This window comes from Zea mays, chromosome 3, assembly GCF_902167145.1.
Source record: "Zea mays cultivar B73 chromosome 3, Zm-B73-REFERENCE-NAM-5.0, whole genome shotgun sequence".
In the NCBI taxonomy this organism is placed as follows: Eukaryota; Viridiplantae; Streptophyta; class Magnoliopsida; order Poales; family Poaceae; genus Zea; species Zea mays.
Window position 1 is genome coordinate 201,995,901 of NC_050098.1, and position 72,089 is coordinate 202,067,989.

The following is a 72,089-nucleotide window of genomic DNA, read 5'->3' on the forward strand; positions in this document are numbered from 1 at the left end:
TAGAACTTCAACCACAAATCTGCTTAAGGGGAACCGAAGCCCAGCCTTGAAGAAGCTTCGGTAGATTACGACTTCATTCTCTTCAGGAACGGGAACAGTCCTGTCTCCGTTGTCAGCCCTCACAGTAGATATGTCTCGAAAATACCTTCCTCTCATGTTATCAAGATGACTCTATCTGATAGTCGATTTCCCGAAGACTACGTGACTTGGTCGCCAGGGTCGATCTTCGGAGTCTTCGCCCCCGCTTTCCGCATCATAACTATCACTGTCATCGGTATCTTCAGATAAGCCTTCTAGAATTTCTTTTGTAATCTTTTCTGTATTGGTCTTTGCAATTGACTCGATGAATCCAGTAGTCTTTTCCTCAAGAAGCTTCTCCTCTTCGGTTAGCTTCGTTTCAGCAACTGTCTTCTTATCTTGAGACATCTTATCTTCGGAACTGACGAAAATATGTCCTTAAATCTGAAGCTTAGAAAATTTAAGAAACTAAGCAACTGTTGGAAAGCAAGAGCTAAGAAATCAAGCAAAGCAAAGCAGGCATACCAAATGTGCTCGGGGTGAGTTCTTATTTATACGCCCAGCGCGCTCCAAGTTGAAGGGCCCCGTCTGTCATTGATTGTTGCTATTCTAGCAAAGGGAAGGTGTTTTTTACCTTCGGCTTAGGGCCTTCGTCCATATCGCAATCTGAATTCGTTATTCTAACAAATTAACCTTGCGAGGGGCTACTGTTGGGGGTCTTCGTCTTCCGAAGGTCCTCAAAAACATGATTTAACAATGTTCTTGGAGTATAATACATGAACAGTTACCTTAGGACTCGGATCAGAACCACAATATGAAGAAGTACAAAGAATGCGAAGGTTGGCGCAGAGCCGAAGCTAAGCGCAGGGGACCTTCAGCATGATTGCAGATAGGGGAACCGACTTAAAAGGGAAAAAGCTATTTAGACCTCGATGGATTACTATAGAATCATTAGCAATTGTAAAGGGCATGAATGTAATTTTACATGGGTTATGTCCCGTGCCTATAAATAGATGAACAGTGCTCCCATAATGGACACGCTGACTTGGCATTCGCTTTTGCGTCACGCTTGTACTTTTGCCTTCTTTCAAGCCGAAGGTACATTTGTAACTTGATATCATTTCTATTTTTCCATGATAATAAAATAGAAATGAGCTGATAATGATACATAAATGTTCATGTTATCTTTCACGTTTCATGTGATTCTCTTTTTCACTATCATGTGCTGTAATGCTGAAGGTATGTCCTTCATGACCTTCGTCCGAAGATCATTATATCCCAAGGGAAATAATGCTTCGAAGGACGAGGACATTAATCATTCAACTTCTTTTTGTGTTGCCTTGTTCTTAATACATAGCATTTGAGAACAAGTCTCCAACAATTACTATCTTCAAACCTGAATAAGAGAAGGGGGTTGTTGGGGACTTGTTCTCAAATGCTATGAATCAGGAACAAGGCAACATAAAATGTTAAATATCAAAGCCCTTCATCCTTCAAATCATTATTTCCCTTCGGATATAATGAATTTAGGACGAAGGTCATGAAGGACATACCCTCATGATTATGATAAAATATGGAGAACATTCAAACAGAGTACAGAAAGTAACATAATTTCTGTAAACATTATTATTAATGTATTTCCCTTCATATTACTTGTGTAAACAATGATAAATTACAAATGTACCTTCGGCTTGAAGGAAAAAGAATACAGGCGTGGCGCAAAAGTGAATGCCAAGTCAGCGTGAACAGTACGGGAATACTGTTCACCTATTTATAGGCACGGGTCGCAGCCCATGCAAGATTACATTAATGCCCTTTACATTTATCAATAATTCTATAGTAATTCTTCGAGGTCTAATCTGGCTTTTCATCTTTAAGTCGGTTTCCCTTTCCGCCGTTATGCCGAAGCTCTTCTGCGCATAGCTTCGTGATCGTCTTATCCTTCGTCGCGATTGTTGTCCCAGTTAAGCTTCGTCTTAACCATGCTTTTATATACTCGCAACTTGACTTCGAAGGTACCTGTTCACATATTTCTTTTGGAGAACATAGTCAAATTACATTTTTGAGGACCTTCGGAAGCCGAAGGCCCCCAACAGGGGTGTCTGTTATACAAATATGAAAAAGAAGTTGACTCTGGAAGCCCATCAGATGTTGAGATATTAGAAAACCCAATAGATTCTAAGAAGAGGAAACTACTCCATGTGCTTGATGATAGCGAAGTAGTGTTTGAAGATGAGGAAGGCCCTATTACTCAAGCAGACTTGCAAAAGTGGTTTGTTGATGATTGGGATAAAAGACCTCATGTAAAAGTCTCTACCGACGGGTGCACCAATGACTTTTTAATGGTTGGTCTTTCCACAAAGGACATGCCAGTGACCAAATCCGATTCAATAGATGTTTTATGTGATTATATCATGTCAATAGAAGACGATACGACACTAGAGTAAGTGCTCATTGATTTATCTATTTTATGTATACCAACTAATTAGATTTTTGATATAGACTTTCGTCATGCTACATTACAGGATGACATGGGTGCGAAGTTTCAATCCTTTTAAGATAGAAATATCTATCAAAGACCTACAAAACATATTAACGATACATCAAGATATGACTCTAAGATGTTTTGACATGGCTGTTCGGCTGCTTGCCAATAAAGAGTCACGTAGGCCGAAAGGAGAAATCATAAATAATAGAAAGCATTATATGGACATGTGTTTTTGGGTAAGTTTGTTTCCAATCATTAATGTATTAATATATAGTATCTCTACATCTAATCCTCATGTGAACATGTATATATACTGTCCAGAGAATGATTGGTTTTGGTAAACTTCCAAAGTACCATCAGGATCCTACAACAGAAGAGTTAGCCAAAACACTCGATTGTTGGCCATCAATGAATTATTATATCACGGGTTGTAGATATGTAAGTATGTGTTCATTTCGAATGTATTTATAAAGGACAGTTCTTTGCAATCCTAATGACTGATATTTTGCAGGTTCTTATGCCATGGAAATTCAACGGATGTCACGCCCTTTTCGTAATAGATCATGTTAAAAAGCATGTGACTTTTATCGACTTTACACCGACTCAAGATTTGTGTAAACACATGCCATACAAGAGGTTTGAGGAAGCGATTATCATGGCCTCAAAGAAATATAAGATTGCTTACAACAAGAAATGTTCTGGATGGGCGGAGGATATCTTTAAGTGGGAACATACAATTCAGACTGGTGTTCCAATTTACTCAAGAGGGTATTTTCTTCGTACCACCTTCTCAGCAGTTTAAATTTTTTTATGATAATCATTGTATAAAACATAGTTGACCAAACATTATTCTATAGGTTTAATACCAGCTACCTCGTTCTACAAGCTATGACCATGTGGGGGAATGACAGACGAATGGAATTTGTTGGGGTGAGTGTAGTATGTTTGTTTTATGTTCAAAGCATACATTCCAGCTATCTTGACTACAAGATAATATGTTTTGTTCTCTTATGTCTTTGTCTGTAGGATGCAAAGATTGTTCGAAGGAACTTTGTGATTGATCTGTTAAGTTATGAGGACAATTCGTGCCGATATGCCATCCCTGCAAACATACAACGGAGACTTATCGATATCGCTAAAAAGGATTAGCTGATTAGTGTACAGTTGTCGACACATTTGTCTGTAATTAAAAATTCTAAATTAACTTTTTAGAAATAATTTGTGTGATATTGATAATGTTTTCCACACGGATTTTGCATATTATAGTGATGTTTGTCGTTCCGTATTAATGTTTCATACAAATCTTTTACTTTCGTCGCAACGCACGGGCACATATCTATAACAATATAACACACATATGTACATATAAGTCACCATGTTATTATTCGGTTCCGTTGCAACGCATGGACACTCGCCTAGTTTGGCACATAAGAACTTAATTAAATGTGTTGGGCACTTAATCACCAAAACATTCTAGAAATTGACCAAGGGCACATTTCCCTTTCACCAGTGTGGGCTTAGCCGTCCAGAGATGATGATGTCATCACAAGAGGTAACTAACTTCTTTTAGGCGATAACTCTAATTATAAATCTTGGTCTGGCTCTATTTATAATGCTTTCATGTATGTTGACCCTGATTTGAGATAGATTTTTAGTAGAAGTATTTATTACTCTGATATTAGCAAAAAAAACCTTCTAAGGAAGACTAAGATGTTTATCTCTCAATCACCATGCTTGCAACATCTTGGTTGACTCCTATCTAGAAATGCTTATTTTGCCATCATGACAAGTGACAGTGAGTTATTTGTTGATGCTCATGATCTGTGGACTAGAATTAAGTTAAAATATTTTAAGTCCATATGCATTGCTTCTACTCCCTATATTGCTTGTGGTACTAACTTGTCCAAGGGAGAAAAACAAGAATGGTGGCAACCAAACGATGAATTCACCTCACCGACAGGTTCGTCTCCCACTAGTTATAAATGTCTTGTTACTAACGACGATAGTAGAGACGAAAGCGACGATGAGGAGGGACATGATGATAGCAAGGATGAATCTACATCGTCACAAGGTACATTTTACCGTATTGCTTCCGGTAATCATGACGACATAGAAAATGAGACTGAGGATGTGGAGAAGAGGAGATTCGCCAATTCTATACCCATCTTAACAAAGAAGACAAGGTGCCCTTAATTAAACCGTCGAGAAGGAACAAGGAACAAGGCGAGACGCTTCTCAGGCTGGAGGAGACTCGACAGCCTAGAGAAGATGGCTAAAGAACTTAAGGAGCTAAGGTGTTGTCATGAAGATTTGGTCCAACGATATGATTCAATTTTAATTCAGCAAAGAAATAATGATGATGCTTTATCTTGTGTTGCTCAACTTAAAATTGAAAATGTCATGCTTGAGAGGCAAGTAGGATTGCTAAATCTTGAGAAACTTGCTCTTAGTGAAAAATATGATATGTTGTCTTATTCCCATGATAATATTTTGGATAGTCATATCATGCTTGATGTTGCTCATGAGGTTGTTGCGAGTTTGAATTCATGTGAACCTCATTCTTGCACATGTGCGCATTTAGACAATATATCACCATGTGCCAACCACTGTTGCTCAAAAGAAAGGCAATCTTTGATTGAGCATCAAGCTGCATGATCAAAAGAAAAGTTATTCATAAATAAAGACAGGAACAAGAAAGCAAAAGCAACTAAGGAGAAGACACATTGCTCAACATTCTTAAGACATCCACGAAAGTGTGGTGAAGAAGCTTGAGAAGGGAGAAACCGCAACAAGTGTCAAATGCCACTAGAAGGAAGTTCCTAAAGCAATAAATGAAGCAATCAACATGAACAAGGAAAAGGTAAAGATTCAATTAGTCCTGTTGTTTGCACTGGTCATCTCTCTATATGTCCTCCGAGAGCAAAGATGGAAGAGGAAAAGGGCGATGCTTCAAGTGCAAGGAATCATGCCATTTCATTGTGTCTTGTCCACACGAAGACAAGGACAAAAGGATGAGCAGATGCTTTGGATGCAACAATAAGGACCATGTGATCACTTTATTCCCGCTCATGAGGAATCAGAGACGTGCACTCCCACGATGACCCTCACAAAAAACAAGATAGAACAACAAGCGTCATACCAAGTTGAGCGATGCTTCTGCTACAAGTGTGGTGAGCAAGGTCATCTACGACAGGTATGTAAGAATGGTAAGGTTCCTAAGCAAATAAATTCATCTCATTCTTATTCGCTTAGGAGACCCAAATCATACACTTGTGCTGGACCCATGTTGAGATCACCTAGAACTAGCACATATGCTATTTAGGTACCCAAGGCTCTTTTAGATGATCATTATGGACCCATCCAGAGATGGGTACCAAACTGTACCACCTAGACCATACAGGTGCCCCGAGATGGACTGGAGACTTTGTGAGAGCTTAAGATGGTTAATTCAAAACATATGCTTAAGCTATCAATTTTATTGTCTATTCATTGACCCAAGGTTGAATTATTGTGCAACACTAATCCCATTTTCATCTTGAATTAAATAAGTTGTAGAGGTCCTTAATCATTACTGGTGAATCAAGCAAAGAACTTTGATGTGAATTTGCAACTTGCTCTCCAAAGGATGGTAACCTTGTATCTTATGTGCATTATTTTCAATTGGTATTGCTCTTAAGTTGGCTTGTCTTGCTTGACCTATCCTTGGAGTAATCATGTCTTTAAGATTGCTTGTGTTGTATGTCTTCCAGTTAGTGTTCTTGCCATCCATGTATTTCTAATATGAGAATCATACTTTATCAATTATGGATGTGTGTTTTATAACTTACTCCTCTTAGATCTTTCAATGGGTAGCTTTTCATTAGATATATTCATCTGCCATGATTAGCTCTCTTGGTGTATATGACTAAACCTGTATCTTTTTGTGTAAATCATGTTGTATTGTTTTTTATGATTATGCATCAAATGATATTAACCTATGTGCAAGCATGATAGTTTTGTCCAGTCCATGTTCACATGATGTGTTTGTCTTGGTACTCTGTGTATACCAAAACAAGAAATCCATGTTGTGTCTCTAATGCACCCCTTTGAGCTATGTCAAGGTAATTTTAAGGAAGGAGGTGCATGAGCAAAAGGAGCCCTCAATTGGTGATAATAGGTGCTCTCACTCAACACTACCTAAAAAAGTGGATCTCATGGTATTTAGGTAAAAAGCAAAGGTATGGAGTAGGGAACTATGTAATGCATTGAAAATCTTGAAGTTCCATTGATTGTGATCATAGTTGTTTTCTTGCCTTTCAATTGGTAGTATCTTGGCTTAGGTGCTTTATGCTTTAATATGTTTCTTCCTTTCATTTGGTGTACCTAAGAAAATTTATTCTTAATCATGGTGTTGGGGCGAAGGCGTAACACCCCCTCGCTCGAGAGGCCCGTGCCAGAGGATTCAAGATTGGAGACCTCGAAGGCCTGAAGATTGAGCCACATTGCGAAGTGCACGGGGAGAAAGGCAAAGACTTAGGTGCTACCTTCGCCTGGAAAGGACAGGGCGAAGACCATCAATGACTCTAGAGACTGAACATTAAGGATTGCAAAGACCATGCATTATAACCTACCACTAATTGTAATAGGGGACCCGTGTATAGCTGACCCATGCTACAAGATCCCGACCATAGGCCACCACACGGGCAGGGCTGGTAGTGGGTCAACCCATGTTTGTAATTGATTACGATGTAATGACTCGCCATAACCCCCCAAGGGGGAATATTCCCGGGATAACGTAGGTAATTGAGGGTGTAATCGTCTTTGGCGGGGCCGGGCGACCCTCGGTTACCTATAAATACCCCCGTACTGTACCATTACGGGGGATGAAGGAAAACACTATTGCCCTAATACTCCGTGTTTGTTGGCATCAAACTATTTCCCATTCTCCCCCCATTCGAGGTTGGCTGACCACGAGTTAGCAAGTTCCAACATTTGGCGTCCACTGTTTGTGCTACGACAAAACATTCCCGCGATGGCCCCTAAAAGAGCAAATTCAAAGGCCGCCGCTTCCATCGATGATGCAGCGAAGGTGGCCCTTCTAGCTGAAAAGAAAGGCAAGGCCCCCATTGCAGACAACATCCCTCAGGAGGCCTTCGACGATGAAGCAGTCAAACAGCAAAAGGCAACGCCAGGACAACCTGCCTACGCCGGAGGGCACCACGCGCACCTGCAGTTCCGAGGGGGTACCTTAGGCACCCCCGCTAGGGCTTCATCAACCCAGAAGGCGAAGACATAGTCGAAGATGGCGAAATCAAAGGCATTTCAGCCGAAGACCAGCTCAAGTTGCGAGCCCTACGCATCAAGAACAATCACCTACAAAAAGCAGAAAGAAATACTCATAGCCAAGCACCAACGCATCAACATGCAAGCCAAAGTCAGGCAAATGATACTGGATGAGGAACAAAAGGCTCGAGAGCTACAGCAACAAATCGCATATATGCAAGGAGAAGGCCCATACCACATGCAGCGAGGCCCTCTCATCACTCCAGCCACTTTCTAGGGGGTTAAGTACCTCAACGAGCGAAGCCCACTTGCACCACAGCTTCAAGCCCCACCTTGGCCTAGCAATTTCAGAGCTATTACTTACCCTAAGTACAACGGCAACACAGACTTCGCCCAGTACATCATGAGCTACTAGGTTGTCGTTGCATCCTCTAGAGGGGATGACGCCACCATGGCCAAATCTTTCATCATCGAACTCGAGGGCCCTGCCTTGACATGGTACACCAGACTGTCGCCACTATCAATCGAGTCATGGAAGGGCCTTTGCGACAAGTTCTTGTCGAATTTCCAAGGGTACAGGTCAGACACATATGCCTTGGAGTACTATAACAAGAGAAAGAAACAATTTAGGAGTACTATAAAAAGTTCCTCACGCTCAAGTCACAATTGCCATCTGTTGATGACCACGTAGCCATCCACTATGCAATCAGCGGTCTCCGCGCCGGTGTCTTATACAACCACCACATAAGAGACCCACCCAAAAACTTGCAAGAGTTGTATCAGTTGTTTGAAAAGTATGCCAGGTTCGAAGAGCTACGTCAGCGCAAGACAGAGTCTCAGCGGAGACCCAAGGACACTCCGCAGTCGAGCAGAACATGGGTCAGACCGATGCAGTTCGAATCCGGCAGGCCAAACCGCAACCAGCAACAAAGTCAACACCATTGCAAACCAACACCCCACCGGAGACATAGCTCGTCACCAGGAGTATCCCACACAACAGAGCCGCGGCACCAACACCAGAGGAAGAGGCCGAGCTCCGCAGCCGTGAAGGTTCTACTGCCTCTTTCATGGCAAAGACTGCGCACAACCCACCAGGGATTGCCCTAAAACTAAGTCCACCAAAGATAGGATGGCTAGAAATCAACGAGCCAACAACCAACGAGTTGTCGCGCATACTTACCATACCTAGCAGTACCACCAACAACAATTCCACAACGAATCAATCCTTCACCAGCCTAATCACATGTACCACCATCACCAAGAGATCCAAATCCTCCCTCCACCACCACATCATCAAAATCCTCCACCAGCACCCAAACAAGAGGACTTCGCCGAGCAACCTTTCCGCGGGGTCATCCACATGATTACCGGAGGGTCAAGTGCAGACTTTGACACCAAACAGCAGAAGAAGGATCACTACCGTAGTGTTAACCACGTAGCCCTCACTGGACCAGTGGTTCAGACAAAATGGTCCCACGTATCAATTACCTTTGACGCAAGAGATGTCGACCTACGCAACGTGCCACATGCAGATGCCATGGTGATCAATTGTCGTGTGGCAGGCTGGGATCTACATAAAGTACTGGTCGATAATGGCAGCTAGGCCGACATCATTTTCATGCACGCCTTCGATCGCATGGGCATCAGATACAACCTCCTCAAGCCCGCAGACAATCCTCTATATGGTTTTGGAGGCAAAGGCACCGTCCCATCGACAAAATAGAACCGCCACTGTTGTTCGGCGCGGCACCCAATGCGTGAAGTGAACAAGTCACCTTCGACATCGTCGACATGGTCTACCCTTACAACGCCATAATGGGGCGTGGATCCATCAACGAGTTTGAGGCAGCAATACACATACTCTATCTTTGCATGAAGATACTAGGTCCTCAAGGCGTCATCACAGTGTACTGAGACCAGCAAGCAGCATGGAATATAGAAAGAGGCTTCGTCCCAGGATAGCACAACGTTCAATGCCTAACAGCAGAGCGCGAAGATAAAAACAGTCCTTGCCCAGCTAAAAACAAAAGGTCAACACCCAATTGCAGAGCAACGAGGGAACCAAGACAGTCCCCCTGGACCCCACAACCCCAAGCAAACCGTCTTGATCAATGAAGACCTTTCACCAAACAAAGAATCAAGACTTCTCTCATGTCTCAACCGCAACAAGGACGCGTGTTCATCCGCTTTACGTTCTTGGTTGATTTGTTTTCCCTCTCCCCGGACTCGGATTTTATTCTAACGCTAACCCCGGCTTTTAGTGTGTTTAAAGTTGTAAATTCCAGTTTCCGCCTATCCACCCCCCTCTAGGCGACTTTCACTCTCTTTATTTGCTTTTTTCCTGTCAATGTTAAAGAGAAGATCTTCTACCTACAGGAGCACACCCATTAGATTAATCTTGCGAATCATCCTCATTACCTTTCCAACTCGTAAGACTGTTTATTCGTCCTCGGAGGATGACATTGAGGCTTGACCATCTTCTTCATCATCATTATCTTCTTCCTCCTCCTCTTATTCACTTGAGCTTGGAGACTTCTTCTTGTCTTTCATCTTTTTGTGTTTGTAGGAAACAGGTGACGCCTAAGGGGGGTGAATTAGGACTTCTAAAACTTTCGCTAAACTAGGCCACAAATAAATCCTTAGAGCAAAACCTATGCAAACAGTTAAACTAGAATGTGCAAACTAGGCTTTGTCTAAGTGTTGCTATCTCTACCGCAGTGGCTAAGTTTCAATCTACACTAAATAAGTATGTATACAAGATTGAAACTTAAATGCTTAATATAAATGTGGAAACTTAAAGAGCAGAGTAGAGAAGCAAACTCTCGTGGATGACGCCGGTATTTTTACCGAGGTATCCGGAACCGCGCAAGGTCTCGACTAATCCTCGTTGGTGCCCCTACGCAAAGGGAAGCCCACACGAGGGCCAAGCACCTTGGTCGAGTAACTCCATAGAGAGTCGCGGGCCTTCTCCACGCGCAAGTGGTGCTCCGCTTCCGGCTCCTCTCAGACGCTCCCCGCCGTCTCCACTATCGAGCTTCCGGCCGAACCGCCGCGGGCCTCGTTCCCTCCGGTACACGGTGGTGGCCATGACACAAACACAGTTGTCACGGTCTCGCAAGACTCTCGCCCCACTCGATACAATTACAACGGCCTGCGCAAGAGCCGAGGGGTTGTGTGGTTTGTCTAAACTCACTCAACTAACTAGGTTTCACCTAGAGCAAGCCCTAATGCGGTCTAACTAACCTAAGCACTTCGCAAAGCACCTACGCTAATCACTGAGTGATTCTATTAAGCACTTGGGTGTTTGAGCACTTAGAAATGTCTACAATATGCCTTGGTATGTTGCTTGGGCTCCCACACCTGGAAATGGCCAGTTGGGGGTGTATTTATAGCCCCCAACACAAATAGAGTCGTTGGAGAAAAGTTGCTGCTTTCTGCGGCACAACGGACAGTCTGGTGGTCCACCGGACAGTCCGGTGGTGCACCGAACAGCGCACTATAGCCTGTCCGGTGCGCCTAGCCGTTGCCCTGTCAGAGCAGGTGACCGTTGGCGCCGCAGGCTTTCCACACCGGACAGTCCGGTCCTCACACCGGACAGTCCGGTGGTCTTCTCTCCGCGTGCCACCTGGAACTAGTCGTTGGGCTGTGGCTCCCTGGTGCACCGGACAGTCCGGCGTGTGGGCACCGAACAGTCCGGTGCTCCACGCACAGACAGTCCGCAGGCAACACACTTGGACTTTTCTTGGATCTTTTTAATGTCTTCTTTTGAGGTGTTGTTTTCCTCAATTCTTTAGTCCAAGTTAATCTTGCATCCTATGAACTACAAACATAAACACTAGAAAACTTATTAGTTCACGGATTGTGTTGATCATCAAACACTAAAACTTAATTAGCCAAATGGCCCGGGGTCCATTTTCCTTACAATCTCCCCCTTTTTGGTGATTGATGACAACACAACCAAAGCAAGCAAATAATACAATTATTTGAATGACAATATGCAATCTACTTGCTCGGATGCATGTTTGTCCCCACAATGTGATATTATGAACTTAAGCCTCCCACTAACTCCATAATTCACTTACTTCCTATTTTTGGACCAAATAACCAAAACCACTTGAAAAACCATTTGTAGATTTTAAAATTTTAAATTGGTGGTGTTTGGTGTTTGATATAGTTTTCATTGCTTTGGTCCCTAAACTTCTCCCCCTTTGGCATCAACCACTGAAAAGGAAGACATTAAAAGCATGTAGGAAGTAAATTAAAAAATTGCCCTCAGATGATTACTCCCCCTAAATGAGATCTTCTACATTTAGGAAAAAGCATGTGAAAATTAGAGGTGCAAGACATGATTTGAAAAGACTAACTTCCCTTATGCATAGGTAACAGAATATGAGTTAACCACTTATGCACTTTAGCAACATGGAAGTATATGATGTGAAATCTAGTCTAATCAAATATTGGAGAAGACATGTAAATGATACTAGTTGTAGTCTCAAAAGATACCGACTGAAATTCAATGGCGAGCTTGAGAGACATGAGAGTTCTTGGAGATTTTGCAGTGGAAGATTGTTGTCTTTCTCTTCGGACCTCATTTTCCTTACAATGAGACTATCACATGAAATTGACTTGAAAAGGTGTTAGTCTCAAAGTATTAGATTATAGAGTAACCTCCCCCTGAAGGTGTGCATACAAGTTTTGAATACTTACAGGAGACATGCACTTTGATTTGATATCAAGAGGGGCAAATTATCTATAATCCGAACTTTGGCACATATAAGTTAAATGATACAGATTGTAGAATATGAGTGTTTTACCACTTGAAGAATTCACAGTTATTAATTGATGTATCATTTACTATGGAGTGATATTGAAGCTATGTGCCATGCTTAAATAAACATTTTAAGCCAAGTAGGTTTGCTTAAGTATATGAATTGAAAGCAAGCAATCCTACCATGTGATTTACCTAGTATGCATAATTTTAAAACAAAAGTAAATACTAGGCATGAAAGGTAAACTAGATACAAGGTAAATAGATACGCATATCTAAAGATAAGAAATACAATAAATCTAGTTACCTTAGTCATGGGTGGGAAATTTGGGTCCAAAAAAATTTCACTAACCCACTTGGCAATAAACTTGATCCAATATGATGTATCCCATGATATACATCCCAACTTTGCCAAGTCTCCAAATTCCTGTTCGACCTTCGGTCCACTCACTTCCCTTTCGGGATCCAAACCTTCTTGGTGCTTTTCATAGTTGAAATTATTTCCTTTGGCACCCAGATGCGTTTGGCCCCCTTTCCTTTGTTGGCTTGCTTGTTGGCCTTGATTACTATCACCTTTCCATTCTTTTTCTTCTTGATCAAATATGGTGTAGCAGTCTTTTTGTCCACCTTTTTTATGTAGGTGTTGGAGATTTTGCTTGATGGCTTTTGCTTGAGCTTTTGCCTTTGCTTATCCCCGGTCATCGCCTTGCACTGGAAAGACTTATGGCCTTCCTTGTGGCATAGCCTACAAATCACAGTTTCTCCCTCCATAGGCTTGTTCACTCCCGTAGTGGTGTTATCCTGTGGAGGTCGGATTTGTTTGGCTTTTGCCTTTCTTGTCATACAAAGCCTTGTCAAGACGAGCCACTTCTTGCCTTAATTGCTCATTTTCCTTTGCAACCTCATCCGAACATGTTTCTACAACAATATTCTCAACAAGAACTTGGTTGCAGTTGCAGGAGTTAGAATCATCAATTAAATCAAAGCAAAAAGTAGAAGCATCCTTTTTAATAATTTCAGGAATTTTAACTAAAGATGTTGCTGGGGTGCTACTAATGTTTTCTATCTTGGTAGTTAGCTCATTATTGTGTATGCTAAGAATTTCCATTTTCTCTAGCAAATTTTCAATAGCTTCTTGGGAGCTAGCTAACTTAGCCTTAAGTTTTTCATTCTTTTTAATAAGACCATCATCAGTAGCAGTGGATGGAGCACTAGACTCTAATAGCTCAATTTTAGTTGACAGCTCACAATTTAAGTTTGCAAAAGTTTCAAATTTTTCTAGCAAACCTTTATAATCATTTTGGGAGCTAATCAACTTATTTTTCAAAGTTTTAAGTTGAGCTTTTTGCTTAGTACAAACATCCTGAAAAAAATTAACGGCTTACGCAAGTTCATCTACGGAGGGCTTTCCCTCACCATCATCATCACTACTATTATTATCACTAGAGGATGGAATGCTCATTTTACCTCTTGCCATAAGGCATTTGTGTGATGATCGTGATGAGCGTGATGAGGATCGGTGGCTGCGCGTCCTTGGAGGTTCATCATCACTTGAAGAGTCATCCCAAGTTCTGACACTTGTCAGCGCCTTGCCTTTGCTCCTCTATAGCATCCCAAAATTTCAAATCCTGAAATTTTCTCAAACTCCCTCTAAATTCAAAATGAATTTCAAGTTTCATTTCAAAATGTTTGTTTGCGAGATGATATCAACAAATAAAATATAGTGGTCTATATTATCTCCAAAATCCTCCTCAAAATATCCTACAAATATTTTCCGAGTGATCCCCCTCAAATTCTTTCCAGAAATACTGCTCAGATATTTCCCCAGTAACCCCCTTTGATTTCTTTCCAGAAATACTGCCCAAATATTCCACCGATGTATCTCCGGATATTTTCCTCTTGAGAAACACCTTCAGAATCATTTTTCAAGACCCTACAAATATTTTCTTCATAACTTTCCTCATGTCCATACGTATACGTATGCCTCCAGTGTCATACGGTGAGCTCTACAAGCTAATCTCACTTATACAAGACAAATACATGCTAACCTCCCACTAATCCTCTCATCCTCCCACTAATCCTCTCATCCCTCCCCCTAATCCCCCCACCATGGCTATAAATAGAGGGGCAAGGGCCTCCTCTCATCCCACCCCAAGCCATTTCATGGCAACTCTCTCCCCCCCACACACACCCACTTCATGTTCCACACAAGCACACACTAGCACAAGGATCGTTCGATCGTTCTTCGATCGTTCGTCCCCTGTTCTTAGTTTGTTCGTTCGTTCGTCTGATCGTTCGATCGTTCGTCCGATCGTTCATGGTTCGTTCGTCCGTTCGTCCGATCGTTCGATCGTTCGTCCGTTCGTTCGTCCAAATAATCTTTTTCCTACCGTTATGCTGCCGAAATTCCGATCGTTCGTTCATTCGATCATTCGATCGTTCATCGTTCGTTCATAGTTCCTATTCATCGTTCATCGTTCGTTCATAGTCCCTATTCATCGTTCTTCCAGATAATCTTTGTCCTGCCGTTATGCTGCCGAAATTCCGATCGTTCGTTCGTCCGATCATTCGATCGTTCGTCCGTCCGTTCATAGTTCTTATTCATCGTTCATCGTTCGTTCATAGTTCCTATTCATCGTTCATCGTTCGTTCATACGACTATTCATCATTACTATTCACTGACACTATTCACCATCGTTACTATTCAGTGTTACTATTCATCATCGTTACTATTCATCATCGTTACTACTCATCGATGATATCTAGTAACTTTTTCGTCATCACTATTCATCATTACTATTCATCGATTAGTCGATCACCCCAAATTTCAACTACTCATACATCATGCTATCCAGTCCACCTAAGACCAGCCAGACCCATATTCCAGTCATACGAACTCCGGTGACTGTGATTTTCCTTCCAGTAGGGAACTTCCCATCTGGTCACCCATCCCAGGTTTCTCCAAGTTGAGCACGCTTAACTTTAAGATTCCTTCGAACCAGGCTTCCAAACTCAGATTCCAATAATTCTCGTTTCTAAATTCTTATCAAACTATTCCCTATCCAACCATGTCATCCCTTAAGCATGGTCCATATTCTAGAAAACTCCCAAAATACTCTTGTCCCATATTCTGCCTATAACTCTCATGTTCATACTAAGCCAGACGATTCATTCGTCACTATTCTCACCAACAGTGAACTTCACTGTGCTACACCACATACACCCAGCTATAAATACACCTAGCTACCCTCTCCCTCTCCACACACACTCAACACCCTCAGCCAAGGCAAACACCCCACCCACTCAGTTACTCTGCTCTGCCGGCTACACGCATAGTGTCGCTTCGCCTCCAGTCCACCCTCCTGGTAAGCACCTCCGCTCCACCACTAGTAGTATCTCAACACCACATGACACATATTATACTCAAGACTCTACCCATCCATGTATCACTATTCTGACCACTATACTAAATATTTGTTGGTATACTTGCTCGTTTGTATGTTTGCTTGTTCATGTTGCATAGTTATCGGAGCGTTCGTGCCGTCTCGTGGAGGCCAGATCCGCAAGTCTACGCTAGGCGGTGGAGCCAGAAGCCAGTTCCGCGAGCTCCCCTTCCCCCTTCGCCGAATAAGCACGGCAAGCTCACTGGATCCCTTTGATGCATAAATTACCTATGATTTTTCAACCACAACCCTCAGCATGTTATTTTATGCATGATATGATTTTGAGACAAGTTATTATGGCCACCCAGCCGCTTGCCGCAATCAATCCCTGATATATATGTTCCAAATGATTTGAGAACAGGTGTGAGTTTTCAAAAGAAAATGCTTTTCAAAATGTGTGTGATGAAGGGTTTTCACCCTTATCACCTTGTGAGTGGGATAATCAGGGACTCCCTGGTTTAGGGGAGGGCCTAAGGTGTTGGCTCAGCTGGTTTAGGCGTGAGCAGAAGGATTGTCCCCTCATATAAGGACCGGTTTGTCATCTTCACTACCTGTACTCTTTAATAGTACAACCACTCGAGACTGTGTGGGCAGTCACTCAATCTGAACTCGTACGGTCCAACCCTAGGGTTATGAAGGCTGGGGAGCACCGGGAGGATAAGGAGGGGGAAAGTTTTGTCCGGTTTGGACATGGTGGTGGCCTGACTCCTTCCGGTATAACCGTTAAGGTTAGGACATGCGAGGAAAGAAAGAGATTCGGATTCGGGTCTCACTAGCTATGAGATCGCAGAGCCGGACTAGTGGGTAAAGTGTACACCTCTGCGCAGAGTTTGAAAACCTATTCGAATAGTCTGTGTCCACAGGAATGGACGAGTCTGGTATGGTATGGCAATTAATGTTTTGTTTTCCAAAAAAAAGAGATGCTTTTGAAAAATGGTTTTTAAAAGGTTCGGCGGTTGAGCCGTGAGCTATGGTGGACGGGAAGTCCAGTAGCTGTTTTTGAAAATGAAAACCAGTGGGAACTGCTGAGATACCTGGATGGTTTAGTCCAGGGGATTTTGTTATAATATTGAAAAACTTCCTGCTCCTTTTGGAGAGGATGCGCTTTGCAAAAATACAAAATGTTTTTCAAAACAACTCTGCATAAAATATTGCTGTTTCTGCAAAATATCCTGAGCTCCACATATTCCATGCATTATATCTGATTTCCCCATTCCGCGGGTGAAGGTGGGCTGCTGAGTACGTTTGTACTCACCCTTGCTTATTTGTTGTTTTTCAGAAAAGGAGATCGGGTAAGAGTTACGACTGTTCCCAACCTTGTCTGTTGCTGTTGGACCGATGAATTGCTTCACTGCGTATATCGGGCTGCTTCAGCCCCACTCTGATGATATGTCCCGAGTTGTGGACCAACTCTTAAAGTTGTTCGCCACCTTTATAGGTTTGTCTCGTTTAAGCAGATCTGGAATCATCTGATGTATAAATGTGTTTACTAGCCTCCTGGGACTAGTAATTGTATCACATTTGAGTCCCAGAGGATCGGGATGCTTCATCCTCTCCTTTTTGGGTTTGGCCATAGTTGGACAGTTGTCCCTAAAGTGGCCCTTCTCCCCGCATGCGAAGCACCCTCTCTTTCTTTGCTTTTTCCTGTCAATGTTAAAGAGAAGATCTTCGGCCTGCAGAGGCACACCCATTAGATTAATCTTGCGGATCATCCCCATTACCTTTCTGGCACGTCGGATTGTTTCTTCGTCCTTGGAGGATGATGTGCATGGTTGATTATCTTCATCATCATCATTTTCTTCTTCTTCCTCTTCTCCACTTGAGGAACTTGGAGTGGGAGCCTTCTTTTTGCCCTTCCTTTCATCACATGCAAAAACATATGGCCTTGAGGAAGTTGGCTCCTCTCCCCGACACATTTTTCGCGACATCTCAAAAGTCACGATTTTCCCAATCACAATGGTCGGGGTCATATTACTCAAGTCCTCCATGTTGTGAAGGATGGTGATGATGCTCCCATATCTTCGTTGTGGTAGCAGAGAGATAATCTTCCTTACAATGTCTGCATCACCTAGCTTATTAATGCCAATAGAGTTGAGCTCATTCATAATTAGATTCAAGCGAGAGTACATGTCTCTAACAAGCTCATCATCTTTCATAGCAAAAGAATTATACTCATTTAAGACTAGGCAATGTTTTTGCTCACGGACATTAGATGTGCCGTCATGGAGCTCATGCAATTTAAGCCAAATCTCATTAGCAGTTTTCAAGGTAAATACTTGATTAAAAATATCCATGCTAAGAGATTCATACAAGCAATTTTTGGCTCTAACATTTAAATGAATTTCTTTTTTCTCACTCGCGGTGGGTTTCTCGTGATTCTTGGGGGGTTTCATCCTGTCACGAGTGACTCTCCAAACACCTAGATCAACGGCCTCTAGGTAACAAGGCATTTAGCACTATAATAAGGGAAGTTAGTGCCGTCGAAGTGTGGTGGCCTATGGATATCCATCCCTTCCTCTAAAAAGCGTCGGCTCTTTTAGCGGTGAAGCTAAAGCGTTTCAAATGAGCCAAACCAGGCTCTGATACCACTTGTAGGAAACGGGTGACACATAAGAGGGGGGTGAATTAGGACTTCTAAAACTTTCGCTAAACTAGGCCACAAATAAATCCTTAGAGCAAAACCTATGCAAATAGTTAAACTAGAATGTGCAAACTAGGTTTTGTATAAGTGTTGCTATCTCTACCGCAACGGCTAAGTTTCAATCTACACTAAATAAGTATGTATACAAGATTGAAACTTAAATGCTTAATATAAATGCGGAAACTTAAAGAGCAAAGTAGAGAAGCAAACTCTCGTGGATGACGCCGATATTTTTACCGAGGTATCCGGAACCGCGCAAGGTCCCGACTAATCCTCGTTGGTGCCCCTACGCAAAAGGGAAGCCCACGCGAGGGCCAAGCACCTTGGTCGAGTAACTCTGTAGAGAGTCGCGGGCCTTCTCCACGCGCAAGTGGTGCTCCGCTTCCGGCTCCTCTCGGACGCTCCCCGCCGTCTCCACTATCAAGCTTCTGGCCGAAACGCCGCGGGCGTCGTTCCCTCCGGTACACGGTGGTGGCCGTGACACAAACACAGTTGTCACGGTCTTGCAAGACTCTCGCCCCACTCGGTACAATTACAACGGCCTGCGCAAGAGCCGAGGGGTCGTGTGGTTTGTCTAAACTCACTCAACTAACTAGGTTTCACCTAGAGCAAGCGCTAATGCGGTCTAACTAACCTAAGCACTTCGCAAAGCACCTACGCTAATCACCGAGTGATTCTATTAAGCACTTGAGTGTTTGAGCACTTAGAAATGTCTACAATATGCCTTGGTAGGTTGCTTGGGCTCCCACACCTGGAAATGGTCGGTTGGGGTGTATTTATAGCCCCCAACACAAATAGAGCCATTGGAGAAAAGATGCTGCTTTCTACGGCACACCGGACAGTCCGATGGTGCACCGGACAGCGCACTGTAGCCTGTCCGGTGCGCCTAGCCGTTGCCCTATCAGAGCAGGTGACCGTTGGCGCCGCAGACTTTCCACACCGGACAGTTCGGTCCTCACACCGGACAGTCTGATGGTCTTCTCTCTGGGTGCCACCTGAAACTAGTCGTTGGGCTGCGGCTCCCTGGTGCATCGGACAGTCCGGCGTGTGGGCACCGGACAGTCCGGTGTGCCACCGGATAGTCCGGTGCTCCACGCACAGACAGTCCGCAGGCAGCACACTTGGACTTTTCTTGGATCTTTTTAATGTCTTCTTTTGAGGTGTTGCTTTCCTCAATTCCTTAGTCCAAGTTAATCTTGCATCCTGTGAACTACAAACATAAACACTAGAAAATTATTAGTTCACAGATTGCGTTGATCATCAAACACCAAAACTTAATTAGCCAAATGGCCCGGGGTCCATTTCCCTTACAGTGTTCATCATATGTAAAGACATATGTTTTTGAAAAAGTTGATTCTCTTCTTGACCCATTTTCCGTGACATCTCAAATGCCACAATTTCCACAATTACAATGGCTAAGGTAATTTGACTCAAGTCCTCCATATTGTGAAGGATGGTGATGATGCTCCCATATTTATTTGGTGGTAATAAGGAAACAATCTTTCTTACAATGTCTGCATCACCTAGCTTATTGATTCCAATAGAATTGAGCTCATTAATGATCAAATTCAAACGAGAATGCATATCTCTAACAAGCTCATTTTCTTTCATTTGAAAAGAATTATATTCATTCAAGACTTGGCAATGATTTTGCTAACGAACATTTGATGTGCCATCATGGAGCTCATGTAATTTAAGCCAAATCTCATTAGCATTTTCAAGGTAAATACTTGATTAAAAATGTTTATGCTAAGAGATTCATACAAGCAATTTTTGGCTCTAGCATTTAAAAGTATTTATTTTTCGTCACTCGTGGTGAGCTTCTCGAGATTCTTAGGTGGTTTCATCCCATCACAAGTGACTCTCCAAGCACCTAGATCACCCACTTCTAGGTAACAAGCCATTCTAGCACTATAATATGGGAAGTTAGTGTCATTGAAGTGTGGTGGGCCTATGGGTATTCATCACTTTCTCTAAAAGTGTCAGTACTATTAGCAGTGAAGCTAAAACTATTCAAATGAGCCAAACCAGTCTCTGATACCACTTGTCGAAAACGGAGATGCATGAGAGAGGGGGTGAATTAGGACTTCTGAAAACTATCTCTAAACTAGGCCACAAATGAACCCCTAGAACAAAACCTCTACTAATAAGCAATATAAAATGTGCAAACTAGGTTTTGTCTATGTGTTGTTATCTCTTCCGCAAAATGAGTTATGCAACCTAAGTTCCAATCTATATAATCTATACTACAAATAATAAATATTGCAACTTGAGTAGATAGAGTAAATGCAGAAGATTAAAGAGCAAGTAGAGAAACAAACTCTCGTTGATGACGCTGGTATTTTTACCCAGGTATTTGGAACCACGCAAAGTTTCGAGTAATCCTTGTTGGTGCCCCTACACAAAGGGTAGCCCACGCAAGGGCCAAGCACCACGACCGAGTAACTCCGTAGAGAGCCACGGGCCTTCTCCACGTGCAAGTGGTGCTCCGCTTCTAGCTCCTCTTAAACACTCCCCATCGTCTCCACTATTGAGTTTCCGGTCGAAACATCGTGGGCCTCGTTCCCTTAGGTACACGATGGCGTCCGTGACATAAACTCGATTGTTACGATCTCGCAAGACTCTTGCCCCACTCAGTACAATATTACAACGGATCGCATAAGAGCTGAGGTGTTATACGGGCTTTTGTAAACTTATTCAACTAACTAGGGATCACCTAGAGCAAGCGCAATAGCAGTCTAACTACCCTAAGCAGCCACAAAGCACCTATGCTAATCACCGAGTGATTATATTTAGCGCTTGGGTGTTTGAGCACTTAGAAATATCTATAACATGTGTTGGTATGTTGCTTGGGCTCCCACACCTTCATATGACCGGTTGGATGAAGTATATATAGGCCCCAACTCGAAACTAGCCGTTGGAGAGAAGACAACAGCTCTCCGTGTCACACCGGACAGTCCGATGGTAGGCACCAGACAGTCCGGGGCTATGTCCGATGCACATAACCATTATATTTGACCGTTGGTGCATTGACCTCTTGCATTGGATAGTCTGGTGGTTCTCCTCCACAGTGCCACCTAGAACTAGTCGTTTGACTCATGTTCCTTGTTGCACCAGACAGTTCGTAGGGTGGCACCGGACTATCCGGTGAGCCACCGAACTATCCGCTGCACATAGGAAGACAGTCCGTGAGTGGCTACACTTCCTTTATGTCTTGAACTTTGGTACTTACTGACATTCACTTATAATCCTTTAATGTCTTCTTCTGAGGTGTTGCTTCTTCAGTGCCTCAGTCCTAGTCACTTTTGCATCATGTGAACTACAAACATAAATACTAACAAACACATTAGTCCACATGTTATGTTAATCATCGAACACCAAAATCACTTAGCCAAATGGCTTGGGTTCCATTTTCCTTATAGGGGGAGAGAGCATCAGGGGGTGAGTGAGGCGCGAGTGGTGGATGTGTGTGAGGGGTGGAATGATTCGAACATCCCTGGCCGTTAGATGTGAGTGGGTAAGAGAAAGAACGAGGGAGAAGAGATCTAGGGAGTTCAATGTGATGGAGGAGAATTTCTTGAGTGTATAAAACAGGGTGCACAAAGAAAACTTATCTTAGCGGGGTCATTTGTTAAGTGGATCTAGATTAATTTGAACTGATGCTTTATTTAGGGGTATAGAACCATCTCCCACGGAGATAGCTCACATGGGTGTTTTAAGTGATCTAGCAGATGGTTCAAAACAAAATCACACTAGATGTTTCATAGGGACGCCAACATCACTATAATGAAGAATACTTGAGATTGATTTTGCTTTTCAAAGGATCATGTTGTTGGCGATTTTTCCTATAAGTTTATTAGAGATTTATAAATTAAGAAAAGGTGAAGATTGAGGGAGATCATTAAAAAATATTATACATGATAAAAAGTCATAATTAGATAGATGTTCTGATTTCAAGATAGACCAAAACCTAGCCCATATTTATTTAGATTTTTAGAAACGCCTCGCTGTTGAGACTCCAAAGTGTAGCATGCCACACACTCAAACATGAATTTAGCCTATCGATGATTCTGCACTTTTACACTTGGATCTGCTAGTTGCCACCAAGGCTCGTGGAGACTAGCAGTGTCTCCGCTACTGGCGATCATGGAGTCGGCGAGTTGCTCGAGAGGACAAGGATGTTAGTTGTTGTATTTCTTTTCAGGCCTTCTTGTATAAGATAATTTTGCCTGCTATATCTAGTATAATATAATTGTAAAATAAGTGGGCACAAATCAAACACAATGTTCTCAATGATAGTTTTATCATGCTATTTCCAATTTACCGCACCAATAAGATAAGATGAAATGAGGAATGAAATATGCTCTCAATGAAGAGTTTCATGACACAATTTCATAGGCTAACATGTGACTTAAATGTTGTGTCTAAATAACAATAGAAATAGATAGAATAGATGGAGATGAAATGAATTGCTCCCAGCCTCAATGTCGATTTCATGCGCTTTCCAATACCTTGAAAACCGTTTGACATGGTTTCATAGTGATGAAACTAGTTTCATCTATTTCATAGTAAATGTAGTGTCATGTCATAAAAAATCCTATGTGGTATACTAATTAATATCATGAAATCTCTCTTGAAACTCCTATTTAGAATGACATAGAAATCTCTAGCCATTTAGGTTCTGTTTAGATGCAGGTGACTAAATTTTAGGACATGTTGGTATGGCTCTGCTATAGTCTAGAGCATCTATACTCTAAAACTCTGGGCGGAGCATCTCTGTTCTAGATTTTATATTGCTTTTCAAATCAGTGGCAGTGGCAGGCAAATAACTCTAAACTCAATGTTTAGGTTGATTTTAAGCCTTCGGAGCAGCAAAAGAGGTACTAAAAAATGTGTACAACATATAGGAAAACTCCATAGAGTTTGCAACTCTGTGGTTAGGGTGGAGTTTTGCTCTAGATCCATGCCAAACATGACTTTAGTTTGGATGTTTGGATGCCAGTTAGAAGTATTAATATAGTATAATTACAAAACTAATTACTAACATGGGTACTAAACAATAAGACAAACCTATTAATTCTAATTAGTCCATGATTTGACCATGTGATGCTACAACAAACATTTGTTAATCATGAATTAATCATGTTTACTAATTTTGTCTCGTCGTTTAGTCTTCATCGACATAATTAGTTCTATAATCACAACTACGAGTTTTTGTGAGTCGTGCGTCATACATGTAGATATGTTTTCACCTCGTTTCACCTAACAACTGAATAATACTAGAATAGGGCAGCGCCCTACCGGGCACTACAGTTATTGTAGCACAGTCGTACACTAAAAAATCGTTCAAGTGGCATATGTTGCTGCAAAGCAAGCTACATATCTACGATAGTCAAGTTCACAGTTACAAAATATAATATACATCAAAGTCGTTATAGGTTACTGGTTACATAAATGTATGAGCATCACAGTTTGCAGCCTTGTAGCATGAATATAGAAGGACCAAAATAACATGTGATGCGATCCACAAACGCAAAATACACAAGAGCGGGTTGTGGTTGTGCAGTCACTGACTACGGCTAGGCCTAGTGGGTAACAGCACGCACTGACTACTGCATAGAATTTCAACCCAATGTGCATACATATAGATAAAGATGCAATACTCCGATTGTCAGAAGTTACTTGTTCCGTCAGTTTTAGCAACTCATCTGCTAGTGAATTCTGAATAGATTCCAATGAGGCCTGAAACTCACCAGCATTATTTCCAAAAAGGCAGCCCATATGAGATCAGAGTAACAAATGATAAATGAAAATGAAGTAATGATTTTGAGTGATTGTTGTCCTAATGAATACTACAATATAAGTATGAAAGGAATAACATAACCTGAAAGGTTGCCAGCAGCCTAGCATAAATAACCTTATACAAGCTTTCAGGTTATGTTATTCCTTTCAGCCTAGCATAAACATATCAACTCATCGCTGCAGCTCCTCGCCTTATGTTTTAAATATTCCAAACTTCTATAGCGGAAGACAGCTGTGTTGTGCCCGTGGGAGCAGCTGCTCTGTGGCACAACCGTAGAGCCAGAGGCAAGGAGCACCAGCGATTCAGATTCAGCTCTTCTGAGGCCAGACAGACAAGTCACCAGCTCTTCTGAGGCTCTTCTGAGGAGCTGCAGTACTTAGAATGAAGCATCATGATCTAGCGATGACCTGTAAACACTAATTAGTGTGAGAACATTAAAGCATGTATTGAGCTAAATTTGAGAAGCTGCAGTACTCTTGAGGAGCTTCTTTCTAAAGGGCGAGCTAAAATTATCTATCCTGAACATGACTTCCTTAGGTAAAGGTGTATGCTGGATTTATTGGTACCAATCACATAGAAAACATGAAGGCTCACTTCACAATTTTACTCACTTCGGAGAGAACAACACCATAAATTAGGAATAAGTGTATAAAATAAAAAAAAATCAGATGTCAGTCCTGCTTCAGGCTGAGTGGTAGGAATATAATTAGGTTACTATAACAGCAAACTGTACCAAAATCCAAAGGTTACGACCTTGTAACCACTAACCAATCTTGAAACAACAAAAACAAACTGGCACTAAATATAATACAGTTTCAGTTTGAAATTAACAACTTCAAATGTATGATGACCTCTCTAAATTCACACTGAATCAGCTCTAGAATTGCAAATTAAGCAAGTCCTTTGTAGAGTCCAACTTATTTATACGTGGCCTATAGTTGGTCGGGTCTCTTCTAGAAGTTATGTCAAGATGCTACCACAAGAATGGCAAGTGAAGTTAGTGCAGGGAAATAGATAAGCCAATGATGAAGAAATCAAAGCAATGACACAGATACAACAACAGGTTTTTTATGTGCAAATATACTCGAGCTCTCAAATCCTACTGAAGATTTTTGTTAGACATCAAGGTGTTAGTAAGGTCTTGAAGAGCCTGGTCTGTCAGAGTCCTGTTCGTTTATAAACAGCCTATAGTTGGTTGGATCTTTTTTGGAAACCAACATGGAGATACTACACCAAAATCAAAAGAAAAATGGTGCACGAAATTCTATGTTTTTGCACAACCCATGAAATCCTAGGTTAATACTATAGGAACCAATGTAAAGGGTAATAAGCTAGACTCCAGGCCAATAAAAGTTTGAAGTGCAGATATATAGTATGACTGAAGATTAAACTATGAGAACTGCATATGGCTGGACCAACAAAGAGCACGCTATGTTATTGGTAACAGTCCATATTTTGCTATCATGCACTTACCGATAAGAATTTATTCATCCCGGTACTAAAGACTGTGGTGCATTGGCAGTACAGTCAATAGAAGGTCGCCCCTCATAAACAATGACCTTGTCAACCAAGTATGTTGCCATGATGAAATCATGCTCAACAATAAATGCAGTTTTCTTCGCGTGAAGAATGAATCTCTTGATAACCTTTGAGGCCACAATACGCTGCTCCAAATCAAGATAAGCACTTGGTTCATCAATCAGATAGATGTCTGCATGCTGAACATATACCACAATGTAAGTGTGCAGAAGCTGACAATCAATCCAAATTTTATAAGGTTAGTGGTATCTAGAGGCTGAGTGTCATTAAAGTATTAGGGATATATGGTTCCAGGCATCATCAATAACTGGAGCAATTGATACACAGAATCAGGAAACAAAAACCAGTCAACCCAACACTTAGATATGAATTAGGAACTAATAAAGGTACTTACGATCTACTTTGGTACATTACTCTATATTTTCACATTACCTGCATCAACGTTGTTTGCATCTTCAATCCTGGTCTTGAAAATGTTGCTGCCTTGAGATGCAGAGCTAGGAACTGAGATTGACACAGGGGCAGGAGGGGTAAACCTAGACTGACACAGGGACGGCGTGGTGGGTAGTAGAGCCGAATCGACGAGCAGGGGCAGGGAAGCGGTGGATCTGGAGGGAGGCGGCATCGGAGGGAAGCACAGGGAAGCATTCTTTTAACATTCCAGGTGCTAAGTATGAACTGCCCAAGTATGTTTTGAGTGAACCAACCAACCTGATCCGAGACAGCTGAACGGCAGCCGGCCGTAGGAAGACCCACCGATGTAAAAACTGTAAATGACTGCAGGTGCCGCCAAATTGATCCCTTGCTTGTGGTAACTGGAGTGCCTCGAGTAACCTTCACATTTGCTTTGGCAACTTTCGGCAATAGGGTTTTCCAGTTCTAGTGTTTAGATAAAAAGCTTTTGCGTACTCTCGTCTATTGTTCTTGGTTCTACTGTAAACATGAGTCTGCTTAGAATTCTTTGGAGCGAGAATGCTGCTGAGATTGTTCTCATCCACTATCATGATACATGCTGGAGCATACGTTTTAGAAACTTGTCACATCTCGTGCAACTAATTATACTATTATGTGGTCTGGTCTGACATTTGAAATGAAATGCATGATAAGGATACGAGCTAATTCATCAGATGCTCACGTCCGCCTCTCCTCGTCTCTGTCTGCCTGTCCTCTCCTCTGTTGTTCCTCCACCGTCAGCTCTTGTCTACGTCCATTCTATTCATTTATAGTGTGTGATCCGATTTAGAGTTAACAGGTGTGTTACAGTTTGATTTTAAATATTCAGGTTTGGTCTCAAATATCGAACTGTTCCATTGACATATTCATTTCTAGCAATATCGTATTTGATTATTTTTTTAAAAAAAAAGATGCTTAAAATAGAAACAATTTAAGCATTTTTTCTAATTACTTCAAATGTTTTCATTCATAAACCTATATAAAGCAACGTTGTTTTGAAGATTTGTATTGCTAATTGCACTCGAGGCCGTAAGTAATTGACCAACTCAAGTACTGGCTAATTTGAACTGGGTTTGGTTAGGTCAAGTGCTTGGTCCCATCGCGTGTATCTGTCGCTCATCTCATTGCAGCCATTGCACAGTTGATGTACATTCCGGTTTCATAAAGGTATAAAAAATTTCTACTAAGAGAGAAGATGTTATGGTCGGAGACCAAACTAAAGCAGTTCAAATCTCTCATTCTCTCATATAAATGCAATACATCTTCGTCATATTTGGTACCATGACATGTTTTAAACAACTGGTGCTAAACATTATTGTAAACACTTGAATTAGCCCATAATCAAATGCCTAGGAGACGCTACTTGATACCTAAGTAATGGGGGGCAAAACAAGTCAAACCCCTGACAATGTGCTTGCGCTGTCTTCTGAAGACTACATCATCCGCATAACACTGGGATTCAGTGATACCGTGAGGGTAGGTAATATACAACTAACTCCTAGTTACATGCACCTAGCCAGGCTTTGAAGGAAGTTAACTATAGCGTTCATCTGTTCCCACGGAAGGACAAAAACAACTTGATTTAAGCCTGGAAAAAGCCAATCGGATCATGAAACACATTTCATGCTTGCAACTTCATCGGCCCTTAGCTTATTCTGAAACAAAAGGCAAGAAACATCAGTGATCTATGTGCCTCGTCGTCACACAACCATAAGCTAAAACCTTTTGGTCATATAGATGGGCATACTTGTTTGCTTGGTTGATCCATTTTGACTGTTTTCTGGAACTTCCTTGACGGTAGAAGATTCTGGAATCTCAGAAGGTGACCTCAATTCATCTGCAGCGGTTGAAGCATCCTGCGCCTTTTCTGCCCCGGGTATGCACTGCTGCTCTAGCATCATCTGAAGACACTTCCCTTGTTCCTCGATTCTTAGCTGCAAACTTCTTTGTATCTAAATTCCATGGAACAACAATAGCGATGAACTTTGTAAGATACAGTATGCTGCAGACAAGGTTACAAGATAATTTTCGGGGACAAACATTAAGTTCAGATTTTTTGCTAGCTCAAATTTGAATCTGAAGTGGTTAGCAGCAGGGATGTATAAACCAGTTATGGTAGACCTAGCATATTTAAAAAAACAAAAATATGAAGCCTATTGGCATGTAATGCTTACGATTCATCAAACAATGAAGCAACCCGGACCCGACGCAGCGTGCCCTGCCGCCGTCCGTCCCCCTTCGTATAATGGACGCCGACGAGGCACCGGAGCCCGTTGTATCCGCACGCCTCTGTCGCCGATTCCGAAGGTAGGATTTCGCCCTCCCGCGCGGCAATGGGGTGCACGACCTCCCACGACGCCGCCGCCGCCGCCGTCACCTCCTCCAATTCCCGGCCCCGTGCGCGCCGCTCGTCCGCGTCCGAGCCCTCACCGCGGCGCGGAGACCCCGCCGCGCTGTGCCGCGAGCATGTGGCGCTCATCCGTGCCGCGGCCGACCGTCGGTACGCGCTCGCCGCCGCGCACGCTGCCTACTTCCGCTCGCTCGCCGTCGTCGGTGACGCGCTGCGGCGCTTCGTGGCGTCCGCGCTCGCGCCCGCCACACCCGGGTCCTCACCGGTGCTCACGCTTCCGCCTTCCCCCGCCAAGCTGGTCGCTGCCGCGTCCGCCAGCCTCCCGTCGTGGCCGTCGTCCACCGTCTCGCCGCTCTCGCACTCCCTCGCAGAGAAGCGGTGGATCATTAGGGAGGCGGCGTTGAAGGGAAGCGCGGGAGAGAGGACACGGTCACGGACTCAGGCCACCGCTGCTCACAGCTGCATTAGAATCCGATTTCGGGTCCGCGCTCACACGTGTCAACGCCGGATACGGGACGCTCCCGTGAAGTGCGGACGAAGCTTCAAAAGGGGTGAGGTTTTAATAACTTAGATTAGATAAGTGTTATTTCTTGCATGACCAACTAATATAAGCCTTGCCTCTTGCATACATACCATAGGCAACCAACAGACAAGGGAGAGAAGGAAGCGTCATCGACGACGACGATGCATGACTGACTAGCCGATGGAGATGAGCAGGAGACCCTTTGTATCCCGAGTTTAGTTTTGTATTGGTTGTTGGCAAATAATTTGTGACATATTAAGATTGATGATAAGCATCTCCAACAACATGATATATATCTGAGTTCTAAAAATTAAAATAGGACATAATTTAAAGTGTTTAGGGCACAAAAACATTTACAACTCCAACAATCCTATATCATATTATTAGGAAATAGATCATGTTATTTAAGAAATAAAAGGTTAGGAATAAAAATACTATACAAAACGAGGATAGAGTTCTATCATATGATGGCCTATATTTAGGACCTAAGAGACCCTAGTTGGAGTAGGGTTTTAGTGTTAGTCCTATATTTTAAAATACAACTTTGTTTTTAACTCGTGTTGAAGATGCAATATATGTATGCCTAATTTTTCATGTAATCGTTGTACACAAATATTTTGTCGAATATTTATGTGTCGTCAACACATAGTCATTGTACTAGTTAGACTATATTTAATATACATAATTGACATTCAAACATTCGATGTGATACATAGTAACTTTAGAGGGTGGTTTGTTTGAGATTACTGGTCTACACATTCGTGCTAACGCTACAGTCCGAGAGAGGGAAAGGGCCACCGACGGTGGCGCGAGGGAAGGGGAAGGGAGAGGGGGTGACGGGGTTGCTCGGGGATGCACTAAGGCGGGGGGTTATGAGCGTGTGAGCTATGATGGAGAAATAATGATTTAAATAACATTGGTCATTGGATTTGAGTGAGTAAAAGATGAGAAGATTATCTAGCGATCTGAATCGTTGGTTTGAGGGTGTGTTTGTGTTATGTGTAGGTGTAATTTGTTTGGGATGATTTGATTAGATGAGTTTTAAAAAGTTTAAACTGTTGGGTTATATAGTGTTATAGATAATCTGTATAGTGTTATAGATAATCTGCATGTTAGTTTAAAAATAAGTTAGGTTATGTAATCGAGGCAATTATAATTCCTCGTGAGAACCAAACAACCTCTTACGGTGCCTTTGTTTCAAAATCAGACTTGCAAACATGCCCTTACCGATAATGCCTGCCAAAATATCTCCCAACCAAAGACTAAACACAACGCTAGAGTAGACGAGAAAATTAGTTTTTTGGTACTTAAAACAATGTGCTTCACACTTTTGTTATCGTAACATTGACTTCACAAAAATAGGAATCAAAACATGTTGCCTTTGGTTTTAATGTTACTTTTGACATTTCTGCCTGCCTTTTGCATATGAATATGTATGAACGTAAACAATTTCTGAAATAATATTGAAATCAAATATGACATGTTTTGAGTTTTACTAGTCGGTTACCTGTGCGTTATGACGGCTCACAACAATACTCACGTAAATTATCCACCAAAAAGATCTCAAGATTTTTTATTGGTTGTCTCCACTCTTTACATAATATTTTTTATGAACGCACAGGTACCATAGACAGCAAATCAGAGACCCCCATCACTTGCCTCTCCCACTTCCAAGGTTTCATAGAGCAGGAGGAGAAGGGAAGAGGCGGGCATACCTGTTCGTTGCCGGAGAAAGACACGACGAAGACCTGGGCATCTGGAGACGACATAGGTAGTATATCGTTAGATATATAGGGAGAGAACACACAAGCGAAGAAAGAAGCCCAACCGGAGCAATTCCAAAGCAAGAGGCACCCGCAGCAGGCGTCAGTCCGAGAAGGGCGAGAGAATGCGAGTGTCTTCCCAACCCTGGACCCGCCGAGTCGACACAACACCACCACCAACTCCGTAGCATATCCCGACTGTTGCCACACTATGGGCCTTAGTTGTCTAATATCTTAGACCTGGACTCCTCATCGTTAAGATAACCTACGCGTGTCAGGCGCCACCATGTCCTCCTCGACGGCAAGCACGGAGAAAGGACAAGAGCATGACTGACTCGCCCCGTACCCGCGTCGACGAGCATCGGTTGGCTCGAGGCTGCGACCGTGGGCGGAGGCAGCAGGTCGGGGTGGAAAAACAGGGCGAAGGCAGGGAATACGAACGAGACGTCCGACGACGGCGAAAACGATGGTGCGCGCATGATATGAAACGTTTTCGTGGACGTGCAATAGCCAGTGCATGAGTTGGTGTTGGGACTGGTGTCAAACGAATACGAGGAGGAGACGTCTGCTTCTATGCCCTCTGCCGAGAATGGGGTGGCGCAGAGGTGGAGGCATGAGGGGAGAGAGAAAAGAAGTATAATGTCGAACGAGGTGGTGACAACTGAGGCGATGACCATCATTATCGTGCGGAGGTATAGATGGTCAAATGGACGGTGTCTAGCGAGCCGGCACGAGACACGACCCATTTAATAGTGCCTGAGCCAACCCGACATGAGTGTTGTGCGGTGTTTGGGTCGTAGCCTCAGCCTCCGACACGATTTTTTTTTTAAAAAAATCATATATATATATATATACATATATACAATTTATATTCAATATTATAAGCAACTGAGCATGATGTTCTAGTGGTTAGACAATTTTGCCCAGTATTTTTCACCTTTCTTCCATCAGGGTGTGAGTTCAAACCTCACCTGCTGCATCGCTTTTAAATATTTTACGCTTAGTTAATTTAGAAGAAATGTAGAGACTTTTTTTAAAAAGATGACGAATTACAAAAGTGCGACACATTGTTTGAATTTTTTTAAAAAATCCAATTTTCTTCACAGACGGCCAGACGCGCATTGCTTACACAAAATTCCCGCTCACTGTCTTACGCCTCCAAAACCCTAGCCCGTGCTCGGCCGGCGACGAGGATGCCTGGTATGCCGACGGACGGTGGCGGCGCAATGGTACCTTTTACAGGGGAGCCTGGCCAAGGGGCGCCCCCGCCGGCACCCGTGCGGCCAATCCGCCACGGCGTGGCGCCGCCCATCTTCCGCATCTACGTCTCCTGGTCCAGCGGCAACCTTCTGCAGGTCGCGTGCCTCCGCCCGCCGAATTCGGACGGTGGCGGCGGCACGGAGGAGGTCGTTGGGAGTGTGGTGGAGGTGAATCTCGGCGACGGTGGCAGCGGTGGCTCGGAGGCCGAGGAGAAAATTGACGAGGCGGAGATGCGGAGGATCGAGTACGGGTCAGTGCCGGCCTTCGCGCTGCTGCAGAGCAGGAAGAACACCCTCGCAGATGTTGCTACTATGTCGCACGTGCCCTCAGTCCCTGATCATGCAGAATGGTGAACTTCATTCCGAGGCTGTATAAACTATTACATGCTTCTGATTAGTGATTAATTTGGCTATGCCTGTACTTAGTAATCATCTTCTTAAATGGTTCAATGTAACAAGCTATTGGCTTAACGCCACAAGATCCTTAAAGCAGAAATGTGGTACGCAACTTTGATTTCACCAAAGTGTGATACTGATACAGCAATAGTGTTTCTGTCAGCTGTCTGATCCATAAAGGCGTAGATCACAGAAGCTTAAGTTGTTGTTGTTCCTTTATTACACTTATTACACCGATGCACGTGTTTGCACCAGTAAAAAATATGGTCAAAACTCCTTATAGCAATGATATGGGTTGTTCATTTTGCTGAACAGTATTATGTTACACTGTAAATTGTGCTGCCGTTTAATCTTAGTGGTGTTTCATTAGGTGGCAATATGTGCTTGAATACAGCAAAACCATTGGCAGTCTCCTTGGGAACCCAGACCCTTCTGGTTTCATGATTGAAGAACCCAAGACAATTCTTAAGGTCTCTATCTCTATGTGTTATGCTGTTTTATGTTCTATTACGGGTGATCTGGATAAATTCTTACATGATTTAGTTAAACCTCAAATGTTTTCTCTCCCCTGTAAAAAACACTTTAAAGGTTAGGGAGAAACCCACAAGTTTAAGGGCTGCTTGGGAGTTGCTGGAGATATTCTATGTTGATAAACGTTTGCAAGGCTGGCTTCCTGAGCGTCTTGTTGATTGGTTAGCCGTAATACTCTTTCTTTTAACCATTTTCTCATTTCAGTTGCTTAAACTTAACTGGTGCACTGTCCATGGATTGTTCTCTCATTCTACTTCCTGTGATTTTAGGATTTTGACAGCCTGCTGTCAACGATGGCGAGCACGGTGTACTCTAAGCTCAGCAATTTCCAGAAAAAACTCGTTAACTTACAGGTTGGTTTCAATATTTTTAGCATCTTCCAATCACATGGTCTACTGTTTTGTTTATACAGACTCCCAGTATCATGTGGCTATCCCAGCATGTAATTGCTATTCTGTTTTACTATCTAGTATCTACTACTATTCATATGCATTACTTCCAATCCTCGATGTCCTTCTGTTAATGAGGTTAAAGTTAAAGCATCACAAGAGATCATTTTGTAGATTGTTGAAGACGATCCTGATTACTGGAATGGTTTGTCAGCAGCACTTTCGGTTGGATGGCTTGATATTGTGGTATGCCTGTTTTCTTCATTTTTCCAACAAGTTGGTGCTTTTGTTAGATGCTTCCTGTCTGAAGTTTTTCTTCATGTAGGTGAATATGCTACGGTTTCATGGATCGTACCAATTAGATCAGATGGATAGCCGTGAGGTATTTCAGTTATTTTTGCTGGTTGTCTGAGCTTATTTTTATTTTTTCTTTTATTAGTTTATCATTTATCTTGCAAATAAAATACCATTGCATCTCTTAGGGTTCTAGATATTTTATTATTTTTTGTGTTTCTAGAATTTGTTGTCTTTAATAATTACTCTGCATCCAAATGTACAATAATAGAAATAGAATTATGCTTTTCTTTTGCTCCATGTCATTTTACCATGGAGTCTGAAGTGTGAACTGTTTAAGTGGCTCACCTGCTGCAACAAATACAATCAATTTAAGTGCTGGTTGTATAGTGAATAATTTCTTAAATTAATCCAATTTGGGTTGAGTGCGAAGTTGCAAACAGTAGCACTAGCATATAAGACTCTGGTGTGGATCTTGTTTTTGTATGACTGTTGTGAAGATGAAAGTGGAACTACAGAATGGATCTGTTTGTACTTAAATCTAGGTTGGGACTTATAATATGACTCATATTGGATATGTTTGACTTGTTCATTTTAGATTTGATTGTTTCTTTCCTTTTATGCTTGATTCATTTATTTTGCAAGTAAGATTCCATGAATGTAAGTATGTAACTGTGCTACAGTATAATGCACTTTAGCTTAATGCCTCAATGTCATACTTTAGTTCTTTCACTTATATCATTATATGCATTTTCTTCAGGAGTTTATTTGAGAATGCAGTAATATATGTATTCCTTGTAGCTTTGGCCATGTGCCACCATGTTATGTTGCCAGTCGATTCTATGTATACCTGGTTTCCTAAAGTAATTATTTTTCTCCCTTTGGTTACCAGACAGAAAATGGATTGGTCGAGGCTGTTGCTGTTCTTGTATCAATGATGCCCCGCATGAGACCGAATTTGCCAACTGGTAAATTAGGCCAGTGCTGCAAAACAAGACCTGATTTTATCAAGGTTTGTCTTATAAAATGGTGCCATCTTCTCTTGAAGCAAGTATCATCTTCTGTCAGCTGAGTTGGTTAGGTGGTCTGAGTAGCACTCCTAGGTCCTGGGTTCGACTCCCCGTGGGAGCGAATTTTCAGGCTATGGTTAAAAAAATCCCCTCGTCTGTCCCACGCCAAAGCACAGGTCTAAGGCTCAGCCCCGGTCGCGGTCGTTCTCACATGGGCTTCGATGCCGCTGTGTATGAGTGGGGCAGGGGTTCAGGGGTTTTCTCGACCTGCGTGAGAAGGTCTTCTTATTAAAATGCCCGGGGGCTGTCTTACCCCCCGCAGGTCGAGTTTTTTTTGAGTCCTTGAATTATGGATATTGTATGATTGCACTAGTTTTACGCTATCAACAAAAATTGACCACCTGTGAGCAATCGGGTTTGCCTGGGTGTCTAGCCTCTAAAATGGAGCTCTATCAACTGAGCTATCACTTGGTTTTCAATTCTGTGCCATTAACACAAAAACATTATTATTTCATATCAATGAAAGAATTCCTACAAAAGTTGATTGGCTCATTTCTATTCTTCTTGCTCTGTTATTAATTTTGCAATGCATGCTGGAACCTAGGTGCTTCATAGCTGTGACTTTTTATAATCACTATAATGACTGTTGGCAGTGGGTTTTATTGCAGATTGATGTTCTCAGTCCACATCATACCATCTTATTGTTTTTTTGTTGCGAATGATATGTCTGTTTTGCTGCACCATCTCTATCTACATTCTGAGATTGTTTTGTCAAAAATGAAAAATAAAACATGAAATAAACAATTTTGTTTGCATACAAATATATAATGTTGATTCTAAATGGTCTAAATATGTGTGGCATCGTTCAGGTGCCTTTTTTGTGCATATTTTGAAATTGGAAGTCCTCTTTGTGGATGTTTGTTAGCCTTGTGATCAAGTCAGTGGAAAGCTTTTGATAAGGTATCTGTATTTTCAGGCATGGGAAAAGTGGCGAGGTCAAGTAACTAAACTGGAGTGCAGTGCATTTTGGATCCAGTGCGGCCACCAAAAAACCCGTGATGGTTTGAAGAATTTGCTTCATATTATGATGGGGAACATAAAGGAAATTACTGCTGCTACTTCCCATTGGCTGGAGCTGTTTGCTTCTCATTTTCTTTACATAAAACCATTTACTGTGGTTAGTTCTCTTATTATAATCTATTGCGCTTTGTGATTCCTCTGCTTAATTAAGTTGTTAATAGCAGATGATTGCATCACTTAATGACCATTTCTCAAGAATAGATGTGTCATGGGCCTTTTCTCTTTAACACAGAAAAAGTTTGAAATGGTTTTCCCTGAAAAAAATGCATGCCAAAATTACTATTATTAAAACACCATAAGAGAATGGAACACTTGTGTATTGCATAGAAGATGATTACATATATAGACCCAGGGGAACCCTAACCTAATGGGCCGGCAGCCCAACAGTGGTACCAGCCCATCTACGCATACATGGATAATATAGGAACCCACACTCTAACATCCCCCCGCAGTCACAACAAGGGCACTGCAAACGATGAGACTAGAGAAGAGTTGAAGGTAGGAGCCGACAAGCTTCAATCACCCCCCCCGCCATAGTCGCAACTTCTTGAGGCTACGAATGTTGTGACTGGAGTAGAGACCGGTGTGCACTCCATGCACATGATAGCCCTTGGATGCCAAGGTAGCTGAAGTCGAGGTGGTCGTTGTCGTAGCTAGCGAGTGGGGGCGCTAGTCCGATGTTGTGGCGAGCAGACGATAGCGCAAAACCCAGCCAGTGGCGGAGCCACCTGGTATGTCGTATATGCCACGGCATACCCTGTGTGCTACCCATATATATATTTGTGAGGCTCACATGGCGTGTAGATACGATTCACTGTCCACACGACAAAGCTAGTTAATCTAGACGTCCAATACGGTAATATGCATACATACAACATAATATTTTCTTTCTGGTTTTTCTAATCCAATCTATTCAGTTGGATTTAGAGGGAGAGAACAAGAGGGAAATGTTTTTATAGCCTTTTCTAATCCAATCTACTTGACTAGAGTCAGAGAGAGAACAAGGAAGAGGAAAGATAATATACATTGTCTGATGACTTGAAGCATTGGTGACGTCATGGTGAACCTAACACCATCCATTCTGACCTGGATGCTATATCGGATATTGCATCTCTTTTCTCAGAAAAGGCATCTCCTGCTATTACTATTTTCAATGGGTATTTTCTATAGTGTTTTTAGTAAAACCGAAATTAAGAAATAAGGTATGAGCTTGAGTTTTGATGACTGTCTAATCATTTTTATCGACATGAATATTTTCTTTGAAGTTGATAAATGGTATATCCAAGACTTTTATGTTCCTTCGAAAGAGTCTAAGAAAACAGTCACAAAAATAACACTATATAATTATTAAATAAATTTACCGAATTTTGCGTGATTTTTTTGAACGGCATACTCTTAAATAAAATCCAAGATATGCCACTAAACCCAGCTGTGTCCTCCAATGAAGAGGGAAGAGCTTCAGACGACAGGCCAAAGAGAGGGTGGCGGATAGTGCTTGGCTCGGACTGTGAGCTAGCTGGACGAAGAGGAGCAGGCATGGGCGGTTCCACCGCCCAGGAGGGCAACAGATCCGATGAAGGGAGCTGGACCAAGAGCGGCGCTGCTGCGGCTTGGACCTTGGAGACACGCAGCAACGACCTCGTTCTTGTGGGGGGGGGGGGGGTTGACGTTCGAGCTTCTACGGGCGGCGGGGCGACTCAAAAAAGGACAACATCAACAGACCTTCTTGCTTTTTCCCTCGTCCGGTAGTCGAGGAGCTTCGTCGGGGAGGTCGGTAACAATATGCGCGTCGTTCAGGGTGGCCGCGCCGGCCGCCAGCCAGGGGAGGCGACGACGGCGGAACAAAAAGTGCAATGGCGGACTCGGCCATGAAGGCCACAACAGGGACAGATCCAGCTATGAAGACGATGGATTCGACCAAAGAGACGACAGATCCGGCTGGGAAGGCCACATCAACGACAGATCCAGCCGTGGCGGCGACGAAGAAAAGTGGGGGAGGCGGGGCAGGTCCAGCCGGGCCTGGCAGGTGTGTACGACGCTGTCGACGGGAAAAACTTGAAGGAGAGAGAGGTGCTAATGGGCATCGGCGCGGGCATGGTGGAGGTGGCCGACGCTGGGGAAGCAGAGGCGAAGGTTTACGCACCGTCACTAGACATGGACAGTGAGGAGGTGGGCGCGACGTCATGGACGAGCGCGATGTCCACGTCAATGTTGGCCGCGGTGGCCGCGGTAGCGGGTACAGGAGGAGGCGCCGCAGGTGTCGTAGGAGCCGATGAGCATGCCAGCCACTGGAGGAGCTATCGGCGGCCGAGTCTAGGGAAGAGGCGTTCGGGAGAGGGCGCAGGGTGCGAGCGCGGGAGGATGACAGGCTTGAGGCCCTGGTCCCTTAGGCGGCGCTTTAGCAGGAGGAGGCAGTGGAAGAGGACGAGGGTGGAGTAATGACGAAGGCGACGGCGTAGGGGTCGTCCTAGGAGCGGTAGACGACCATCCCACAGTTGAAGCTGAGGAAGACAGCCCTGCGACGACAACCACCCCGATCGTTCGTCACGGTCCATGTCCGCTGGGCGGAGCAGACCGACTGACGTAGATCTGCCGGAGCGATGTTGGGGTGCGACACCGATATGGCAAAGGACGGGGGCCACACGCTTGTCAATGGCGGGCGCCGGCGTCGGGAGGACGGGAGCTGGGTTGGGATGGTGCTGGCTGCGGCGAGGTAGACACACATAGCTGAGTGGCTGGTGCATCTCCTGCAGCACCGCGGCCATGGTGTTCAGGTGTTGTGGATGTCATTGGCATCCAGCGGACGGAGGCGGCAACCACCAGATGACGCATGGAGGGTGTTTGACGAAATGTTTAAGCCATGGGCCAGAACACTGTTGTCGCTATTTAATCCCAAAATCAATAAATTGCATTAATTAAGTTGGTACATTAAAGATGATGAGATATAGAGGACGCTGCTGGAGATGACGCAAATATAGAGGACAAAAAACTTTTAGAGTGTGCTGTAGAGGACGGAGAATATTCTTTTAGAGGATGAAATTTAGGTGATGTTGCTGGAGACAGCCTTAGCCCTCCAATTTCTTCTTTTTCTCATGCAAACAATTCGTTTTTCAGTATATAGTTTCTTTGTTTCCCTTTTTCTTTTTCTTGGAAAGAGTTCTCTCTGCTCTATACAAAGCAAGTGTTTCCACTTTAGGTGCTGGACATATCAGTTTACCATCCAAAAGTAAACATAAAGCCAAGGCAGCTATCCTGTTACAGATTGGTTTAGATTTTGATGATGTCTGACATTGGGTTGTTGGTTCGAGTGGAGTTGTTCATCCATTTCACTATCCTCTTCTTGACCACAACCATATTCAGCCTGTCCTGGTCGTGTTGCTTGAGCTGCAAACTTCACTTCAGCTGAAATGAAAGCGCAATAAAAATCACTTCAAAAGGGGTTGTTAGGAAACACTTTTAGTATATAGTTCAATACTTCATACCCCTTTTTTATTTTTTTTCCAAAGGAAGTACGCGTTTGAAAAATCGACATCTTACATCTCAATAAAATATACATCTTGTCAGGGTTTTGAAGGGATGCACCATTTAGCACAGAAATGCATACAGCTTATGCCATCCTCTGGCACTAATGGATTAACAGGCCTCATTATCGGTGTTATGTCAGAAAATCCAGAGGTTAGAGCATGAAGTCGTCCTCTATCTGTGTCCTTGGACTTCTTATACATTCTTATTTATTGTTTTTATAACATCTTTTCCATGATTAGGTTGTCTTGGCAGAATGCACAAAAAATTTTGGCCCTTGGTAAGAGTAACAATTTGCTAATTTCTATTCACTGAAGCACTGTCCTAACTGATTTTGGCATTTGTACCTGCAGGCTGGTCACACATGCTATGGAACTTCTGACAGCTGATAATGACTATGCGGATATTATGTTGCATGAAGAGCGACCTAACTTAGGCGGTATAAGCATAGAGGAACTTCACCGATTAGTCTATGCTCAAGTTTTATGTTGTCATCCTTTAACTTGGCAGGTTAGTTATGTAACATAGTAACCCTAGTACATCACCAACTAATTTTATGTATTTTTATTAGGCATTAGCCACACACTTCTTGAACTAGCAAATGCACAAATTGCATGTTGCATTATTTAATTGGGTTATTTCCAGTGGCGGAGCTGGTGAATTTCCAAGCCTAGGGCCAATAGTTAAGGATCTAAATATTTGAGACCTGATCCGCATATCAATTTCTTCACAAAGGCGAACAATAAAATACATAGATCTAAATATTTGAGACCTGATCCGCATATCAATTTCTTCACAAAGGCGAACAATAAAATACATACATATAATTGTACAACAAACTGATTCTGGTTGCATGACATTTCCATTACTAGTTCTCATTGCATATTTGTACTTATACATAAACACAAGATTGGCTTGGTTGTATAATAGGCGTAGGAGTCTAGGACCAAGAGAAAAACAGATTTTCGATGTCTTTGTCCTCTCCATTGTGTAAGTTTACGGAATGCAAAAGGAAAACAAAGTAAACAACCTGGCTGCTAGTTGCTACATCATACAAAAACACAAATATTGAACAATGGAACCATGGAAAATTGGAACAAGAGATTGGATTATTTCATATTTGGTTGGAGGCTTGGATCAATCGAATTAGAGAACAACCTGCTGTAGTGTATTAATGTGCTTGTGTGGTGTACGGTGTACCCCTATTGCTCTGCAGTCTTGCAGAAGGGAAGGGGCCACTTAGCACAGGGGCACGCCAGTTGCCGGCTCGCTGGCTAGGCGGCCGCTCAATGTGCCTCCGACCATGGAGTGCGGAGCCGTGGACAGCCTCTAGTGGCTAGCATAGAGGACCTTTGGGCGATGGGCTGCCGCAACCCCTCTTGTCAAGTTGGTGGTGACGTGATTGGCGGCGTGGCAAGCAGGGTTAATCAAAGCAGCACTGCAGCAGCCAGCTGGACAGAGAGGAACAGGGATGGGAGTCGAGTTGCCAAGTCGGATTGTGGCGCTAGCGCACGAAGCCACACCCTGACTTCCCGAGTCAGGGTCAGATGTCAAGGAGATCCTGCTTTCTCATCTGTCTGGACCGGCTGGGAGTAAGAGTTTGTCCCAAGAGCCCAGGGTTACTTCAGATTGGGCCAAAAAATCACATGTAATATAAGAAATATTCTGGGTCAAGCCTAGGGCTATGATCCTAGGCCCATATCCACCCCTGATTATTTCCTTTCTCTCATTTCAGTTCTTAATGCCTTTTTCTCTCATTTTGAGATCTCGTTTCCCTTTTACCTGTTGGGTGGCTTATTGCAGCATGGATCCATCCAATGATAAATAGGAAATAGGTTCCAACCGAGTGGTGAGTAGGAACTATTTCATATGTTTTGCTGAACATTTATATGTGCATATGAGGATATGCCTTTGATTTGCTATATCGATCTGTTTTGCTTTTTAGTATGAGAAGCTTTTGGATTTCTGTTGTTGTTTGTTTTGATAGCAAAAATATCTTCTTTTGACAACATTTATCTTGGCTTTCTTGCATGTTTGGTTCTCAGATCGCGCCGACTTATCTGTCCTCATGTCTAAACCAAGGCCTAGGACTCTTGGAGATTCTACTTCTTAAGCAACCCATACAAGATAATTGCCTAGTACTCAAGGTACCATGCATTTTAATCAATTATAAATTTCAGCGTCTCAGACCCACTTTTATTCTCTAATCCTCATTTCTGTGGGCAGACTTTGGAAATTTGCCGATTGTACGAACTGGAGAATGTTAGTACAATCATCATGAAGGTAAACCGTAAACATGGATTCAAGTGCTGCACAACTTTTTTGTTACAAATAAAAATTTGGGACATGGCATAGTGATCATCTTGTGTTTTGGATGTTGCTTATTCAAACTTCCACATGTAGCTTGCATTTTCCATGGTTCTCAACTGAACTCAACGTTAGCTTAAACTAAGGATTCATATCTAATAACTGCTTGTTTCTTTTTTTAGATTGCTGGCATTTATCGTTGGAAGCATGGACGAAAAGGAACTGGTGTATACTGGTTCCAGCAAGCTCGTGATAAAGTTTGTCTTGATAGAATTGCTCAACAGTTATTCGAACACATTGGGAAGTCAGTGACAGACGATAGTTTTAAGGTTCTTTTTTCTTTCTAAATTCCTCAGATGTAACTGGCAACTAGTTCTCTGCACAATAGTAATCTAGGAACATTGATCATAAGGAAGAGTAATCCCCTTGAACTAATAACGATTTTGCATTTCAGCAATGGGAAGGGCTGCTCGAGCTCCTTGGTTCTGACATTGGTAGTGCAGGCGGTCTTGAGTTCCTTCACAGGTATTTTCTTTGCCCATAAAATTTGTCTCTCTACATGACAATGTTGAATGCCAGCTTAGTATATAATTGTGCCAAGGTACCGGGATTTCAAGAGGTCTCTGCAACAAGCTCTAGACAGAAGGTGTGGTGAGGCTGCTCGACAAACTGTGGATTTTTTAATACAGGTGAAGTTCTAACATGTCAGTTGCGTTTTTTTAACCATATATCAACACTTCGTGGGCCCTAGCTGGGGAAGTGCCCTCCCCTTTCTTTGTTTTTTCATACTGTGTGCATCTTTTTTCTATCTTATCTTAGTTGAAAGGTAGAACTCCTGCCATATCTTTCAAAAAAACCATATCTACACTTCAGGCCCCCATACATTGAGAAAAAAGAGGATCTGGAAATTCAGTTTGAGACTATCAGTACAGGATTGTACCTTGGAGGATGCCAATAATCTGTTGTCTTCAGTCTCCTGACCATATAAATGTGTTTCTTTGCAGCTTATGAAAAACCCATCCACACCTCAACGTTTCTGGCTACCCCTTCTACATGATTCGGTAACTTATTTTCTGTGTTGGCTTAGGATGCTATTACCACTTGCATCCAGATCACAAAACCAAACCCATTCCGTAATTCTGTCACCACTTTATCCAGGTGGAGCTACTTAATAGCAAACTCAGCCCTCTTATGGATGTTGCTGAGACGACATTGTTGCTCAACAAGCTGCAAGAGCTGTCAATGGCCAAGCTGCGCCCTGATTTTTCCAGTAATCACCTACCAAGCCATGCGATGAGCTCTGTGAGATTGGCTCTGGCATCAAATCTGGCACGTGCCGTTCTTGAAGACCGTAGTCCAAGCACACTTTAGCACAGGAGTATGACGTCCAGTTTGCTGGTGGATTGTGACCATGTTTGCTTGGGGCCTCCTGACAATTCAAATGATCGGGTTTGAGAAAGATTGACCATGTAACATACATTGTACTCTGCTTGCTTGCTTAGTGCATTTGTGTCGCGAATGCATGCATCATGCTGAGCGCTGTGGTTTGAAGGAAAGAAATAAAGGATCGACATGTTGCTTGAAAACATCTCTTCACGGGAGCGTTTTCTTGAAAAAGAATATAACAAAATGGCCTGACCAGTCGATTGCTTTTCTCCGTTTGCAAACAGTATAAGAGCAACTTCAAGAGGCTCTCTATATTATTTCTAATATATATAAATATATATTTAAAAAAAATACTTTTCAACAACTTATCTAAATATAGCCATATTCTATTCTGGATTTCTCCTAGTCAAATATATAGAATGTGAATGTGTCTCTAGAGTGTACACAAGATATAGAAACACGGTTAGAGATTAAAAAAATATAGAAAATGGTTTTTATGTAAATGATTCTAAATGATAATTTATAGTATGTTTGGTTTAAAGAATGTGGTAGTTCATCATCTTCTCACTCTTTACTTTCTTGTTTGGTTTATGCAATGAAATGAGTTAATCAATCATTATTTTATTCCTTATAGTCTAATAATTAGTAATAACATAAGGAATAAGTCTATTTTACCATGACACCACTCTATTTAGAATAGATTGATCCATCACCGTAGTTGTATATTTCGCGTTTAGACTCTTCTACCGGCTTGTGTAGTTTTACCTAAAACCCCCCTCTAACATCCAATGTAGCGACGAGGGAAAAAACAAAGAATAGGGAGGCTCTCAGTTCCCAACAGTCGCGGTTTATCCACCGCGGCAAGCCGCTCGCTTTGTCTGTGCTGGTCTTTCACCATCTTCATCGTCAGTAGAGCGAGCTAAAAGAACCCCTAGCACGTGCTCTCTGCCTCCGTCCTCCTTCATCCTCATGTCTTCTCTGACGCGATATTGCTGCTGGCCTCATCATCAATAATTGAGCTCTATGCCAAGGACAACAGTTCCATGGCTTTCGGTAGGCTAGATGGGACTATGGGAGAGGAAACCTTTCTGCCAACCCCACATTGTAAATTGATTGTGACTCTATATTGACTATAATGATTGAATATCTATCCATTTTCTGAGTTTTATTGTTGCATCAATTCAAAACTCCAGCGTTTGCGATTAAATCAATTTACAATATGGGGTTGGCATGGAGGTTTCCTCCCCATCTGGCTTGCTGAAAGCCATGGAGTTGTTGTCCTCGGCATAGAGCTCAATCCTCGATGATGAGGGCAACAAACAATACTGCGCCGGGGAAGACGCGAGGATGAAGGATGCGGAGGACGGAGATAGAAAGCTCATGCTAGGGGTTCTACTTGCTCGCTCTGGTGAGGAAGATGGTGAAGGACCAACGTCAAACAGAGATTCGACGATTAACATGTGGCAACGAACGAAGATTTGGTGAGCAGCCTACGGTGGCAGACGAAATCCGACTGTGGGAATGGAGAGCCTCCCGTTCATTGTTTCTCCCTCGTAGCTACGTCGGATGTTCGGATTTTTTATTCGGTATGCACGAGGTGACAGGAGGGCCTAAGCATGAAATATGCAACTCACGGCCTATCCGTGTAAACGTCCATGTCTGTTTTGTGCGGTAGATTATACCGTTTGTAGAGTAAAGGTAAAATAAGGAGAGTAAGATAAAGAGTGGAATAGAGAGTCTGGCAGAGATAGCTTAAACATGTCCGTATTGGCAGATTGTACGACCTACGCTATTGAAATAGCGTTGCTGTAAACGAGAAATTTGTTACAACCGTGTGCTTGGTGCCCTACGCTGTTTTACCGTAAGATGGTGGGAACCGTAGATGTAGCGTTAGCAACACATATTGTTTGGTTGAGATAGAGTGGGAAAGAAGCAATAAAATATATGATATATGTATAGGGTTGAGATAGAGTAAATATGACTGTAGATGATTGTGATATATGGTAAAAAAATTTACTGATAAAGACATAATATTTCTTTTAGAGTAGAAATTTAGAGTAGTATAAGTGCGGATAGCCTAAAGACCCAAGCTCGCTTGCACATTGCATAGTAGTCCTTTTTGTTGAGCACTAATCCATTCTAAAAATCCTAAAGCATCAATATTCTTTGTATACCAATCTCCATTCTATTTGAATAAAAGACAGTGATGGAAACAATCATTGGATCTGGCAACCATAATAAAATTGGGATCTTATTACACGAGACCGTGAAGCCAACACCAATCGTGGGGGTCCATTCGGCTAGAAAGTCAGCCAGGGCTTGGGACTTGATGGCCTTTCTGGGGCGAATGAGAGAGTTTCTCCAATGAGTTCGACCGCCCACTTGGCAACCATGCCCGGTGCATCCCTGCTCTAGACGATTTCTCCCATGAGGACGACACCACCGTCACGGGATGAGACTCGAAGTAGTGACGCAACTTGCGTCGAGCCAGGACCACCGCGTACAACAACTTCTGGACTTGCGGGCAGCGTATCTTCGTCTCGGACAGTACTTCGTTGATGAAGTACACAAGCCTTTGAACCTGCAAGGCATGTCCTTCTCCTTTCTCTCTAATACGATCACGACGCTAACCACCTGGGTGGTTGCGACTACGTAGAGTAAGAGGGGCTCCCCTTCGGCAGGAGGCTCTATGATGGGCACGTTGGAGAGGAGCTTCTTGAGGTTCTCGAGGGCTTCTTCAACCTCAGGCGTCCAAGCGAAGCGCTCGGTCTTCCTCAAGAGACGATACAGGGGCAGACCCTTCTCGCCGAGGCATGAGATGAAGCGACTAAGGGCCGCAAGGCATCCCATAACCCGCTGAGCTCCCTTGACATCTTTTATAGGCCCCATGCCTATGTTCGTCGAGACCTTTTCTAGATTGGCCTCGATCCCTCACTCCGATACTATGAACCCTAAAAGCATGCCTTGGGGGACGTTGAAGACACACTTATCGGGGTAGAGTCTGACACTTTTAGCTCAGAGACAAGTGAAGGCAGTTTCTAGGTCGGCAACGAGGTTGTTGGCCTTTCTGGTCTTGACCACTATATCGTCAACATAGGCCTCAACCGTTGAGCCTATGTGGTCGCCGAACACGTGGTTCATGCAACATTGATATGTGGCCCCTGCATTACGTAACCCAAAGGGCATGGTCGTGTAGCAGTACATGCCCTGCGGGGTGATGAAAGAAGTCGCGAGCTGGTCGGACTCTTTCATCCGAATCTGATGGTAACCTGAGTATGCATCAAGGAAGGAAAGGGTTTCACATCCCGTAGTGGAATCTACAATTTGATCTATTCAGGGAAGAGGATAAGGAGCTTTCAGACATGCTTTATTTAAACCAGTATAGTGTACACACATCCTCCATTTCCCTCCCTTTTTCCTAACTAGTACATGGTTAGCTAACCACTCGGGATGGAACACCTCCTTGATGAATCCGACCGTCAAGAACTTATGGATCTCCTCCTCGACGACCCTGCACTTCTCCTCGTCGAATCGGGGCAGGTGCTGCCTCACTGGCCTGGAGTTGGCTTGGATGTCCAAGGAGTGTTCGGCGACTTCCCTCGGTATGCTCGGCATGCCCGAGGGACTCCACACAAATACCTTGGCATTCGCATGGAGAAAGTCACCGAGCATTGCTTCCTATTTGGGCTCGAGCTGAGAGCCGATCCGCAGCACCTTCTTGCTGGAGCCGTTAAGATTGAGGGGGACGATCTTTGTGGCTTCGGCCGGCTCAAAGTTGTTAGCGTGCTTCTTGGGGTCAGGTACCTCTCCAACGAGGTTCTCCAAGCCAGTGATGAGTGCTTCAGAGTTGACGATCGCCTCGACGTATTCCGCGCACTCGACATCGCACTCGTAGGCATGTCGGTATGTGGGGCCAACGGTGATCGCGCCTGTGGGCCCTGGCATCTTCAGCTTTAAGTACATGTAGTTTGGGACGACCATGAACTTGGCGTAGCATGGCCGCCCGAGCACGGCGTGATAGGTGCCTCGGAACCCCACCACTTCGAACATAAGGATTTCCTTTCAGAAGTTAGTGGGTGTCCCGAAGCAGACGGGCAGGTCGATCTGCCCGAGGGGATATACCCTCTTGCCGGGGCTGATCCTGTGGAATGGCGCGGCCCCGAGCTAGATCTGGGATCGCCCGACCCCCAATAGTTCCAAGGTGTCTGCATAGATGATACTGAGGCTGCTGCCTCCATCCATGAGCACCTTTGTGAGGGTGTGTTGCCGATGATGGGGTCGACAACAAGTGGATATCTCCCAGGATTCGGGATATAGTTCGGGTGGTCGTCTCGGTCAAAGGTGATGGCGCGGTCCAACCAATCTAGGTAGATTGGGGTCGCTACCTCGACTGAGAAAACCTCCCAGCGCTCTTGCTTGCGCTGCCTTGAAGAAAGGTTGACGGTGTCCCCCCCGAAGATCATGTAGCAATTATGTACATTGGGGAAGCCATCGCCCTTGCCGTCGTCTTCATTGTTGGGACCTTCTTACTGCCTCCTTCAACAGAGGGGCTGGGTTTGTTGTAGTAGCGGCATAGCATGTCGCACTCGCCGAGGGAGTGTTCGACCGGGCCCTTGTGGTAAGGGCATGACTCCTTCAACATCTCGTCGAAGACTCCCGCCCCCCTTGAGGAGCTCGGGAGTTGCGCTTCTCGACTGCGGCGACGAGCTCGGCGGCGAGGGCCTCAGTCGGACCCTGCTACGTCTTCTTCTTCTTACCGTTCTTTGGGTTGCGTGGGGTGGATGCCTCGGGGTGCCCTCCTTCCGCTTCCCGTCACCCTTGTGTTTGTGGAAGAGGGCTTCGACCGCCTCCTGCCTCGAAGCGAACTTCATGGTGATGTCCATCAATTCGTTGGCCTTGGTCGGGGTCTTACTGAAAGGGAAATAGGGTCAAACCTTCTCCTAATTGATTTTGGTGGTTGAATTGCCCAACACAAATAATTGGACTAACTAGTTTGTTCAAGATTATGTATTCTACAGGTGTCAAAGGTTCAACACAAACCAATCAAAAGAACAAGTTAGGTCTCAAAAGAAGGAGAAAAAGGAAACCGAAGGCTGCCCTGGTCTGGCGCACCGGACAGTCCGGTGCACCACCGGACAGTGTCCGGTGCACCAGGGTGCTTCAGCTCGAACTCTTCACCTTCGGGTTTCCCAGGCGCATCTCCGCTATAATTCACCGGACTGTCCGGTGCACCAGCGGAGCAACGACTATCTACGCGCAACGGTCGACTCTGCAAAGTGAACGGTAAAATTCAGATGTCAGAGCAGCAAGTCAGAGGGGCACCGGACTGTCCAGTGTGCCACCGGACTGTCCGGTGCCACAAGAGGACAGAGCCTCCAACGGTCGACCAACTTCAAGACCTAACAGCAGGATGACGTGGCGGTGCACCGGACACTGTCCGGTACTGTCTGGTGCGCCCTTCGCCAGCACACTTCACCAACGGCTAGATTTTGGTTGACGGCTATAAATACCACCCCAACCGGCCACTTCAAGGTGTGGGAGCCCAAGCAAATTCCAAGTCATTTAGTTGACATACTCAAGCTCTCCCAACCATATATATTCATTGATCCATCCTATACACAAGATTTATACCACTACAACAAACACAAGTGCCACAAAAGAGAGAGCAAGCAATAGAGAGCTACTCATTTGAGTTTAGCACTAGTGCCTTGTGAGATTCATTGAGAGATAGTGTGTACTACATCTTTGTGTTCATTTGTGCGTGGAGTTTTGACTCCCATCGAACTTCCTCCAAAGTTTTGGAGCCTTGTAAAAGCTAGCAAGAGACACCAAAGAGTGTGGTGGTCCTTGCGGGATCGAGAGTGATCCTTGAGAAGAAGAAGAGCTCGCTGATCTTGAGTGATGGGTGGAGAGAGGGAAAGGGTTGAAAAAGACCCGTCCTTAAGTGGACTCCTCAACGGGGACTAGGCCTTCGAGGGCCGAACCTCGGTAAAACAAATCACCCGTGTCCATTGTGTTTATTGCTTGTGATTTGTTTGATCTCCCTTCCTCTAAGTTTTCTTGCGCTATTCTTTGTCAATATCATTTGGTGTTGCTTCAAGTTAAATTCTCATTTAGTGAAGCAACACACTGCAAGAGAGAACTTGTGTTATTACTCTTCTCGCCTAAACCTTCTTGCTTTAGTCTCATAGACTTATTAGTAGTATTGATTTATCAATTCCGCATTATTTGAAAGCAATACTCTTTACAAGCAAGAACTTAGTTTTTATACTCCGATTATTGTATATCTTGTTCTAACCACTATTCAAGGGATCTAGTTGGGGGATAAAGTTTTAATTTTTAGGTTTTGCCTATCCACCCCCCTCTAGGCGACTTTCAATTGGAAGAAAATGAACGGTGGAGACCAAACAATGAATCCACCTCTCCAAAAGGTTTGTCTTCCCATTTCGATTCCCACATATGTTGTGTGGCTAATGAAAATGATAGCGGAAGCACAAATGAGGATGAGGAGGAAGAAGCATGCTTTATGCAACTCTACGCTCGCCTAAGCCAAGAAAATAAGGCAGTCATGCTCAAACTTCTAGAAAGAGCGAGAGAGCAAAGCGAAGCTCGTCAAAGGCTAGAAGATGTTCTCTCCATTAAAATGCTACACTTTGACGAGTTGACTAAAGAACATGATGAGCTAAAGTGCTCTCATGTTGACTTGGTCCATAGGTATGAAACTATTTCAATTGAGCAAGATAATGTTTTACATTGTATCGCTCAATTAGTAAATAGGAATACCTTGCTTAAGGACCAAGTAGAAAAGCTAAAAGTTGAAAAACTAGCTTTTCAAGATAAATATGATATGATTCTATGTTCTCATGAAAATCTTATGGATGATCATATCATATTAAACATTGCTCATGAGGTTGTGATAGAAAACTTAAAATCTCAACAACCTCACTCATGTACATGTATTCAAATTGATTCTATATTACCATGTGCTAATGCTTGTTGTTCGTCGACAAGCAAACCCTCCTTTGAGCTAAAATTTGCAGGAACAAAAGATGATACATATCAAAAGCTCAAGGAAGAAAATGAGAGGCTAAAAATGAGCTTGACACAACTAAAAAGGAAATGCATTGCTCAACCTTCTCAAGATAACCGTGATCTCATGGTGAAGAAGCTTGAGACAGGAACAACCGTGGCATGCACTAAATCCCTTGAAGAACATGCCAAGGACTTGAGGATTGCCAAGAGGAGGATGCAAAAGAAGAAAATCAATACCTCCTCCAAAAGCCTCAACCATGCCTCCATAAAAGGTAACATCCAAGGTAATAATCAAGTCACACTTCTTACAAGTAGAAATAAGAGGTATAGTGAATGCTTTGAAAAGGGGCACTTGATTAGATCATGTCCCTATATTAAAAATGGCTTGATTATTAACAAGGATGATAAACTTTGTTTTAGATGTTCAAAAAGGGGACACTTTATTAAATCTTGTCCCCATTTAAAACAAAAGGGCATAGGGTTAGAAAAGAAAATTTTTACTAACCATGTAGCAAGCAACAAACAAGGAAAGAAGAAATCTTCAAAACTTGGAAAACGCCTATGCTACACATGCCGGGAAAAGGGACATCAATGCAATGATTGTCCCATTGGTAACTCCTCCACTCATAGCTTGTCATTTGATTCATATATAACTAGGCAACCCAAAATTGCAACTTGTGCTAGAAAGGCAATGAATTTTCCAAACACTAGCGCAAAGGACATTTGGGTTCCTAGATCTTTGTTAACTAACCATAATGGACCCATCAAGCGATGGGTACCAAAACATGCCTGACAAGCTTTGCAGGAGAAGGAGATGGTGTGAAGCATTGGGATGCTTGAGAGAGTCAATTCAATATTTATTAACTCAAGCTATCAATCTTTAATGATCTATATCCAAGATTGACCCAAGGTTATTTTGAATTGTTATATCTTAAACTCATATCATCTCGAGGAAAGTGTTGATGTTGTAGGAAATAAAGAATCATCCTATGCCAAAAGATCAAGGCCTACAATTTGGAGGAAAGTCAAAGGATGGTAACATTTATGCTTTTAAAGTGCAAGTATTTTAGAATATCATTTCTTATGTGTCTTGTTTAGTCACATAGAAAAAGGGAAGCACTTAAAATGCTCTTAAAACAATGTCACCCTTCCTTGAAGAAATTCCTCCCATATGGTAGATTGTACATTCATCATGTCTATACTATGGCAATCTACATGTTTTAAATTATTAAGAAACCCATGGCATGTCTTACACTTATTATCTTATTATTGCCATGATTATAGATATAAAGAGATATTCCAAGTTCTTAAAAGAATAGGGTGTCACGTAGGAATTCAAATCCCTACGACACCTACAAAAGGAAGATTCTCTCTATAACTAGAATAGTGAGACTAATGCTTTTATCTAAGTAACCCATGTAGTCTCACTAATAAAGAATATGGAGATGCGAAATTTAACATAAAAGGAAAAGTCAATCCAATGACTTATGTTGTTATGCTTCTTGCTTATATTGGATATGATTCTTCTACATTTATCGCTCTCCATGTTATGAATTAGATTTATCCTCGTAATCTTAAAGAACTCACTGTGCTTGTTTCATAAGTAAAAACTAAGCATACTTCAAGGGATAATCTAGTTCATATTATAAAGTTTCCATGCTTTAGTAATTCACTTTTCATTCCTTATAAAAAATGATTACAAAAAGGGAAACTAGTGCTTGTGTTGCTATTAACATTTCTCTTGAGCCTACTTATGAAAATCTACAAGAGAGTAAGTGCAAGGTTAAAGCCACAAGCCTCAAAGAGTACTCTGCTCTTCACCCAAAAGGAAGAAAGGTCAAAGCAAAGGTATGGGAACTCATCTCTTTAATTTAGTTCCCATCAATGATTGTTCACTCTAATTATATCTTTGTGAAGAAATAGATTCTTTATTAAACTTAAATTGGCTAAGATGAGCATTCAATCTCGTTCTCATTAATGCACTAATCCTCTAGAATCTATCTCATACCTTTGCTATATATGTTCTCATATTGACTTGCTTTTAAGTAATGATTAATAAATTCAATATGAAGAGGTAAATTCCTATGCTTGATCAAATGCTTAAATAGTGCATGTTCCTTTTTTCAAGTAATGTGCACTAATATCAAGGATTTTACTTCATGTCTGTGTGATCTATGGATGATGAACTGCCTCTACTTTCTCTCTAAAGAAATCATCATTCATCTTTTACTCCCGTGTGCTATTAACATCTCTCTTAAGTATTTTCAATAAGTTTGGAAGGAAAAAGAGTCAACTATAAAGGGAGGACACTCAAATGAAAAGGGAAGACATCAAGAGCAACAACACCTACTTGGATATGAGATCTTCAAAACATTCAATGGTGTGGTTGTAAGCATTCAAAAACTTTTCATTATGAGAATACTAGGCAAAAATTGTTTATTGCAAATCTTTTAAGCCTTGATCGAGATAAATAGTGCTTCTCCCTATTTGCCTTTAAAAGTGAGTGCATCCACCCATTTCCTTCATTATTGATACATATCTCTAGGGGGAGCCTATTTCTATATCTTGATTATTTTGAGACTAGCACGTTATCTTAGTAATCTCATATAGTCTCTTGTATGAGAACAAGTTTCTCATAAGGCATGCTACTTCATTTCAATCCATCTTGGTAAAATAATGACACCTTTATCAAGGATTGTAGCTTTCAATGTTAAAGTAGCATATTTATTGGATTCTCCTATTTATGAGCATGTTTGAAAATCTGATGACTATGTTGTTCTTTTGATCGCATCTGTTGTTTGATCATTGAATAACTTCAATTATCACTTGTGCTTCTTAGTGCCTCATGTAATCTCAATTTGATTTCAATTGATAATTTCAATCGACATCTATCTTGATAGGCACTAAGTTGAAAGGAGACTTCATGATATATTTATGCAATTTGTGATCTACTTGATATATAATGACATGACTTAGAAAAGGATCACTTGTTGTAGAACTCTCTCTTGTGCAAAATATTTTCATACATTGTCTTGAGTATAGGTCTTAAGCAACTAAGACTAAGGACAATGCACAATGAAGAGAGCATCCGTATGTGAAGGTACAAAAGGGTAAAACTATTCAATCTTATTCATACATGTACCAAAATCTTCCTACATTCCTTGCATATCTTGTATAAAAGGAAGAGAAAGCATGTTCATGCATTAACCCTGCTTCATACCTAGTTTAACTTCTCAAACATTCTTTCTTACATCTTTGTTTAAACTGGGTGAAGTAATTTTATTGTCAAGGAGCTTAAAGCTTAACCTTGTAACGAGGATAAGCTGCCTTTGTTCCAAAGGTGGATAGCCCTTAAGCCTCTTTGAAATCCTCAAGGGTAAATGCTTGAGATATTTATAACATGTTCTCATAAGTACATAAACTGCCATGAGCATCACACTTATACTATGACACAATGCACTTCACATTCTCTATGATATAGACATAATCTCATTAACCTAATTATGTGCACTTGGCATTTAAGACCAAAAATTTGTATTCCTCTCAAAGCACATATTTAGGGGGAGAACTCTATATTATATAGAATTGTTTAAACTTAACTGAAATACCCTTTTAATCATGTCTCTTTCCTTTGGTACATTTGCATATTTCTTATCTCTATTTTGTGCCAAGGCTAAGACTAATATGTTTTCATGAGCATCTCATGTATTAAGTCTTAGATTGAAAGGGAAATGGAGTATTCGGCAAAGACATCGCTTCCACTCAACTCCATTGGTATTATCCACTCTTTGTCGGTATTCCGCCGTCTCTCCAAATTTGGTACAATCTTCACTCATATATTATTTGCCAAAGGGGGAGAGAAAGGTAAAAAGGCTTATATCTCATTCTAAGTATCCGTTTTTGGCGATTCATGCCAAAGGGGGAGAAAGTATTAGCCCAAAGCAAAAGGACCGCACCACCACCTAGTTTTAAAAACTAATGATTTTCAATTGGTAAATTTCAAATTGGTATCTTATTGTGTTCAAAAGGGGGAGAAAGTAGTATTTTCAAAATCGATATCTTAAAACCCTCTTGAACACTAAGAGGAGGATTTCATTGAGGGGGAGTTTTGTTTAGTCAAAGCCTCAAAGGAAAAAGCATTTGAAACAGGGGGAGAAGATTTCAAATCTTGAAAATGCTTCTCAAAATCTTATTCATTTATCCTTTGACTATTTTGAAAAACACTTTGAAAAGAATTTCCAAAAGAGTTTGCAAAAACAAAACAATTGGTGCAAGCATGGTCTAAAACATTAAAAAGAATGCATTCATGCAAATCTTATGAAATGATAGATTGGTTTAATTCCAAGCAATCTTTGCACATATATTATGCAAACTAGTTCAATTATGCACTTATATATTTGCTTTGGTTTGTGTTGGCATCAATCACCAAAAAGGGGGAGATTGAAAGGGAAATAGGGTCAAACCTTGTCCTAATTGATTTTGGTGGTTGAATTGCCCAACACAAATAATTGGACTAACTAGTTTGTTCAAGATTATGTATTCTACAGGTGTCAAAGGTTCAACACAAACCAATCAAAAGAACAAGTTAGGTCTCAAAAAAAGGAGAAAAAGGAAACCGAAGGCTGCCCTGGTCTGGCGCACCGGACAGTCCGGTGCACCACCGGACAGTGTCCGGTGCACCAGGGTGCTTCAGATTGAACTCTTCACCTTCGGGTTTCCCAGGCGCATCTCCGCTATAATTCACCGGACTGTCCGGTGCACCAACGGAGCAACGGCTATCTGCGCGCAACGGTCGACTCTGCAAAGTGAACAGTAAAATTCAGATGTCAGAGCAGTGAGTCAGAGGGGCACTGGACTGTCCGGTGTGCCACCGGACTGTCCGGTGCCACAAGAGGACAGAGCCTCCAACGGTCGACCAGCTTCAAGACCTAACGGCAGGATGACGTGGCGGTGCACCAGACACTGTCCGGTGACGCATCGGACATTGTCCGGTGGCGCACCGGACTGTCCGGTGCGTCCTTCGCCAGCACACTTCACCAACGGCTAGATTTTGGTTGATGGCTATAAATACCACCCCAACCGGCCACTTCAAGGTGTGGGAGCCCAAGCAACATTCCAAGTCATTTAGTTGACATACTCAAGCTCTCCCAACCACATATATTCATTGATCCATCCTATACACAAGATTTAGACCACTACAACAAACACAAGTGCCACAAAAGAGAGAGCAAGCAATAGAGAGCTACTCATTTGAGTTTAGCACTAGTGCCTTGTGAGATTCATTGAGAGATAGTGTGTACTACATCTTTGTGTTCATTTGTGCGTGGAGTTTTGACTCCCATCGAACTTCCTCCAAAGTTTTGGAGCCTTGTAAAAGCTAGCAAGAGACACCAAAGAGTGTGGTGGTCCTTGCAGGATCGAGAGTGATCCTTGAGAAGAAGAATTGCTCGCTGATCTTGAGTGATCGGTGGAGAGAGGGAAAGGGTTGAAAAAGACCCGTCCTTAAGTGGACTCCTCAACGGGGACTAGGCCTTCGAGGGCCGAACCTCGGTAAAACAAATCACCCGTGTCCATTGTGTTTATTGCTTGTGATTTGTTTGATCTCCCTTCCTCTAAGTTTTCTTGCGCTATTCTTTGTCAATATCATTTGGTGTTGCTTCAAGTTAAATTCTCATTTAGTGAAGCAACACACTGCAAGAGAGAACTTGTGTTATTGCTCTTCTCGCCTAAACCTTCTTGCTTTAGTCTCATAGACTTAATAGTAGTATTGATTTATCAATTCCGCATTATTTGAAAGCAATACTTTTTACAAGCAAGAACTTAGTTTTTATACTCTGATTATTGTATGTCTTGTTCTAACCACTATTCAAGGGATCTAGTTGGGGGATAAAGTTTTAATTTTCAGGTTTTGCCTATCCACCCCCCCTCTAGGCGACTTTCACTTACGACCCAGCTTGCTAACCAGATCCCAATAGGAGGTCCCAACGAGGAATGCCCCAATGACATCGGAGTCGATGAAGTTGGGGAGCTCAGTGTGCTACTTTGAAAACCGAAGAATGTATTCTTGGAGGCTTTCGTCCTGCTTCTGCCGGCAACTTCAGAGATCCCAGGAGTTCCCTCGGCGAATGTACGTGCCTTAGAAGTCCCTTCCGAAGACCCTGACTAGGTCTTCCCAGTCGTGGATCTGTGCTGGTGGGAGGTGCTCGAGTCAGGCTCGGGTGGAGTCCGATAGAAAGAGGAGGAGGTTACGAATGATGAGGTTATCATCGTTTGTTCCCCCGAGCTGGCAGGCCAGTCGGTAGTCAGCAAGCCAGAGCTTCGACTTCGTTTCCCCCGAATACTTAGTGATAGTAGTTAGGGTTCGGAACCGAGGCGGGAATGGCGCTCTGCGGATGGCCTTGCTAAAGACCTAAGGACCTAGCGACTCAGGAGAGGGGCTTCGATCCTCCATGTTGTCGTAATGCCACCCCTTCGAGGGCGGTAGTTGTACGTCTCGTGGTGTCGAACTCGTCCCCCAAGACGGTCGTGAACCGCTTGGGGTTAGCGGTTGTCTCGGAGACGATCGCGCACCGTGGGTGCCCTCTCTATGCTAGGTGTAGGGTGCACCGTGGCCTCCCTCTCGAAGCGATAGGGTCCCACCTGATGACTTGAGACGGGCTCTTGAAGCCGAGAGGCAGAGCACTTAGCCTGCTGGACTGCGGCACATTCCAGGAGTTCTCGAAGTTCACCGTGGACGCGACGTCCCTCGGTGGTGGAGGGCTCCAGCATGGTGCAGAGTAGGAGTGCTACCGCTGCGAGAATTTGACTGGCTCGGTTGAGAACGAGAGGTGTGGTGGCGTTGACATCTTCCATGATGCGACGCTAGACATCACGTGCCTTTGCGCGCGTGCCCCTATCGAGGGCTTTGTCGGCGGCTTCCCTCTCCAGAGCCTTTTGCAGCTGCTGTAGCCGTTGTTGTTCTTCTCTGAGCTTATCGTGTAGCTCTCGGAGTTGCTCAAGGTAAGCCGCATGGCTCCTAGGAGGGGTCTGGGCCCCGCCTGGTTCCACCGCTTCTTGAACGCGCGGTGGAGGCTGGTCACCTTCCCATGGCATGCCGAGGTGATCTCCTTCATCAGGGATCTCCGAGTCGATGTGGAGGCATTCCCGAGTTGGGTCATAGCCCTCACCACCAGTGCTTTAACCCTCCAAGCTCTCAAAAAGCATTTAATCACATGCATATAGGATTGCAGCATGGGTTCATGATCTCGCAGCCCGGAGAAGTCTAAGCCGAAGCTCGGACCGTCTTCTTCCTCGGAGTCCAGGCACCCTGAGGCAAAAGGAAGCCTGACATGCATTCTGGTGACAGAGCTGGTGTCGAAACTGGGCTATAAGGGGATGGGTTGAACACGGATCCGCGGGTGTCGACCCTTGCCATGTCTTGCCAAGGAATGACCGGCTCCTCCCGATCCGTGGGTGGGAGGACTGGCGTGGCTGGTACCACTCGCTCAACAGCGTGGGGAACTGGCGCCTCCCACACCGGTAGGGATGAAAACAATCGGTAAACACTAAAACTATTACCGTTTTCATATTTTTTTTATCGGAAACAAAATATAAAACGGTAACTCCGGAAATGGGAACAATATCAGTATTTCAGAAACATTGGAAACGAAAGTTTGGTATGGAAAATACACCGGTAACGGTTGAAATCTAAAATACGATCGGTAAACATATCAAACTTCACAATACAACAAAGTCGACAAAAGATCACAAAGACCACAAGTTCACAATTCATGATATAACAAGTTCACAAGGATCACAAATTTATAATATAAAAAGTTTACAAAGATCACAAGTTCACAATATAACAAGTTCACAGTATAACAAGTTCATAAAGATCACAAGTTCACAGACTCAAAGTTCACAATTCACAATATCCACTCGATTTAGCTGATATGGCATGCTTACTCATGAAATATTTTTTCCTCATATAAAGAGTTTTTTCACAGCCTCACAGGAAAACCCTAAAATCTAGTGTGAAAAAAAACAAATTGTCGACTCTCTATCATTATGTATTACTAATACATAACATGTGCATAGAAAAGGGTGGATACGTTCGAAAGACCAAATCGTTAATCTCAACTGCCTTTCAAGACCATCTATCCCAAAAGAAATCTTAAAGGCCCAAAAAATAAAAAATAAGTAACCCTTATCCAGAGACGTACAGACGATGCGAAAAAATCACACGCTGGAAAATTCTGAAAAAAAATTCCGAGACACAATTCCGAAAAATTTCCGAGATACAAATTCGGTAATTTCTGAAAAAAACCGGTAACCGAAGGAAACGGTGGGTAAAACACCACACCGATTCCGATAGAAAATTATAAAAACTGATTCCATTTTCGAAAAATACCGTTACCAGTGAACCCGATCGAAAATTTTCGAAATCGGTTTCCGGAATACTGAAAAATTCCAAAACTGTTTTCATCCCTACACACCGGAGGAGGTGGTCCCAGGAAAGTCGACACAGGTGCTGTCGGCGGTGCTCCAAGTGCAATGCTGGTGTTGGCTAGGTGCCTCGAGAGGGAGTCTATGCCATCAGCCATCCCAGGGGCTCCGCTAGGGCACGGGGTGCCATGAGTGGCATGGTCACGGTTGCCCCATCTCTACCTCGTACGATGAGAAGGGCGACGACGGGTGCTTGGGTGCTCAAGAGGGACAAGCGGGAGGAGTATCATGTCATACTCAATGCCGAGTGACATGAACTCTAGGCTCTCTAACTTAATCACTATCCCAAGCCTGAGCGGATGATGAAAGCCTACCATCTAGAGTCTTAATGGGAACTGGAGGTGTTTCACACGACAGATCCCTACCTGGCGCGCCAACTGCCGGTGTTTGGACTAAGGGTCCTAACCAACTAGTAAATAATGCTGCGTGCCCAGAATCTAGATGGTGTGCGAGTTGACACAAGCAGTTTATCCTGGTTCGGGCAATGTAAAGCCCTACTTCCAGCAGATGGGGATGAGGCTTATATTACTCGCACCTCAGTGCCTGCAGTAGGGATTACAAGCACGGTGGGAGAGGGAAAGTTCCCAAGTCCCTGAAACTGATTGAGGCAAGTGCCAATATCCTAAGACCTAGTGGCAAACAATTGAGTGTCCGTCTGTGTGTCTTGCTTACCCCTTGGGGGAACTACACTGCCCTATTTATACATGTAGGAGGTATGCAACAAAGCCTAGGGTCGTCGTATCCCAAGGGTAGTTGTCTTGGTGTCTTGTAAGCCGGCGTGACAGTGCACTACATTGTTGACTTGAGTCTGTTGACATCCTGCTGAGAGCCGAGGCAGAGGCCGAGGGGTTGGCCATACACCCGAGCCCTCCTGGGAGGGGTTGCCCTTATCGTAGTTGTTGTAACAACGTCGTGGTATGGGTAAAAGCCTGCTTATGGGGTGCATCATCATCCTTGTGCGGAGTGACATCGTGATTCCTTGCTGCGTTTCTCGAGGTCAGAGCCTAGCTCGGGCGAGGCGGAAGTCTTCCCGAGGCGTTGGTTGAGCCATCCCTTGACGTGTGCCACAGTCGGTGGAGTAACCACCCGCGAGATTCACGTTGGAGCAAGTAGCGGGGGCTGAGCTCGGGCGAGGCGGAGAAATCACCTGAGGCAGAACTCAGCGTCGGGGGAGACGGAGATTGCGTCTGAGGCTGAACTCAGCGTCGGGCGAGGCGGAGATTTCCGCCCGAGGGCCGGACTTAGCGTCGAGCAAGGCAGGAGTTTGCGCCCGAGGGCCGGACTTAGCGTCGGGCGAGGCGGAGATTTGCGCCTGAAAGGGAAATAGGCTTACACCTTTTACTAATTGATTTTGGTGGTTGAATTGCCCAAGACAAATAATTGGACTAACTAGTTTGCTCTAGATTATAAGTTTTACAGGTGCCAAAGGTTCACAACAAACAAATAAAAAGACCAAGAAAGGGTTCAAACAAAGAGAGCAAAAGACTGCCGAAGTGTGCCCTGGTCTGGAGCACCGGACTGTCCGGTGTGCCACCGGACAGTGTCCGGTGCACCAGGGGATTCCAGTCTGAACTTGACACCTTCGGGTATTCTGGGAGCTGCTCCGCTATAATTCACCGGACTGTCCGGTGTAGCACTGGACTGTCCGGTGTGCCAGCGGAGTAACGGCTACTACAGCGCCAACGGTCATCTGCAACGGCAGTTAATGCGCTACAGTGCACGCAGAAGTCAGAGCAGAGCCAGAAGGCGCATCGGACAGTGAACAGTTACGGTCCGGTGCACCACCGGACTGTCCGGTGGCACAGCTGTCAGAAGCTCCAACGGTCAGAACCCAACGGCCGGGTGATGTGGCTGGCGCACCGGACTGTCCGGTGCGCCATGCGATAGAAGCCCTCACCAACGGTTCTTTTGGTGGTTGGGGCTATAAATATCCCCCCAACCACCACACTTCAAAGCATCCAAGTTTTCAGCCTTCAAACACCTTACAAGAGCTATAGCATTCAATACAAGACACAAACAAAGAGATCAAATCCTCTCCTAAGTCCGGAATCACTCCAACCAAATTAGTGACTAGAGAGAGAGACATTTGTGTTCATTTGAGCTCTTGCGCTTGGATTGCTTTTCTTCTTCCTTCTTTCTTGATTCCAACTCAATTGTAACCAAGGCAAGAGACACCAATTGTGTGGTGGTCCTTGTGGGGACTTAGTGTCCCGTTTGATTGAGAAGAGAAGCTCACTCGGTCTAAGTGACCGTTTGAGAGAGGGAAAGGGTTGAAAAAGACCCGGTCTTTGTGACCACCTCAACGGGGAGTAGGTTTGCAAGAACCGAACCTCGGTAAAACAAATCATCATGTCATCCGCCTTATTTGCTTGTGATTTGTTTTCGTCCTCTCTTTCGGACTCGTTTATATTTCTAACGCTAACCTCGGCTTATAGTTGTGCTTAAAGTTTGTAAATTTCAGTTTTGCCCTATTCACCCCCCTCTAGGCGACTTTCAATTGGTATCAAAGCCCGGTGCTTCATTAGAGCCTAACCGCTCGAAGTGAAGTAGGGAGCATCCGCCAAAAGGGAGATCGGGACCGGTGACAAGTCCGCAAGCTCTGGGAGAACGCACTCAAGGGAGTCCGCCCACAAGCACAAGGAGGAATCCTCTTCCTCCATCAAGTCCCAACGGAAGGGTGACAAGAAGAAAAATATGAAGAAGGTGGTCTACTACGAGACCGACTCTTCGTCACCCTCCACCTCCGGCTCGGAATCGGCATCCGCCACTTCTAAGCGCCATGAGCGCAAGAAGTATAGTAAGATGCCCCTTCGCTATCCTCGTATTTCAAAACGCACCCCATTACTTTCCGTTCCATTAGGCAAACCACCTATGCTTGAAGGTGAAGATTATTCTATGTGGAGTGATAAAATGAGGCATCACCTAACCTCACTCCACAAAAGCATATGGGATATTGTTGAGTATGGAGCGCAGGTACCAAAGAAGGGAGACAAGGATTACGACTCGGAGGAGGTCGAACAAATCCAACGCTTCAACTCCCAAGCCACTACTATACTCCTCGCCTCTCTAAGTCGAGAGGAGTATAATAAGGTGCAAGGGTTGAAGAGCGCAAAGGAAATTTGGGACGTGCTCAAGACCGCGCACGAAGGAGACGAGGTGACCAAGATCACCAAGCGGGAGACGATCGAGGGGGAGCTCGGTCGCTTCATGCTTCACCAAGGAGAGGAGCCACAAGCGATGTACAACCGGCTCAAGACCTTGGTGAACCAAGTGCGCAACCTCGGGAGCACCAAATGGGATGACCATGAAATGGTCAAGGTTATTCTTAGATCACTCATTTTCCTTAACCCTACGCAAGTTCAATTAATTCGTGGTGATCCTAGATACACACTAATGTCTCCCGAGGAAGTGATAGGAAAATTTGTGAGCTTTGAATTGATGATCAAAGGCTCCAAGAAAATCATCGAGCAAGGCGCCACCTCAACACCCGAGGTGCAACCCGTCGCATTCAAGGCGACAGAAGAAGAAAAGAAGGACTCTACACCACGTAGGATCCCCATCGACGCCTCCAAGCTCGACAACGAGGAAATGACGCTCATCATCAAGAGCTTTCGCCAAATCCTCAAGCAAAGGAGGGGGAAGGACTACAAGCCCCACTTCAAGAAAGTTTGCTACAAGTGTGGTAAGCCCGGTCATTTTATTGCAAAATGTCCATTATCAAGTGATAGTGACAGGGGCGACGACAAGAAGGGAAAGAGAAGAGAGAAGAAGAGGTACTACAAGAAGAAGGGCGACGATGCCCATGTATGCCGCAAGTGGGACTCCGACGAGAGCTCCACCGACTCCTCCTCCGACGAGGACGCCGCAAACATCGCCGTCACCAAGGGCCTTCTCTTCCCCAACGTCGGCCACAAATGCCTCATGGCAAAGGACGACAAGAAGAAGAAGGTAAAATCAAAATCCTCCACTAAGTATGCAACCTCTAGTGATGAGGATAATTCTAGTGATGATGAGGATAACTTGCTCACACTTTTTGCCAACCTAAACATGCAACAAAAGGAGAAATTAACTGAACTAATTAGTGTTATTCATGATAAGGATGAACTCTTAGATAGCCAAGAGGACTTCCTAATTAAAGAAAACAAAAAGCATGTTAAGGTTAAAAATGCTTATGCTCTAGAGGTAGAAAAATGTGAAAAATTAACTAGTGAGCTAAACACTTGCCATGATGTTATTTCCAACCTTAGAAATGAGAATGCTAAATTAATTGCTAAGGTTGAGAATTTAAATGTTTGAGATGATTCTCTTGTTAGTCTTAGGAATGATAATGCTAGTTTGATTACTAAGATTGACAAGTTAAATGCATCACTCTCTAGCCTTAAAAATGAGAATGAAAAATTAATTGCTAAGGGTAAGGAATTATATGTTTGCAATGTTTCCATTTCTAATCTTAGAGATGAGAATGACATTTTACATGCTAAGATTGTTGAACTAAATTCTTGCAAACCCTCTACATCTACCGTTGAACATGTTACAATTTGCACTAGGTGTAGAGATGTTAATATTGATGTTATTCATGATCACATTGCTATGATTAAACAACAAAATGATCATATAGCAAAATTAGATGCTAAAATTGTCGAGCACGAGTTAGAAAATGAAAAATTTAAATTTGCTCGTAGTATGCTCTATAGTGGGAGACGCCCTGGCATTAAGGATGGCATTGGCTTCCAACAGGGAGGCAATGTCAAACTCAATGCCCCTCCTAAAAGATTATCTAACTTTGTTAAGGGCAAGTGTCGGGGACCATAATTAGGGGTACCCCCAAGACTCCTAATCTCAGCTGGTAACCCCCATCAGCACAAAGCTGCAAAGGCCTGATGGGTACGATTAGGTCAAGGCTCACTCAAGGGACACGATCTCGCCTCGCCCGAGCCCAGCCTCGGGCAAGGGCAGCCGACCCCGGAGGATTCACGTCTCGCCCGAGGGCCCCCTCAAGCAACGGACACACCTTCGGCTCGCCCGAGGCCCAGTCTTCACAGAGAAGCAAACTTGGCCAGATCGCCACACCAACCTACCATATCGCAGGAGCATTTAATGCAAGGATGGCCTGACATCTTATCCTGACGCGCGCTCTTCAGTCGACAGAGCCGAAGTGACCGCAGTCACTTCGCCGCTCCACTAACCGACCTGACAAGAAAACAGCCGCCTGCGTCACTCCGACTGCTGTGCCACTCGACAGAGTGAGGCTGACAGCAGCCAAGTCCGGCCTCGGGCGCCATAGGAAGCTCTGCCTCGCCCGACCCCAGGGCTCGGCCCCCGTCTCGGCCTCGGAAGACGACGAACTCCGCCTCGCCCGACCCCAGGGCTCGGACTCAGCCTCGGCTTCGGAAGACGACGAACTCCGCCACGCCCGACCCCAGGGCTCGGACTCAGCCTTGGCCTCGGAAGACGAAGAACTCTGCCTCGCCCGACCCTAGGGCTCGGACTCAGCCTCGGCTCTGGAAGACGACGAACTCCGCCTCGCCCGAGCCCAGGGCTCAGACTCAGCCTTGGCCTCGGATAGCGGTCTCCGCCTCGCCCGACCCGGGGCTCGGACTCGACCTCGACCTCGAAGGAGCCTCCGCCTCGCCCGACCCAGGGCTCGGACCGACCACGTCACAGGAGGGGCCATCATTACCCTACCCCTAGCTCGCTCAGGCTACGGGGGACAAGACCGGCGTCCCATCTGGCTTGCCCCGGTAAACAAATAATGATGGCGCCCCACGTGCTCCATGACGACGGCGACTCTCAGCCCCTTACGGAAGCAAGGAGACGTCAGCAAGGACTCGATAGCCCCGACAGCTGTCCTTCCGCAAGGCTCTAGCGCTCCTCCGACGGCCACGACATCACATGAACAGGGTGCCAAAACCTCTCCGGCTGCCACGACGGCATGTACTTAGGGCTCTAGCTCCTCTCTGCTAGACACGTTAGCACGCTGCTACATCTCCCATTGTACACCTGGGCCCTCTCCTTACGCCTATAAAAGGAAGGTCCAGGGCTCTCGTACGAGGAGGTTGGCCGCGCGGGGGAACAGGACGACGCGTAAGGTCTCTCCCTCTGTCCCACGCAGACGCTTGTAACCCCCTACTGCAAGCGCACCCGACCTGGGCGTAGGACAACACGAAGGCCGCGGGTTTCCCCTTTTGCCTGCCTCCTTTCCTTTTCCCCCCTTCGTGCTCCGTCTCGCGCCGACCCATCTGGGCTGGGACACGCGGCGACAATTTACTCGTCGGTCTAGGGACCCCCCGGGGTCGAAACGCCGACAGTTGGCGCGCCAGGTAGGGGCCTGCTGCGTGTTGACGAACAGCTTCCCGTCAAGCTTCAGATGGGTAGTCTCCAGCAACCTCTCCAACCCGGGACGATTCTCCGTTTCGGGAGTCTTGAGTTCATGTCCATCGACGGCAGCTACGACATGATACTCCTTCCTCCGCCGCGCGACAGCGACAATGGCGGACGACAGCCCGCCCACCAGCGGCGGAATCAACGACGTCTTCCCCACGTGGCGGAAGAACAACATTCGGGTTTGTCCCATCGCCTCCCCCGGCGATGGAGGAGGAGGCGGGGCAGCCATGGCCGAGCAGGAGGCAGCACCTCGTCGGCTATCGAGCGAGACGACGGCGCCGGCGCCCCAACGGGGGACACGTCGGGCATCGACCTCACGTCTGAGAAGAAGACGAGCGCTGTTTCCCCGCAACACGCCAACTCCAAGCGGACGAATGACGCCAGCACGCTTGCGAGGGACTTGCTGGGTGTCACCCTCGTACCTGAGACGACGGTGCAGTCCGCCCCTAACGCGACTTCGTCACCGCCTGTCGACCAAGAGGTACCGACCGATTCCCATCTCGTGCCTTTCATATCCAGCTGCAACCCACCGAGCGACCCCGCTTTGGTGGACGCTTTTATGAAGGCATGTTCAAACCCTCCGAGGTATCATATGCGGTCACCCTAGGACCGGCTGACGGCCGTCTCGACCTACGGACCCTCGGGTTCCGAGGAAGATGACGAGCCCGACTTTTGTTGGGATTTCTCCGGGCTCGGTAACCCCAGTGCCATGCGGGACTTCATGACCGCATGCGACTACTGCCTTTCCGATTGTTCTGATGGTAGCCGCAGCTTCGACGACGAGGACTGCGACCCAAGTCGTGAATGTTTCCACGTCGATCTAGGGGGTCCCGGCGAAGGCAACCATCTTGGTATACCGGAAAACGGTGATCCCCTAGGCCTGCGCCTCGCGTTGACATCCTTCGGGAGCTAGTTGTGGTCCCAGTCCCTGCGGGGGGTCAGGACACATAGCTCGAGCAAATCCGCGAGATGCAGGCCAGGCTCGATGAGGGAGCAGGAACACTTGAGCAGTTCCGGCGGAACATCGGGCAGGAATGGGCAGACCGAGCTCCGGCCAGAGAAGCGCGTCATCTACCCCAGGGCATCCAACACCGCATTGCCGACGACGTCAGGGCAAGGCCGCCACCGGCTTCCAGTGGGGTCGGCCAGAACCTGGCTGCGGCAGCAATACTACTCCGCGCGATGCCAGAACCATCGACCACCGAAGGGCGGCGTATCCACGGAGAGCTCAAGAATCTCCTGGAGGATGCCGCGGTTTGACGGGCCGAAAGCTCTGCCTCCCGAAGGCAGGGATACCCCTCGGAGCATCGCGCCGCGACTTCCCGATTTATGCGGGAAGCCTCGGTCCACACCGGGCGCACGCGCAACACAGCGCCTGTGGCCCCGGGGCGCCTCGGCAACGAGCACCACCACCGCAACCGTCGAGCCCACCTCGATGAGAGGGTGCGCTGAGGCTACCACCCCAGGCATGGGGACGCTACGACAGTGGGGAGGATCGGAGCCCCTCGCCCGAACCACCCGGTCCGCAGGCTTTCAGCCGGGCCATACGACGGGCGCCGTTCCCGACCCGGTTCCGAACCCCGACTACTATCACAAAGTACTCAGGAGAGACGAGGCCGGAACTGTGGCTCGCGGACTACCGACTGGCCTGCCAGCTGGGTGGAACGGACGATGACAACCTCATCATCCGCAACCTCCCCCTGTTCCTCTCCGACACCGCTCGAGCCTGGCTGGAGCATCTGCCTCCGGGGCAGATCTCCAGCTGGGACGACCTGGTCCAAGCCTTCGCCGACAACTTCCAAGGCACGTACGTGCGCCCTGGGAACTCCTGGGATCTCCGAAGCTGCCACCAGCAGCCGAAAGAGTCTCTCCGGGACTACATCCGGCGATTCTCGAAGCAGCGCACCGAGCTGCCCAACGTCACCGACTCGGATGTCATCGGCGCGTTCCTCGCCGGCACCACCTGCCACGACCTGGTGAGCAAGCTGGGTCGCAAGACCCCCACCAGGGCGAGCGAGCTGATGGACATCGCCACCAAGTTCGCCTCTGGCCAGGAGGCGGTTGAGGCCATCTTCCGGAAGGACAAGCAGCCCCAGGGCCGCCAACTGGAAGGCGTCCCCGAGGCCATCTCCCCGGAGGTACCAATCTCTTCGACAAGATGCTCAAGGAGCCGTGCCCCTATCATCAGGGGCCCGTCAAGCACACCCTTGAGGAGTGCGTCATGCTTCGGCGCCACTTTCACAAGGCTGGGCCACCTGCGGAAGGTGGCAGGGCCCACAACAATGACAAGAAAGAGGATCACAAGGCAGAGGAGTTCCCCGAGGTCCACGACTGCTTCATGATCTACGGTGGGCCAGTGGCGAACGCCTCGGCTCGGCACCGCAAGCAAGAGCGTCGGGAGGTCTGCTCGGTAAAGGTGGCGGCGCCAGTCTACCTAGACTGGTCCGACAAGCCCATCACCTTCGACCAGGGTGACCACCCCGACCGCGTGCCGAGCCCGGGGAAATATCCGCTTGTTGTCGACCCCGTCATCGGCAACGTCAGGCTCACCAAGGTCCTCATGGACAGAGGCAGCAGCCTCAACATCATCTACGCCAAGACCCTCGGGCTCCTGCGGATCGATCTGTCCTCGTTCAGGGCGGGCGCGGCGCCTTTTCACGGGATCATCCCCGGAAAACGCGTCCAACCCCTCGGACAACTCGATTTGCCCGTCTGCTTCAGGACTCCCTCCAACTTCCGAAGGGAAATCCTCACGTTCGAGGTGGTCAGGTTCCGAGGAACCTACCACGCAGTGCTGGGGAGGCCATGCTACGCCAAGTTCATGGCCGTCCCCAACTACACCTACCTCAAACTCAAGATGTCGGGCCCCAACGGGGTCATCACCATCGGCCCCACGTACTGACACGCGTACGAATGTGACGTGGAGTGCGTGGAGTACGCCGAGGCCCTCACCGAATCCGAGGCCCTCATCGCCGACCTGGAAAGCCTCTCCAAGGAGGCGCCAGACGTGAAGCGCCATGCCGGCAACTTCGAGCCAGCAGAGACGGTGAAGTCCGTCCCTCTCGACCCCAGCAACGACGCCTCCAAGCATATCCGGATCGGCTCCGAGCTTGACCCCAAATAGGAAGCCGTGCTCATCGACTTTCTCCGCGCAAACGCCGAAGTTTTCGCGTGGAGTCCTTCGGACATGCCTGGCATACCGAGGGATGTCGCCGAGCACTCGCTGGATATCCGAGCTGGAGCTCGACCCGTGAAGCAGCCTCTGCGCTGGTTCGACGAAGAAAAGCGCAGAGCCATAGGCGAGGAGATCCACAAGCTGATGGCTGCAGGGTTCATCAAAGAGGTATTCCATCCCGAATGGCTTACCAACCCTGTGCTTGTGAGAAAGAAAGGAGGGAAATGGCGGGTGTGTGTAGACTACACTGGTCTAAACAAAGCATGTCCGAAGGTTCCCTACCCTTTGCCTCGCATCGATCAAATTGTGGATTCCACTGCTGGGTGCGAAACCCTGTCTTTCCTCGATGCCTACTCAGGGTATCACCAAATCAGGATGAAAGAGTCCGACCAACTCGCGACTTCTTTCATCACACCTTTTGGCATGTACTGCTACGTTACTATGCCATTTGGTTTGAGGAATGCGGGTGCGACATACCAAGGGTGCATGAACCACGTGTTCGGCGAGCACATTGGTCGAACGGTCGAGGCTAACATCGATGACATCATAGTCAAGACGAGGAAAGCCTCTGACCTTCTCTCCGACCTTGAAACGACATTCCGGTGTCTCAAGGCGAAGGGTGTAAAACTCAATCCCGAGAAGCGTGTCTTTGGAGTCCCCCGAGGCATGCTCTTGGGGTTCATCGTCTCCGAGCGGGGCATCGAGGCCAACCCAGAGAAAATCGCGGCCATCACCAACATGGGGCCCATCAAGGACTTGAAAGGCGTACAGAGGGTCATGGGATGCCTTGCGGCTATGAGCCGTTTCATCTCGCGCCTCGGCGAAAGAGGCCTGCCTCTGTACCGCCTCTTAAGAAAGGCCGAGCGCTTCGCTTGGACCCCCGAGGCCGAGGAAGCCCTCGGGAACCTGAAGGCGCTCCTCACGAATGCGCCCATCTTGGTGCCCCCTGCTGCCGAAGAAGCCCTCTTGATCTACGTCGCCGCTACCACCCAGGTGGTCAGCGCCGCGATCGTGGTTGAGAGACGAGAAGAAGGGCATGCATTGCCCGTCCAGAGGCCGATCTACTTTATCAGTGAGGTACTGTCCAAGACCAAGATCCGCTACCCACAAATTCAGAAGCTACTGTACACGGTGATTCTGACACGGCGGAAGTTGCGACACTACTTCGAGTCTCATCCGGTGACTATGGTGTCATCCTTCCCCCTAGGGGAGATCATCCAATGCCGAGAGGCCTCGGGTAGGATTGCAAAGTGGGCGGTGGAAATCATGGGCGAGAGAATCTCGTTCGCCCCTCGGAAGGCCATCAAGTCCCAAGTCTTGGCGGGCTTTGTGGCTGAATGGGTCGACACCCAGCTTCCAGCAGCTCCGATCCAACCGGAACTCTAGACCATGTTTTTCGACGGGTCGCTGATGAAAACAGGGGCGGGCGCGGGCCTGCTCTTCATCTCGCCCCTCGGGAAGCACCTCCGCTACGTGCTGCGCCTCCATTTCCCAGCGTCCAACAACGTGGCTGAGTATGAGGCTCTGGTCAACGGGTTGCGCATCGCCATCGAGCTAGGGGTCCGATGCCTCGACGCTCGCGGTGACTCGCAGCTTGTCATCGACCAAGTCATGAAGAACTCCCACTGCCGCGACCCGAAGATGGAAGCCTACTGCGACGAGGTTCGGCGCCTGGAAGACAAGTTCTACGGGCTCGAGCCCAACCACGTCGCCCGATGATACAACAAGACTGCGGACGAGCTGGCTAAGATAGCCTCGGGGCAGACAACCGTCCCTCCGGACGTCTTCTCCCGAGACCTACATCAACCCTCAGTCAAGACCGACGACTCGCCCGAGCCCGAGAAGGCCTCGGCCCAGCTCGAGGCACCCTCGGCTCAGCCCGTGGCATCCTCGGCTCCCGAGGGTGAGGCACTGCGCGTCGAGGAAGAGCGGAATGGGGTCCCGCCTAATCGAGACTGGCAGACCCCGTACCTGCAATATCTCCACCGAGGAGAGCTGCCCCTCGACCAAGCCGAGGCTCGGCGACTGGCGCGGCGCGCCAAGTCGTTCGTCTTGCTAGGGGACGGGAAGGAGCTCTACCACCGCAGCCCCTCCGGCATCCTCCAGCGATGCATATCCATCGCCGAAGGTTAGGAGTTATTACAAGAAATACACTCGGGGGCTTGCGGTCATCACGCAACGCCTCGAGCCCTTGTTGGAAACGCTTTCCGACAAGGTTTCTACTGGCCGACCGCGGTGGCCGACGCTACTAGAATTGTCCGCACCTGCCAAGGGTGTCAATTCTACGCAAGGCAGACCCACCTGCCCGCTCAGGCTCTGCAGACAATACCCATCACCTGGCCGTTCGCTGTGTGGGGTCTGGACCTCGTCGGTCCCTTGCAGAAGGCACCTGGGGGCTACACGCACCTGCTGGTCGCCATCGACAAATTCTCCAAGTGGATCGAGGTCCGACCCCTAAACAGCATCAGGTCCGAACAGGCGGTGGCATTCTTCACCAACATCATCCATCGCTTTGGGGTCCCGAACTCCATCATCACCGACAACGGCACCCAGTTCACCGGCAGAAAGTTTCTGGACTTCTGCGAGGATCACCACATCCGGGTGGACTGGGCCGCCGTGGCTCACCCCATGACGAATGGGCAGGTAGAACGTGCCAACGGCATGATTCTGCAAGGACTCAAGCCGAGGATCTACAATGACCTCAACAAGTTCGGCAGGCGATGGATGAAGGAACTCCCCTCGGTGGTCTGGAGTCTGAGGACAACGCCGAGCCGAGCCACGGACTTCACACCGTTCTTTCTAGTCTATGGGGCCGAGGCCATCTTGCCCACAGACTTAGAATACGGTTCCTCGAGGGCGAGGGCCTACGACGACCAAAGCAATCGAACAAACCGAGAAGACTCACTGGACCAGCTGGAAGAGGCTCGAGACATAGCCTTACTACACTCGGCGCGGTATCAGCAGTCCCTGCGACGCTACCACGCTCGAGGGGTTCGGTCCCGAGACCTCTAGGTGGGCGACTTGGTGCTTCGGCTGCGACAAGACGGCCGAGGGCGGCACAAGCTCACGCCTCCCTGGGAAGGGTCATTCGTCATCGCCAAGGTCCTGAAGCTCGGGACATACAAGCTGGCCAACAGTCAAGGCGAGGTCTACAGCAACGCTTGGAACATCCGACAGCTACGTCGCTTCTACCCTTAAGATGCTTTCAAGTCGTTCATACACCTCGTTCACATATAAAGTCTAACCATCAAGGAAGGGTCGGCCTTGCCTCGACAAAGCTCAACCCTCCCTCGGGGGCTAGAAGGGGGGAACCCCGTCTACGTCAAAATTTTCCTCGGAAAAGGTCTTTCTGCCAGAACGTCTTTCGTGCTTTTTGACTACTTCGAAAGTGGGATCCTAAAAACGACGGAGTACATGTAAGCAGCCAAGGCCGACTGAGCCGAGGGACTCCTACGCCTCCGGGATACGGATACCTCACTCATCACCTTCTGCGATAAGTAACTCACGCTCGGATAAGCGATTCCGCTGACCGAACAAGTCTTAATGCTCGGGAACCTTTCTGCCGAAACGATTTTTCGTGCCTTCTCGACTATATCGATAGCATAATCCTACGGACGAGTAAGAGTACACGTAAGCGGCAAGGCCGACCGAGCCGAAGGACTCCTACGCCTCCGGGATATGGATACCTCACTTGTCAATTTCCGTGAAAAGTAACTCTCGCTCGGACAAACAATTCTGTTACCGACAAATAAGTCCAGATACTCGAAGCAAGAGGAAAAGAAACGCAGG

The 72,089-nt window shown here is 45.4% G+C and overlaps 1 protein-coding gene and 1 long non-coding RNA gene across 2 annotated transcripts; one reads left to right on the forward strand and one right to left on the reverse strand.

Annotated features, from left to right (window-relative positions):
• Positions 1–27,613: 27,613 nt before the first annotated feature.
• LOC103651200 (uncharacterized) lies at positions 27,614–28,377 on the reverse strand. The gene is made up of 2 exons (XR_564622.3): positions 28,163–28,377; positions 27,614–28,070 (listed from the first exon to the last, which is right to left on the reverse strand). It is a non-coding gene; the product is annotated as an uncharacterized lncRNA (long non-coding RNA).
• Positions 28,378–32,181: 3,804 nt separating this feature from the next.
• On the forward strand, positions 32,182–43,421 carry LOC100381924 (Nuclear pore complex protein NUP85). The gene is made up of 18 exons (NM_001174700.1): positions 32,182–32,660; positions 33,077–33,176; positions 33,295–33,405; positions 33,507–33,590; positions 33,801–33,872; positions 33,952–34,008; positions 34,813–34,932; positions 35,907–36,107; positions 39,575–39,685; positions 39,775–39,812; positions 39,886–40,042; positions 41,578–41,679; positions 41,759–41,815; positions 42,022–42,168; positions 42,294–42,364; positions 42,441–42,528; positions 42,844–42,900; positions 42,998–43,421. Exons 1-18 carry the CDS (start codon positions 32,245–32,247, stop codon positions 43,208–43,210), a joined length of 2,202 nt encoding a protein of 733 aa, NP_001168171.1. The 5' UTR covers positions 32,182–32,244; the 3' UTR covers positions 43,211–43,421.
• The last annotated feature ends 28,668 nt before the right edge of the window (positions 43,422–72,089 follow it).

Bases quoted from the DNA above. Each gene is read 5' to 3' on its own strand.
- LOC100381924 (NM_001174700.1), top strand. From the start codon at position 32,245: ATGCCTGGTATGCCGACGGACGGTGGCGGCGCAATGGTACCTTTTACA. The intron at 33,406-33,506 runs GTAATACTCTTT...CTGTGATTTTAG, and splicing joins GTCTTGTTGATTGGTTAGCC to GATTTTGACAGCCTGCTGTC. The intron at 42,169-42,293 runs GTTCTTTTTTCT...TTTGCATTTCAG, and splicing joins TGACAGACGATAGTTTTAAG to CAATGGGAAGGGCTGCTCGA.